We start from the raw sequence: 72,089 nt of genomic DNA, 5'->3' as shown, positions 1-72,089 counted from the left end.
CGAATAGGTTCCTTAGGATTTACCGACTAGGTTCTTTGCTCGGTAACATACTATAGTATTACCCTTACAATCAACAACATATGTAGGCTATCAAAACAATCTAAACATCATGATCTCATCATTGTGTAACTCGGTAATAGTTGCCCATTGAATAACTTATTTCTCCCCTTATCCATCACCCACAATCTTTCTGTGTCTTTTACCAACATCTTTATACTCATCAAATCATACTTCTTAAGATATGGCAACATCATAATGAATTAGAAAATCAATTTTTGACATCAATGACAAAATAATAATATTAAGAGAGTAAACATCCTTAATCAGTTATATCCATAATCATCAACAATCTTCTCAATATCCTTATTGAAATGCCAACAATCTCCCCCTTTGGCATTGATGGCAAAACCAATTGATTTGACCTCAATGATTCAAATTGCTATGAGATTCTGAAATGCTCTCCCCCTTTCATCAAACTTCTCCCCCATATAATAGTCTTCTCCCCCTTTGACAACAATGCCAAAAAGTAAAAGAGCTAAAACATGTTTTCTTTCGCTGAGAAGTGAATTCCTTGCTATTATGTGTCAACTCAGTCTTGGTTAGAGCATTATGTCTTCAATTCCTATTCCCTGTATTTGTTTTCTGCACACCTTTAGAAAATCTCCTAAAGTGGGTAAATAAGAATCAATCCACACATAATATTCTATAGATTCATCGAATTGATGCTTTCACTGAACTTTGTCAGTGAGTAGAAGATAGGGGTAGGACCCCTAACTTGCTTCTGAGATACTGAAAAGTGTCCCTTGGCAATGGCTTGGTGAAGATATCTTCTATTTGTTCCTTTGTGCTAACATACTCCAGCACCACTTTCTTCTCTTGAACTTCTTCTCTAAGATAATGATATTTGATAGAGATGTGCTTTGTCTTAGAGTCCATAATAGGATTCTTTGAAATGTTAATGGCACTAGTATTGTCATAGAATATAGTTACTGGCTTGGTAACTTTCTCATTTATACCTTCCAATAGTTGTTTGACCCATGCTATATTGGTACAATTCAATGTTGCAGCAACATATTCAGCTTTTGCTGTTGACTGTGAAACACATCCTTGTTTCTTGCTAAGCCAACTCACTAGTATTTATCCTAAAAAGAAAGCTCCTCCACCTGTGCTTTTTCTGTCATCAATGTTGCCTGCCCAGTCAGCATCAGTATACACTTTTAAATCAAAATCATTTCTCTTGTCATATACTAAGCCATAATCTTCAGTGCCTCTTAGGTATCTGAAAATTCTTTTGATTGCTGTCATATGTGTGTCATTGGGATTTGCAGAAAATCTTGCAACTATACCTACTGCATGTGCTATATCCAGTCTACTGTGAACAACATATTGTAGCTTTCCAATCATGGATCAGTAAAGTGTCTCATCAACAGATGCAGATTCATCATTCTTTGATAATTTACAGTTGGTAGTCATAGGAGTACTTACTGGTTTTGAATCCTCCATTCCAAATTTCTTCAAAATTTCTTTTATGTACTTGGATTGAGTAATGAAAATCTCATCTTTCATTTGCAGTATCTATAAACCTATTAAATACTTTATCTCACTGATTAGTGACATCTCAAATTCTTTGCACATTTCATTACCAAAGTTTTTGCATAGAGAATCATTCCCACAAAATATAATGTCATCAATAAATATGGCTGAGATCAGTATTCCATTGTCTTTATCATTCTTCATGTACATATTGATGTTTTCACTTGTTCTTATAAAACCAATCTTGATCAAATAAGAGTGCAATCTCTCATACCATGCTCTAGGTGCTTGTTTCAAACCATATAACGCTTTGTTCAATTTACATACCAGATATTTATTCTTGTCTTCAACAAATCCTTCAGGTTGTTCAATATAAACTTCTTCTTCTAATATACCATTAAGAAATGCAGATTTGACATCCATTTGATATACCTTGAAATTTTTGAAAGCAGCATATGCCAACAATGTTCTTACACCTTCAAGTCTTGCCACAGGTGCAAAGGTGTCGCCATAATCAATTCCTTCTTCTTGAGCATATCCTTTGCAAACTAGTCTTGCTTTATTTCGAATGACCTCAACTTTTTCATTCAACTTGTTTCTGAAAATCCACTTTGTACCGATTACATTTTTGTCCTTCGGTCTTGGGACCAGTGTCCATGTGTCATTCTTCTTGATTTGATCAATCTCTTCTGTCATAGCATTTACCCAATCTTCACTGTTAAATGCCTCTTTCACTATTCTCGGTTCAAATTCAGATATCAGACATGTGTTCTGTCTCAGTTTGCTCCTTGTCATCACTGGATCATCTTTATCTCCTATAATTTGACTTGATGCATGATTCCTTCCAACATACTTGGCTAATACAGGCTCGGTAGGCTCTGTATGATCTTTGTCATTACTCGGTAACTAAATATCCTCTTTATTTTCTTCAGTAACTCTCTTGGTAGGACTTGTCGGTTGAACATAGACAAATTCTTCATAATCTTCTAGTTCCTTAGAATTTTCTTCATCATTTCTTTCTGCAAATTCATCAATTTTCACATTTGCACTTTGTACTATTTTGTTAGATGATTTGATCAGACATTTAAATGCCTTACTTCTAGAAGAATAACCAAGAAATGTTCCTTCTTCAATTTTCTGATCAAACTTTCCATTTCTATCATCTTTGTGTACATAGCATCTACTTCCAAAGATTTTGAAGTAACTTACATTAGGTTTCTTGCCATACAAGATTTCATATGGTGTCTTCAAAGTTCCTTTCTTTAGTTGTACTCAGTTCAGGGTGTAAACTGCTATGCTTATTGCTTGTCTCCAAAATGTTTGTGGCACTTTCTTTTCAATCATCAGGGTTCTGGCACAATCCTCAATAGATCTGTTTCTTCTCTCAGCTATCCCATTTTGCACTGGAGTTCTCGGTGTAGAGACTTGTCTTTTTATACCATGATCATTGCAGAATAAGTTGAATTCATCAGAGGTAAACTCTCCTCCTCTATCTGATCTAAGACATTTCAGTTGTCTTCCTGTTTCATTTTCAACTCTTGCCTTGTACCATTTAAACATTTGAAAAGCTTCTAATTTTTCTTTTAAAAACATAACTTACATCATCCTTGAATAATCATCCACAAATAATATGAAATATTTATCACCATAATAACTTTGAACTTTCATAGGACCACAAAGATCAGTGTGCACAAGATCTAAAATTCCCTTAGAAGTGTAGGACTTACTTGTAAAGCTTGATCTTGTCATCTTACCCATCTGGCATCCTCGGCATATAGCATTCTCAGGTTTTTCCAAACTCGGTAGACCTCTTAATTGGTGCTTCTTACTTATTTTGATCAGATTATCAAAATTACATGACAAAACCTTTTATGCCATAACCAGGTATCATCTATCTTGGCATAAAGACAATTATTCTGAGTTTAGTCAAGGTGAAATGTGTTACCTTTTGTTTGGGTCCCGGTAGCAACTAACTTTCCATGCTTGTCATGAACTTTGACAATTCCTTTCTGAAATTCTATTCGGTAACCTGTGTTGTTTAGCTATGCTACACTCAACAAATTATATTTCAAACCTTCAACCCAATAAACATCATTACATTTAACATTGTCAAGATGTGTTATGGATCCTTTACTGTTTACCGGACATGGTGCATCATTACCAAATCTTACATAACCTCCATCATAATCTTCTAATTTAACAAACTTGAGTTTATCACCTGTCATGTGATGTGAGCATCCACTATCTATGATCCAAGAATCATTAGTATTTATGTGAGATATTAGGGATTTTTCTTCATACCTTTCTTCATCTAATCCATCTTTGATAGCCACATAAAATACTTCCTCTGTATCAGTTTCATCTGATTTATCATCATTTGATTCCTCATCGGCTATTAGGTATGACTTTCTATCTCTTCTTCTGAAGTCTCGGTATCCTCTGTAATGATTATTTTTCTGTCTGTCATCTTGGTAATCTCTCTTTTCAGTAGAATCTTTGTCAGGATAGTTAGAATCCATATGTCCTATCTTATCACAATTGAAACATTTCAAAGGTAGTTTTCCTTTATACTTACCTTTGCCTCTCGGTAACCTTCTGGCTCATAGTGCTTCAAACACTTCTTGCTTTTTGATTTCCTCATATAGTTTGTGTACTTTCCATGTTCTTATGAAATCTTTCACTTGCTCCACTATGATTCCCTTTAGAATACTTACTCATTCTATCATTGTAATCATTAGATTCACCGAGATGAAAAGAACTGAATGCAGATTCAACTTTATTTACTGAAGATCCACTGTTATCAAAATTACTTAATTCAAATGCATGTAGCTTACCAATAGTAGCATCCAAAGAAACTGGCATATTGGGCACAGACCTCAATTCATTGATTGTAGAGACTCAGATTGCATAAGCAGGTAGAAGGGTTCTCAATAACTTACTCGTGACATCCTTTTCTTAAATGGTTCCTCCTGCTCCTTTGATTTGATTGACAATCTCCTTTAGTCTTGTACTGTACTGGGTTATGTTCTCACCTTCATTCATCCTCATAGATTCTAGTTGTCCTCTTAGAATATCCACTTTTGCTCTTTGAACATGTTAATCACCGCCATACACAGATATGAGCTTGTCCCACATTGCCTTGGCATCATTGTAGCCTTCTAGATCATTAAACTCTGAGTCGGTCAATGCAAATGTTATTTCAATCATTGGTTGAATATGTTCTTGCTTTACCTTTAACTCTTCCATTATCAATGGATAGGTGCTCAGTGTAATGAAATCATTCTCAAGATAATATGTTGCATATTCTCCAACTCCTGATATGTGCAACTTCATCCTTTTCTGCCATGTAGAGAAACTAGACTTGCTCAGCTTCAATGCATCCCTCTTATACATCTTTGGATTTTTGCCTCAAGTACCTTTAAACTTTTACTCCCAAGTCCAAAGCTCTAATACCAATCATTATATTGTTATGATCTGATACTAAATGTTAAGTACAGATGCCAAGCTGACAAGATGAGAGGGGGGGGTGAATCATACAAACTTAATCTTCCATAAAATCAATAGATTCAACCTTGGTAGCTTTAATAGAAATAAGTAACTAGAACTATTAAACATGCAAACTCATAAACAAAAAACATCACAACACATTTAACACCACATTTAACGTGGAAACCCAAATAGGGAAAAACCACTGTGGGATTTTGGACCCACTAAGAAATATACTCTTCTAGAATATGCTCAGTTAAAAGAAAATCCTGTTAAAGATTGCAAACAAATTGCTAGATGTGACCTGGTTAAGGGATTTACCTCAGATCTGTTAGGATCTTCACCTTATTAGAAGTGACGTTGTTAAAGGGTTTCAAACACTCAATCAGAATGTCACCTTGCTAGAGGGTTTTACAAATAGGACTCTTAAGTCCACTCGGTTAAGAGATTTTCTGTCACTTTACAAAATAACAGTAATAAAATATATCTACAATTTCACATCAAAAAATGCTAAAGAAAATTCTTATTTGTTCAATACAATCTAGTCATAGGACTTATCTTGTCCCTCAGCTGGGCTCTATACTCTATTAATCAAACAGGTCTTCAAGCTTCTGTGCTCGGTAATCACTATGTAGCATCCCTGTGATTACACTTTCCCGCATGTATTGTTTACCAACAGTTCCTTATTTATAAACAATTTGCTAACCGCTGAATCTCCTTGATCACATATCCCATGATCAATCATAGCCATCAGATCTTCAAACTTGACCAGCTTCAATGTATCCTTCGATCTGAAAACATTTTACCTCACCTTGGAACTTGCATACATTTCTTGGAACTTGTGCTAAGATATTGCAGATCTGAGCTGTAGATTTTTCTGTTGATCTTCCATTGCCATAGATTCTTTAACAAACTTCATGCATGACATACCAATCATTTAATCAATTCCAGCTCATCAGCTTCCTTCATTAAATAACGCTTTTAATCATTTAATGCATTCTATTACAGCTTGGTTGCAACTCGGTAAATACTAAACTTCACTTGGTAGGCATTCTCCCTTCATTAATCGATAGCGATAACCTTAGGGTTTACCGACTAGGTTCCTTAGGATTTACCGACTAGGTTCTTTGCTCAGTAACATAGTATAGTATTAACCTTACAATCAACAACATATGTAGGCTATCAAAACAATCTAAACATCATGATCTCATCATTGTCTAACTCGGTAATGGTTTCCCATTGAATAACTTATTTCTCCCCTTATCCATCACAATCTTTCTGTGTCTTTTACCGACATCTTTATACTCATCAAATCTTACTTCTTAAGATATGGCAACATCATACTGAATTAGAAAATCAATTTCTTAACATCAATGACAAAATAATAATATTAAGACAGTAAACATCCTTAATCAGTAATATCCATAATCATCAACAACCTTCTCAATATCCTTATTGAAATGCCAACAATCTCCCCCTTTGGCATTGTTGGTAAAACCAATTGATTTGACCTAATTGATTTGGATTGTTGTGAGATTCTGAAATGCTCTCCCCCTGTCATCAGGCTTCTCCCCCTTTGACAACAATGCCAAAAAGTAAAAGAGCTAAAACATGATTTCTTCCGCTGAGAAGTGAATTCCTTGCTGTTATGTGTCAACTCAGTCTCGGTCAAAGCATTATGTCTTCAATTCCTGTTCCCTGTATTTGTTTTTTGCACACCTTTAGAAAATCTCCTAAAGTGTGTAAATAAGCATCAATCCACACATAATATTATGTAGATTCATTGAATTGATGCTTTCACCGAACTCTGTCAGTGAGTAGAAGATAGGGGAAGAACCCCTAACTTGCTTCTGAGATACTCAAAAGTGTCCCTTGGCAATGGCTTGGTGAAGATATCTGCTATTTGTTCCTTTGTGGTAACATACTCCAACACCACTTTCTTCTCTTGAACTTCTTCTCTAAGATAATGATATTTGATAGAGATGTGCTTTGTCTTAGAGTGCATAACAAAATTATTTGAAATGTTAATGACACTAGTATTGTCACAGAATATAGTTACTGGCTTGGTAACTTTCTCATTTATACCTTCCAACAGTTGTTTGATCCATGCTATATTGGTACAATTCAATGCTACAGCAACATATTCAGCTTCTGCTGTTGACTATGAAACACATCCTTGTTTCTTGCTAAGCCAACTCACTAGTCTTTCTCCTAAAAAGAAAGCTCCTCCACTTGTGCTTTTTCTATCATCAATGTTGCCTGGGCAGTCAGCCTTAGTATACACTTTTAAATCAAAATCATTTCTCTTGTCATATACAAAGCCACAATCTTCAGTGCCCCTCAGGTATCTGAAAATTCTTTTGATTGCTGTCATATGTGTGTCTTTGGGATCTACAGAAAATATTGCAGCTATACCTACTGCATGTGCTATATCTGGTCTACTGTGAACAACATATTGTAGCTTTCCAATCATGGATCGATAAAGTGTCTCATCAACAGATGCAGATTCATCATTCTTTGATAATTTACAGTTGGTAGTCATAGGAGTACTTACTGGTTTTGAATCCTCCATTCCAAATTTATTCAAAATTTCCTTTATGTACTTGGATTGAGTAATGAAAATCTCATATTTCATTTGTAGTATCTGTAAACCTATAAAATACTTTATCTCACTGATTAGTGACATCTCATATTCTTTGCACATTTCATTACCAAAGTTTTTGCATAGAGAATCATTCCCACAAAATATAATGTCATCAATAAATATGGCTGAGATCAGTATTTCATTGTCTTTATCATTCTTCATGTACATATTGTTGTTTTCACTTGTTCTTATAAAACCAATCTTGATCAAACAAGAGTGCAATCTCTCATACCATGCTCTAGGTGCTTGTTTCAAACCATATAATGCTTTGTTCAATTTACATACCTGATCTTTATTCTTGTCTTCAACAAATCCTTCAGGTTGTTCAATATAAACGTCTTCTTCTAATATACCATTAAGAAATGCAGATTTGACATCCATTTGATATACCTTGAAATTTTTGAAAGTAGCATATGCCAACAATGTTCTTACTCCTTCAAGTCTTGCCACAGGTGCAAAGGTGTCGCCATAATCAATTCCTTCTTCTTGAGCATATCCTTTGCAAACTAGTCTTGCTTTATTTCGAATGACCTCACCTTTTTCATTCAACTTGTTTCTGAAAATCCACTTTGTACCGATTACATTTTTGTCCTTTAGTCTTGGGACCAGTGTCCATGTGTCATTCTTCTTGATTTGATCAATCTCTTTTGTCATAGCATTTACCCAATCTTCACTATTAAATGCCTCTTTCACTATTCTCGGTTCAAATTCAGATATCAGACATGTGTTCTATCTCAGTTTGTTCCTTGTCATCACTGGATCATCTTTATCTCCTATAATTTGACTTGATGCATGATTCCTTCCAACATACTTGGCTAATACAGGCTTGGTAGGCTTTGTATGATCTTTGTCATTACTCGGTAACTGAATATCCTCTTTATTTTCTTTAGTAACTCTCTCGGTAGGACTTGTCGGTTTAACATAGACAAATTCTTCATAATCTACTAGTTCCTTAGAATTTCCTTCATCATTTCTTTCTGCAAATTCACCAATTTTCACATTTGCACTTTGTACTATTTTGTTAGATGATCTGATCAGACATTTAAATGCCTTACTTCTAGAAGAATAACCATGAAATGTTCTTTCTTCACTTTTCTGATCAAACTTTCCATTTCTATCATCTTTGTGTACATAGCATCTACTTTCAAAGATTTTGAAGTAACTTACATTAGGTTTCTTGTCATACCAGATTTCATATGGTGTCTTGAAAGTTCCTTTCTCCAGTTGTACTCAGTTCAGGGTGTAAACTGTTGTGCTTATTGCTTCTCTCCAAAATGTTTGTGGCACTTTCTTTTCAATCATCAGGGTTCTGGCACAATCCACAATAGATCTAACTTTCCATGCTTGTCATGAACTTTGACAATTCCTTTCTGAAATTCTATTCGGTAACCTGTGTTGTTTAGCTGTGCTACACTCAACAAATTATATTTCAAACCTTCAACCCAATAAACATCATTACATTTAGCATTGTCAAGAAGTGTTATGGATCCTTTACCTTTTACTGGACATGGTGCAACATTACCAAATCTTACATAACCTCCATCATAATCTTCTAATTTAACAAACTTGAGTTTATCACCTGTCATGTGATGTGAGCATCCACTATCTATGATCCAAGAATCATTAGTATTTATGTGAGATATTAGGGCTTTTTCTTCATACCTTTCTTCATCTAATCCATCTTTGATAGCCACATAAGCTAATTCCTCTATATCGGTTTCATCTGATTTATCATCATTTGATTCCTTATCGGCTATTGGGCATGACTTTCTATCTCTTCTTCTGAAGTCTCGGTATCCTCTGTAATGATTATTTTTCTGTCTGTCATCTTGGTAATCTCTCTTGTTAGTAGAATCTTTGTCAAGACAGTTAGAAGCCATATGTCCTATCTTATCACAATTGAAACATTTCAAAGGTAGTTTTCCTTTATACTTACCTTTGCCTCTCGGTAACCTTCTGGCTAAAAGTGCTTCAAACTCTTCTTGCTTTCTGATTTCCTCATACAGTTTGTGTACTTCTTCCATGTTCTTACAAAATATTTCACTTGCTCCATTGTGATTCCCTTTAGAATACTTACTCATTCTATCATTGTAATCATTAGATTCACCAAGATGAAAAGAACTGAATGAAGATTCAACTTTATTTACCGAAGACTCGCTATTACCAAAATTACTTAATTCAAATGCATGTAGCTTACCAATAGTAGCATCCAAAGAAACTAACATATTGGGTACAGACCTCAATTCATTGATTGTAGAGACTCAGATTCCATAAGTAGGTAGAAGGGTTCTCAATAACTTACTTGTGACATCCTTTTCTTCAAAGGTTCCTCCTGCTCCTTTGATTTGATTGACAATCTCCTTTAGTTTTGTACTGTACTGGGTTACGTTCTCACCTTCATTCATCCTCATAGATTCAAGTTGTCCTCTTAGACTATCCACTTTTTCTCTTTGAACATGTTAATCACCACCATACACAGATATGAGCTTTTCCCACATTGCCTTGGCATCATTGCAGCCTTCTAGATCATTAAACTCTGAGTCGGTCAATGCAGATGTTATTTCAATCATTGGTTGAATATGTTCTTGCTTTGCCTTTATCTTTTCCATTGTCAATGGATAGGTGTTCAGTGTAATGAAATCATTCTCCAAATAATATGTTGCATATTCTCCAACTCCTGATACGTGTAGCTTCATCCTTTTCTGCCATGTAGAGAAACTAGACTTGTTCAGCTTCAGTGCATCCCTCTTATACATCTTTGGATTTTTGCCTCAAGTACCTTTAAACTTTTCCTCCTGAGTCCAAATCTCTAATACCAATTGTTATATTGTTATGATCTGATACTAAATGTTGAGTACACATGCCAAGCTAACAAGATGAGAGGGGGGGGTGAATCATACAAACTTAATCTTCCATAAAATCAATAGATTCAACCTCGGTAGCTTTAACAGATATAAGTAACCAAAACTGTAAAACATGCAAACTCATAAACAGAAAACCTCACAACACATTTAACACTAGATTTAACATGGAAACCCAAATAGGGAAAAACCACTGTGGGATTTCGGACCCACTAAGAAATATACTCTTCTAGAGTATGCTCGGTTAAAAGCAAATCTTGTTAAAGATTACAAACACATTGCTAGATGTGACCCGGTTAAGGGATTTCCCTCAAGGATCTTCACCTTGTTAGAAGTGACCTTTTTAAAGGGTTTCAAACACTCAATCAGAATGTCACCTTGCTAGAGGGTTTTACAAATAAGACTATTAAGTCCACTCGGTTAAGAGATTTTCCGTCACTTTACAAAATAACAGTAATAAAATATATTTGCATCTTCACATCAAAAAATGCTAAAGCAGATTCTTATTTTCTCAATACAATCTAGTCATAGGACTTATTTTGTCCCTTTGCTGGGCTCTATACTCTGTTAATCAAACAAGTCTTCAAGCTTCTGTGCTTGGTAATCACTATGTAGTATCCCTGTGCTTACACTTGCCTGCATGCATTGTTTATCAACAGTTCCTTATTTATAAACAATTTGCTAACCGTTGGATCTCCTTGATCACATATCCCATGATCAATCATAGCCATCAGATCTTCAAACTTGACCAGCTTCAATGTATCCTTCAATCTGAAAATGTTTTACCTCACCTTGGAACTTGTGCTAAGATATTGCGGATATGAGCTGTAGATCTTTCTATCGATCTTCCATTGCCATAGATTCTTTAACAACTTCATGCACGACATACCAATCATTTAATCAATTCCAACTCATCAACTTCCTTCATTAAATAACGCTTTTATTCATTTAATGCATTATGTTACAACTCGGTTGCGGCTCGGTAAATACTAAACTTCACTCAGTAGACATTCTGCCTTCATTAACCGATAGTGATAACCTTAGGGTTTACCAATTAGGTTCTTTAGGATTTACCGACTAGGTTCTTTGCTCGGTAACATAGTATAGTATTAACCTTACAATCAACAACATATGTAGGATATCAAAACAATCTAAACATCATGATCTCATCATTGTCTAACTCGGTAATAGTTGCCCATTGAATAAGTTATTTCTCCCCTTATTCATCACAATCTTTCTGTGTCTTTTACCAACATCTTTATACTCATCAAATCATACTTCTTAAGATATGGCAACATCATACTGAATTAGAAAATCAATTTCTTGACATCAATGACAAAATAATAATATTAAGACAGTAAACATCCTTAATCAGTTATATCCATAATCATCAACAACCTTCTCAATATCCTTATTGAAATGCCAACAAACATGACTCTGCAAACCCATGTGACTCAACTCACATACACTAGTGACCCTAAGGAGAGAGTGTCATCGCATGGCTTAAGGTGGTTACCCTAGGTAGGCCTCTGTAGGTCTTGGCCCCCATCCTGGGTTATACTGGTAACCTCTCCCGAATCCCCGGTTCCGTCTAAGCATCATGTAGACCCTACCAATTCCTTTGTGAAGAAAAGGTGGTAGGTTTGCCATTGTAGGCCTTCTCACCACATCTTGAGCCTAAACAAGCACTCAACCATGTGCGAGGCACATTATCTTAGTTTAATATTTTAGCTACCCACCCCCTAATCAATTATTAGGTTATCACTTCTGAACTGAGTTTCGAGGGGTTATCCTACCATCCACTTTGGGCGCGGCCCCTGCTCGAAAGCCACTCTCTCTAATAGGACACTAACAGGAATGGTCTCTCTACAAGAACTCTATGGCGAAACTAACAGCCATAACTAATCCTGATAGATTTATAGGTGAAGGATACATAATCAATAACCTAGGGTTGACGATTTGGAACAAAACACTTAATGGTTCACAACAACATGGTTACACAACAACACCTAACCAAGGGTATAAAACAACCTTTACGACATGACAATAACTCAAAACCAAATCTACAACGTAAATATGCTTTTACCAAAACTACCATTTATACTAAAGATCCATAACAGGCAATCTTTTTTTTTTAAACAGTAAAAAGCATTATATACTTTGCAAATAGAGATATATTAGAAAATGGAAAACACATATTTAATGATAAGAGAATAACATAATTGTCATTTGTCCAAAAAAAATAAAATAAGACCATATTAAAATTTAACTCTCTAATCATATGTTCGAGAATAATTTACAATACCCCCAAATAATGTTTTCAATAGCATAATTAAAATTCCAAATTAGAAATATCTATAATAATATAATATAATAATTTGAATATTTCATTTTCCAATAAAATAACTTTAAATACTCCACAATAACATATGAAATATATATAATAATATAATATAATATAATTACATGAGTATATATTCTTCGAATATAACCCATATAATTATATCATATTTAAATATATATTTGAATATTTCATTTTCCAATAAAATAACTTTAAATACTCCACAATAACACATTAACCAAGAAAATACTATATATATTAAACATTAAAAAAAACCGAATTATCAAGTTTCGGCAGGCATATATCATGGAAGGCAAATGTTTTAAATCTGGCAGTGCCTTGCTAACTGCACAGTAGCAGGTGCTACCTACTACTGTGGGGTAGCAGGCTGTCACCTCCCCCTATTGCATTAAAAAAAATTAATTATTATTTTTTTTTAATTCAATTTAAGTTTTTATCCAAACACAGAGATTAATACAATCTCTCCCTCCACTCTGAGACAACAGAGTCTAATAAAACACAACAAGAATATAAAATTTATATATATTTTTTTTGTTTTCTAAGATTTGCTAATTTGTTTTCTAAAATTTGCTAAGATTTCTTCCATAATATTTATTGGCAATAAATCTTGCCAAAAGATTTAAATTCTAAGACAGAAATGGGATTGATTAAAAAAAACCCAAATTTCTTTAAAAGGGAAAACTTTTTTTACAAACCATAGGAAATAAATTTTAACCCAGATTTCTAAATCCCCTATTTTTTTCTTCTTTTCACAAACAGGAAGAGCACATAATCGCATAACACACAGAGAAAATTATATGCAACAAAGGAGGGTAAATCTAGCAAAATTTTGCCAGGATAACCCCCTATAATTTCACAATATCAAGCTAAATAATACAGAAAGGAAATAATAAAACATTTACATATAAACAAAAATCAAGACTTAACCAAAAATATTTTCTTTTACAATACACACCTAAAAACTACAAAGAAAGGAGAAATACTTGAGCTAATATATAAAAGAAGTAAATAACCAGGCAAAAGCTATCCAAGTTTGGAAAGCTTTCCTGGAGATCTTGAGGAAGAGCTCCTACAATCAGATATCGATGCCAATCCTCACTTCTCCAACATGCATCCAAGAAAATTTTGAAATTTCTTCCTCCAGACTGTCGCCTCCTTCCCATGAACTCTTCCCAAAAAAAATAATCTTTGAAAAATATCTTTTACCCAAACCTTTCTAGGTTGAAAATATTTCCCTTTTTCCCAAAATATAATATTCCCTTTTAAAACTAAAAAGGATTTTATTTTCTAATTCCACAAAAGAAATTGAAATTGCAATTTCCCAAAAATCATTACTTCCCCCCCCAACTTTTTTTTCTTTTCTCATTCCCATTTAATTAACTTTCTATAAAAATAACTAAGGAAAGTAAATCTACTTGATTTTATTTATTTCTAATTTATTTTCAAAATCTGGAGAACAACAAATGTATTTAATTTTATTTATTTTCCCACTAAGGTTTAAATAGAATTATATTTGTACAATCATGAAATTTGCAAACTAATAAAGGAAGGAAAATTTATTTTTAAAATCTAGAGAATAATAAATGCAACTAGTTTATTTTCTACTAAATTTAAATAAAATTATATTTCTAATATAATGCAATTTGCAACTAAATTTAATCACTTCACTTAATTAATTAAATTCATAATCACTAAAGCATTATAATTCATAAATTAAATATGCTAACTTTAAAGTGACGCCATTAGCTCAATTATTTAATTCAATCTACTAGGGCACACAAACTGAGAAGACCCAAACAAAGATTCTGAAAAAGTCAAGCAAACTGACTTGATGACCGAACAAAACCAAAAGGGATGACCGATTGACGACACTCACAAGAGTGTAACAGAGGTACAATTAGAGTCAAGCACTATCTCCTCCACTCCCATCGGACAAGTAAGGCACACTCAAACTTGTGGAGCCAGGTGGAGACGATACCCAGTACTTGTACCTGCAATGACCTGCATCATCGAACCACATATGCATATATACAAATATAGAATACATGACACGCACACCGATGAGGGAGAATCTCAACGTTCCCTGTCTCACTGGAGTGAGTGAAAGAAAATTGTCCCCTCACATCCAATACACTCGCAAACACGCAACATATAATTACACATTGCATAGATAAAGTAAAGTATCAGTACATAACAATAATCCATAGAATACCACAAATCACTAGTATTGAAATACTGCAAATAAATCATGTATCTTATATCTAGAGAAAACATGAAATAATGTCATATAAGTCTGAATAACACATAATGGTAATGTATCCACTGAAAGTAAACAATAGTAAAATATAAGTCTAATAAGTTCAAACGAGGAGGGGTACTACATTCTCCCCCTCAAAACTAGGCTTACTCCTGGAAGCCTAAAATAGATAAGAATAGAGCTCTCTCATCTTCGCTGCATCCTCCCAAGTCATCGAGGTCTCATCATTTGGGTCCCATAGGACCCTTACCTGGTCGATGGTACGACCCCTGAGGGTCAAATCTCGACGTTGAAGAATGTGCACGGGCTCCATGGAAAGTTGTACGTCCTCGACCTGCAAAGAGTTCCAATCAAGAACATGTGTCACATTAGGATGATAAGGTCGAAGAACTGAAACATGAAAGACATCATGGATGTAGGATAGACTTGGTGGCAAGGCAAGACGGTAGGCAATAGGTCCTATCCTCTCAAGGATCTCAAAAGGGCCAACAAAATGAGTTGCCAACTTAGAAACCATTCCATAACAGATCAGACTCTTCTGCGTACACACTCTCAAGAACACACAGTCGCCAACCCTATGAGAATCTACATACTTTTTCTACCTATCATGTGTAGCTACCAAATGCTCATGAATCCGCTCAATCTACTGCTCCGTCTCTCGAAGAATATCCGGTCCCAACTCAAAGGAGTATGACAAGGATGACCATACTATGCCTGAAAGGGGGACATGCCAATGGAGCTATGATATCCATTATAATAAGAAAACCCCACTAGATAAATATAATCCTCCCAACATGACTGTTGGTCCATAACATACATGTGAAGCATGTCCTCCAAAATCTGATTCACTCGCTTGGTCTGACCATCTGTCTTTGGGTGATAAGCTGAACTAAAGTTCAACTGAGTCCCCAAAGAATGTTGAAGTGAGGTCCACAATGGTGAGGTAAAGACAAGATCTCTATCAGAGATGATCCACCTCAGAATCCCATACAGTCTCACCACATCTTCCAAGAAGACTCGTACCACCATTGTTGTTGTATAAGAAGCTCGAATAGGAACAAATTGAGCAACCTTTGTCAATATATTGACAATGACCATGATGGAATCATGACGACATGAAGAGACAGGCAACCCAACAATAAAATCCATGGAAATGATACCCCATTTCCAATCCGGTACCAAATTAGGTTGTAAAAACCCTGCCAAGTGCTGATGCTCCGCCTTCACCCGCTGACACTCTAAACACTTCGACACAAAATCAGCAATGTCGCATTTCATACCAGCCCAATGATAAATCTGTCTAAGATCTGCGTGCATCTTCTTGACACCTGGATGTGCCAAATAAGGTGCACAATGGGCCTCAGTCATGATCAAAATGCGAAGACCCTCCAAAGGAGGTACATAGATCCATCCAAGGTGACAAAGAAGTCCATTTGCCTCAAGGTTATATTTAGAAAATCTACCCTCTAAAGGCCTTCCGAACTCTATCACAGCTCTAACATCCTGATACCAAGAATCCTAAGGAAGAACTCTAAGAATTCTCCCTCTCAAGTCTACTCCAAGGGACAAAGCTGAAACTTCATGCCGTCTACAACTCAAAGAATCTTCCACCATGTTCTCTTTCCCCTAAATATAACAAACCTCAAAATCATACTTGTAGAGGAATTCCATCCATCTCCATTGTTGAGCATTCAAGTTCGGCTGCGTGAAGATATACTGCAAACTGTAGTGATCACTATGCAGCTCAAACCGACGCCCTAACAAGAAATGCCACCATATAACCAAAGCATTCACTACAACTACCAACTCCAAATCATGAATTGGATAGTTTAACTCATGGTTCTTGAGTTTGTGAGACTCATAAGCAACCACATGTCCATCCTGCATAAGCACTGCACCCATACCTTCTAAAGATGCATCGGTGCATACCATAAAATATCTAGATGGATCAGGAAATACCAAAATTGGAGCACTGACAAGGAGTTCCTTTAGGCTACGAAAAGATGACTCACACTGCTTTGACCAAACAAACTTCTTCCCTTTCATCTTAAGAGAAGTAATCGAGTGTCCTAACTGGGAAAAACCCTAAATAAAGCGATGGTAATATCCGGCCAAACCCATAAAATTTTGAATTTCTAAAACATTGGTCGACGTTGGCCAATCAACAATGGCTTGGATCTTTGAAGGGTCCATGGATACACTCTCTCCCGAAACCACATGACCAAGATAGTTCACCTATGACTGGAAGAAGTCACACTTCATCAAGTTGGCACAAAGCTGATTTTCTCTCAAGCACTGTAACACTTGACGCAAGTGACCCTCATGATCTTCCATAGACCTAGAATAAATCAGAATCTCATCCAAGAAGACAAGGACAAAATGATCAAGGTAGGTGTGAAAAACCCCATTCATGAGGCTCATGAAAATTGAAGGTGCATTCGTCAACCCAAATGGCACCACTGTGAACTCATAGTGTCCATAATGAGTACGAAACGCTATCTTATGAATATCTGCATCCTGAATGCACAGCTGATGGTACCTAGATTTCAGGTCAATCTTAGAGAACACCTTGGCTCCCTTTACCTGATCAAAAAGATCATCTATACGAGGCAATGTATATCGATTTTAGATGGTTACCTTATTTAGTTGTCGGTAATCAATGCATAACCGAGGAAAACCATCCTTCTTCTTAACAAAGATAACAGGCGCACCCCAAGGAGAAACACTAGGATGAATGAACCCCTTGGCCAACAATTCTTCTATCTGCAACTTCAACTCACTCAACTCCTAAGTAGTCATCCGATATGGAGCTCTCGAAACAGGTTCTGCACCAAGGACCAAGTCAAAGCGAAAGTCTATGTCTCGCTTTGGAGGCATACTAGGAATATGCAATAGAAACACATCAGCATACTCTCGAAGAATAGGGTGACCATTAGGAGTGATTTCTCAACTCTCTTTTTCATCCACATCCTCAAGAGTAACTACAAAAAGTTGACACCCTCTATGCATGCACTACTTAAGTTGCATAGCGGAAATCATATGTAGGGATATCGGTCTCTATACTCCAACAATCTCCACTTCCTTTCCAAGGTCATCTAAACACTCCATTGTCTTCTTGCGGTAGTCTACACAAGCATTGTGAGATGAAAGCCAATCCATCCCCAAAACAATTCCATAAGAACCCAAAGGAATGACTCGAAGGTTAACTGAGGTAACTATGGTTCCCAGGTCCAACTCACAACTGGGAATAAAGGCATCTACGAAAACACGCACACTTGTATCGAACTCTACTTGCCACCTATCCGCCTACTTAGTAGATGCAAGTCCGCACTGCTCCACAATGGATGAAGAAATGAAAGAATCCAAAGCACTGGAATCAAAGAGTATAGAGATAGGCATTCCACACAACACACCTGCTACCTCAATAATTGTACCCTCATGATCAACCTGGTGGTCATCAATCGCTGCAAACACTCTATGGGATCTACCTGCATCCCCTACTGTAGGCTCTGATGCTGCTGGCCTCTGACTACCTGTCTGGTGAGAACGCTGAGGGCACTGCGCGACTATGTGACCAAACTGCCCACAAGAGAAGCAAGCTCCCCTACCTGGTCCTCTACTTTCTGTTGGCTCACTGGACTGCTGGAAGCTTCCCCTACTAGGGGCATGAGATGCACTCTATGAGGACTATCCTGAAGGACCCTGTCTACTTCTCTACCAGTTCCTATTCTTCCTATACTGAGAATTGCCACCCTGCTGGCCCTGGAATTGTTTCGGTCTTGGTGGTTGATGTTGTTGCTGCTATCCACCCTTAGCGGGTGCCTAAGGACTCCTAAACAGTGCAGCTGGCTAGGACTGGTTCCCATGAACTCTGGGCCCACTGAAAGGTGCACTACCAATCTGTACTCCTGACTGACCACCATGTGCATGGCTAAGGTTCTGCTCAACCAACCTGGCTTTTGCCACTGCTACCTCAACTGAAGCTAGCTCAAACACTCTCACTCCTCCATTGATGCGGTCATTTAGACCCCTCAAGAAGTGTTGAACAAGCATTGCCTCATCATTACCAATCCCGACATACTATTTAAACTCATAGAACCTGTGCTCAAACTGGTCTACTAACATACCATACCGATGCAAAGCATAGAACTCGTTTGCCCGAGTCTGCCTTAACTGGGGTGAGAGAAATCATGCCTTGAATCTCTCCAAAAATATCTCCCATGATATGGTGTTAATGCACATACAAATCTTCTCCTCCTCTAATCTTCACGAGATCGAAGAAAAACTATCGAGACACATGATAGCACATCTCGCCTTGGTGTTGCTACTGTATGGGAACATAGCGAAACACTGATCTAGACTGATAAGCCAGGTCTCTGCCTCGAGACCGGTACCCTTACCATCAAAGAAGGGAGGGTTGGACCTCATCAAGTCCTTTATGTGACCCAAGGAAGCTAGATCTCAGTCAGCTAGGATCTCCCTCCTCCTGGGTGATCTCTCTCTCTCTCTTTCTCTCTCTCTCTCCTCTAGAACTTGCTGATGTGACTCCTCAACCCGATCATGAATAGGCTGATCAACCTTAGGCTTGGTGCCTAACCTGGCCAAAACCTCCTGAAACATCTGTCTCACCTCTTCCCTTTCAGGAACCCGCTCTCCTGCATGTTGTGAATCCTGATGGACAGACTGTTTTGGCTTGACACTCACATGAGTGGGTGGTGGTGAAGGACTATGACAGTTAGAACCATGGCCCTGTCCTCCACCTCCGCCTCTATTGCGACCACCCATACGACCACCTCCCCTAGATTTCCTAGCCATCACCTAGCACTACAAAAGAGAAAATGGTTTAGATCTAAGACAAGGATAAAACAAGGGAAACACAAACATTAAGACCTAAGAAAAAGGGTCAAGCTAAATGGGCTAACTACAAACCCAAAGTACCCAGTGTTGAAACCTGGCTCTGATACAAAATGTAATGCCCTGCCAGGAACCCTATAGGGAAACGTCACATCTAGGCAACTAAAAGGTGAAATAGAAATATATATATATATTAGAAGATTAAGTACATTAATTATAGCATTGCACGTTTATTAACACAACATAAGTCTAACAAATGCTATTCTAAAGGGTTACCAATGAAGATTACTTCGAAACTAAACAACTACAAAAGGTTAATCCAATTATCCATCTAATTAGGAAATTCAATTGCAATTAATAAAACCATTCTTATAAAACTGAATTTTATATTGAAATATGTAAAGTGTTACAATACATTTATTTTCAATGATTCATTTACACATAAGAAGAAAGATAGTTGAAATAACATACATTCCAATGAATTAAGATTACAATATTCAATAATTACATGGCTTCCAATAATACAAATGAAATACATAGGTTAAAATGCCAAGGTTACATAGTTTACTGATACAATGACCACATGGTCTCAATGATACAATAATCTTGAACAAGAGCTGATACATGAGTCACGAACCAAGAAACACTAGCGAAGCTGATCCTTGCATGACAGTATGAACACAAATATCCAATGGGAAGTGGCACTACCACCCGCCCATGTGATCCCAAAGTGGAACCACCCCACCATTCTGGGAGATAGCAAAAGACCCTCAAGCAAGAAAAACAAGACAAGTACAATAGTATAACATGACTCCGCAAACCCATGTGACTCAAATCACATACACTAGTGACCCTAAGGAGAGAGTGTCATCGCATGGCTTAAGGTGGTTACCCTAGGTAGGCCTCCATAGGTCCCGATCCCCATCCAGGGTTATCCTCGTAACCTCTCCCGAACCTTCGGCTCCATCTAAGCATCATGCGGACCCTACCAATCCCTTCGTGAAGACAAGGTGGTAGGTTTGTCATTCTAGGCCTTCTCACCACATCCTGAGCCTATACTAGCACTCAACCACGTGCGAGGCACATTATCTTAGTTTAATATTTTAGCTACTCACCCCCTAATCAATTATTAGGTTATCACTTCTTAACTGACTTTCGAGGGGTTATCTTGCCATCCACTTTGGGCACGGCCCCCGCTTGAAAGCCACTCTCTCTCATAGGACACTAACAGGAATGGTCTCTCTATGAGAACTCTATGGTGAAACTGATAGCCATAACTAATCCTAATAGATTTACAGGTGAAGGATACACAATCAATAACCCAAGGTTGACCATTTGGAACAAAACACTTAATGGTTTACAACAACAAGGTTACACAATGACACCTGACCAAGGGGTATAAAACAACCTTTACGACATGACAATAACTCAAAACTAGATCTACAACATAAATATGCTTTTACCAAAACCACCATTTATACTAAAGATCCATAACATGCAATCTTTTTTTTTAAATAGTAAAAAGCGTTATATACTTTGCAAATACAAATATAGCAAAAAATGGAAAACACATCTTTAATGATAAGAGAATAACATAATTGTCATTTGTCCAAAAAAAATTAAATAAGACCATATTAAAATTTAACTCTCTAATCATATGTTCGTGAATAATTTACAATACCCCCAAATAATGTTTTCAATAACATAATTAAAATTCCAAATTAGAAATATTTATAATAATATAATATAATAATTTGAATATTTCATTTTCCAATAAAATAACTTCAAATACTTCACAATAACATATGAAATATATATAATAATATAATATAATTACATGAGTATATATTCTTTGAATGTAACCCATATAATTATATCATATTTAAATATATATTTGAATATTTTATTTTCCAATAAAATAACTTTAAATACTCCATAATAAAACATTAACCAAGAAAATACTATATATATATATATATATATTTTTGAAACATTAAAAAGAAACTGAATTATCAAATTTTGGCAGGCATATATCGTGGAAGGCAAATGCTTTAAATTTTGCAGGGCCTAGCTTACTGCAAGGTAGTAAGTATTTTTATTTTTTTTTTGTATTTTTCTTTTTAAAATTCAATTTAATTTTTTATCCAAACACAAAGATTAATACAATCTCTCTCTCCACTCGAAGACAACAGAGTCTAATAAAACACAACAAGAATATTAAATTTATATTTTTGTTTTTGTTTTCTTAAATTTGCTAAGATTTCTTCGATAATATTTACTGGCAATAAATCTTGCCAAAAGATTCGGACTCTAAGACAAAAATGAGATTGATTTAAAAAAACCCTAATTTCTTTAAAAGGGAAAAACTTTTTTTACAAACCATAGGAAATAAATTTTAACCCAGATTTCTAAATCCCTTATTTTTTTTTTCTTTTCACAAACAAGAAGAACACAGAATCGCATAACACACAAATAAAATTATATGGAACACAGGAGGGTAAATATGGCAAAATTTTGCCAGCATAACCCCCTATAATCTCACAATATCAAGCTAAATAATACAGAATGGAAATAATAAAACATTTACATATAAACAAAAATCAAGACTCAACCATAAATATTTTCTTTTACAATACACACCAGAAAACTACAAAGAAAGGATAAATACTTGAGCTAATATATAAAAGAAATAAATAACCAGGCAAAAGCTATTCAACCTTGGAAAGCTATCCTGGAGATCTTGAGGAAGAGCTTTTGCAATTAGATATCCACGCCAATCCTCAGTTCTCCAACATGCATCCAAGAAAATTTTGAAATTTCTTCCTCCAAACTACCACCTCCTTCCCATGAACTCTTCCCCAAAAAAATAATCTTTGAAAATTATCTTTTACCCAAACCTTTCTAGGTTGAAAATATTTCCCTTTTTCCCAAAATATATATTCCCTTTTAAAACTAAAAAGGATTTTATTTTCTAATTCCACAAAAGAAATTGAAATTGCTATTTCCCAAAAATCATTACTTCCCCCCCCCCCCCCCCCCAACCTTTTTTTCTTTTCTCATTCCCATTTAATTAACTTTCTAAAAAAAATTACTAAGGAAAGTAAATCTACTTGATTTTATTTATTTCTAATTTATTTTCGAAATCTAGAGAACAACAAATGTATTTAATTTTATTTATTTTCCCACTAAGGTTTAAATAAAATTATATTTGTAAAATCATGAAATTTGCAAACTAATAAAGGAAGGAAATTTTATTTTTTAAATCTAGAGAATAATAAATGCAACTAATTTATTTTCTACTAAATTTAAATAAAATTATATTTCTAATATAATGCAATTTGCAACTAAATTTAATCATTTCACTTAATTAATTAAATTCATAATCAATAAAGCATTATAATTCATAAATTAAATATGCTAACTATAAAGTGACACCATAATCTCAATTATTTAATTTAATCTACTAGGGCACACAAACTGAGAAGACCCAAACAAAGATTCTAAAAAAATCAAGCAAATTGACTCGACATCCGAAAAAAACCAAAAGGGATGATCGACTGACGACACTCACAAGAGTGTAAGTGAGGTACAATTAGGGTCAACCAATATCTCCTCCACTCCCATCGGACAAGTAAGACACACTCAGACCTGTGGAGCTAGGTGGAGACGATACCCCGTACCTACCTAATACTTGTACTTGCAATGACCTGCATCATCGAACCACATATGCATATATACAAATATAGAATACACGACACACACACCAATGAAGGAGAATCGCGACGTTCCCTATATCACCGAAGTGAGTGAAGGAAAATCTTCCCCTCACATCCAATACACTCGCAGACATGCAACATATAATTACACATTGCATAGATAAAGTAAAGTGTCAGTACATAACAATAATCCATAAAATACCACAAATCACCAGTACTGAAATACTGCAAATAAATCATGCGTCTCATATCCAAATAAAACATCAAATAGTTTCATATAAGTTTGAATAACACATAATGGTAATGTATCCACTAAAAGTAAACAATAGTAAAATATGAGTCTAATAAGTTCAAACGAGGAGGGGTACTACAAGTTGAGTGGATCCTTGTTGTTGAGGAGGGTTAATTGAAGCTCCAGTGAGAGATTATGATGTGCCTCATTGTAGAGGATTATGTGATGATATTGGATTCATGTTTTTACCCTTTTTCATGTGTTTATGTTATTCTCGAGGCTTATTCTATTGTTGCATTTTGGCCATTGTGAGCTTGTGGCTTGATTCTTGATATGTGGCTCTTATTGTATGTTGATGGCTATCATTTATGTTCAGTTGTGTTAGTGGTGTTATGGATTTTGGATGCATTCTATGTTGAGCTTCATGATTGCTATTGTAATGTCCTTGTACCCATGAGTTGCCCTAAGGCCTAGGAGCATGGTTAGGGATAGTGGGCTTTCATTAGTCTATCGAGGTCATGAGGAATGGACTACTAGGATTCTTTGTGTTGTGGAGATGGGGTATAGACCATTTGGATAGCTTGTTGGAGGTTAATGGTAATAATCAACTGATAACATAATAAATTAATCATAGGTGGGTTGGGTAGTAGTAACTCATCTTATAAAATAAGAAATATGTCTGCACCCTCTCATCTCATGGATTGATTGCTAGTGCAGACGAAGTGAGGTGGTAGATCTAGTAACTAGATAAACCAAACTCCCTTGATTTCCTCAGAGGTTGAGATGGTTCCACATGTGTATCACAAATTATGAGACTGAGTTCTAGGATATCCTTTGATAGCATGTGATGACTATTAGACAGTTCAAATAACTAGAAGACAACTGAGAGGGGGGGGGGGGGTAAATCAATTGTCACCAGATTACTGGAACCCAAAAGATCAATACCGAAATGCATAAACAAATTACCGAAATAGTAGATATACCAATTAAGCATAAACAACAATTAGAGAATAAATACCATCCACATGACACCAAGCTTTGTATGTGGAAAACCCGGTAAAGAGAAAACCACGATGGGAAGCCTACCCACAATCAGATAATACTTATGGTGTAAGTATGTGATTACAAATGAGGGGCCTAAACTTGCAGAAAGACCAACAGCTTAGACCACACTGCTCATCACAAAAGGAGTCTCATTGACTACATAGAAATCTAGACTACAATTTGGAAGAAGGAATGAACTACAATGATAACATCTCCTATGCCTGAGTACAGTTCCAGTTAAGCTCAATACCGGAGGAATAAATCCTCTTACATAAACCCAACTCAATCACCAATGATTGACCAAATCCTCTATGTGAATTATTATTACATTATTCTCTCTTATTCCACATTCCTATATGATCTACAATGAGATCTTACATCATATATATAAACCCTCAACCACAAATAATAAGGTCAGCCACCAGACAATAAATCAATTACATAATTACAAAAAATGTTGGCCTAAGACCAAACAAATAATATCCAACCCATAAGACATCCCAAAAACACATCGAGAAGTCCAATCAATACGTTACATTAAGTCGGTCCATAACCTAGATAAACTGGGACCCAATTTAGGTCCACAGACGCTAAAGAAATGATCCCAATCAACCAAGTCTCAAACACGATCACCATCAGCATCCTGAATCTCTACTAGAAGCTGCACCAACACCACTTATGCATAACATCAAATATCTACATCAAATCTGTGTCAGTTAAACCCTCGCCAGAACAACAAACCAAGCTTACCAGCATACATGATAACATCTGATCACCAGATAAAAAAAAACTGACTAAACATGAATCTAAGTAGCATGAATAAGCCAATTTTACAACCGATACATATCGGAGCATACCAGATCATCATGATCTAATCCAACTAGAAACCAAAAAACCTACTGGGACCATAAGGATACCAATAAAGAAGCCAAAATAGCTAGTGTTGACATCAATGAAAAAACATCAATGCAACACAATCAATTCCTCCAAATGACCAACAATCTCCCCCTTTGGCATTGATGGCTGTATATGGTGAAAATGGATACAATAATAACAATATTGAAAGGCTAAATGAATTCAACCACAAAACCCTAGCTTAACAACAACAAAGATCCACCATAACATATGAAGATTACCTAAGACAATGCAAATCAAATGAAATCACAAAGATTATACCTTCACATGTCCAATAGGGTTTGAATCTCCATTCTCCTATCTCCATTGATCTTGTTTGATATATTTGCTCTCAGATTTTATGTGCACAAGAGCTCAACAAAGAACGGAATGTGGTTGCAAGTAGGATTGTAGTGTAGTCAATTGCATAAAAGATGATTAGGGTTTGATAATGAAGGAAGCATCTCCTTATATAGAAGACACTATATGAAATGGAGGGATAAGATTGAGAGGTGTAAAAGGAGGTCGGCTATGATTAGAGGGTAGGTAAAAGAAATAATAAAATAATGAAAGGGGTAGGTATTGTATGAATTAAGAGATGAATGATATGTGTCATGGGTAGAAAAGGTTAATGAATTAATTAAATAAATAAAGATTTATTTAATTAATAGAAGAAGTGGGATAATTAAATAAATAAAATATTTATTTAATTTAGAAAAAGGATAATTTAAATAAAGAAATGTATTTATTTAAATGAGAAATAAGGCTAGAAGAGGATAAATGAATTGATTAAATAAATAAAGATTTTTTTAATTAATAGAAGAATTAAGCTTAGATAATTAAATAAATATTTAATTAGACTGGACAATTTTGGGTGTCTACATTTTGCCCCTCTTTGAGACAATGCGGCTTGTCGCGTTGTTTCAAAGAAGATAAGATGAACTGATACAGAGTTGCCCCAAGATGGGAATGATATGCCCCCTCGAGAGACTGGATGAAAATGTCTAAAAAGATTGCAGACAATCTCTCGATAAAAAAGAAAGGCTAGAATGAACTGAAAGGATAAAGTGACAAAGTCACGGGATAATGAAGACTGACTCGGGGGACGAGGGCTAGGGCTAGGGTAGTCTATAAGATAGACCATGGGGGAAAATACATCCTCATTGTCATCTACACATCCATGATAGCAGAGTGCAGAGCGAAAATAGAGCAGCAGCAGTCAGCAGCGATGGCTTTCATTCATAGATTCGATCGCGTTTGCCGATTCCAGAGACTAGCAGAGGCAGGAGAGCCGGTAAGTACCACCAAACCTCCTCGTACTTTGATGCATTTATTGTTGTCATTAATACATGGTAGATAGGGCAATAAATGCACTTAGAATAGGGTCCAAAAAATGTCAAAAAACATCCAGGCGCATCTACGTTGGTGCTAGATGCGTCTATGCTTGCGAGGCGCGTCTGTGTTTGTGCCAGGCGCGTCTGCGTTTGAAACCATGTCTGTGTCAAATGCGGCCATGTTTGTGATGTTTAGGCACGTCTGTGCCAAGAAGGCACGTCTATGTCGCCCAGGCGCGTCTATGCAGTCCTTAAGCGCGTTTATGTCAGGTAAGCGTGTTTGTGTCAAAAAAATGTGAATTTTTGTCTTCTAGGTCAAATCGACAGTTCTGTGATGAACATACGTTGTCGATTGGATAAGCTGTTGAGAGGATACACTCAAGCAGGTCCTCTAGGGAAGACTTGAATAGATCAAGGCACTTTGTGATGAACAGGGAGTACTAAAATATAACCAACACTTTGTGATGAACAGTGAGTGCAAATGTGAGCAACACTTTGTGATGAACAGTGAGTGTCACACACGTAGTACTTTGTGATGAACAGGGAGTACCACTAGGATAGAAGCAACACTTTGTGATGAACAATGAGTGTCACTAGGATAGAATGCCATATGCATTTAGATAAAAAGTAGCATTTTGTGATAAACAGGGAATGCCACGATGACTGACATGATTGATTTGCTTGACTGCAGGAGTATTTGCCGATGCTGGAGTCACGGGAGAGATTCCCATTGACTCAGAGATTGCAACCTGAGCTGACAGCCGAGGAGTGAGCTACTATCGAGGATATGGGATTGAGACATGTTCTGTATGTTCCTGAGTTTTGGGTGAACATGGGACTGTTGACTGCGCTGGCGGAGAGATGGCACTCTGAGACATGTACTTTTCATCTGTCGATGGGTGAGATGACAGTCACCCTTAAGGATGTATATAGGATTCTGCAGATACAGATCGATGGGGAGCTGATCCCATATGATCGAGATGGAGACAGGGAGGCCTTGAGATGAGTGTTCCAGGACCCAGGACTAGAGATGAAGGCTGGACATGTGGCTTGGGATACGATGACAGCTATAGGGCTAGTGCTGCCAGTAGTGGTAGGAGGAGCGATCAGTGGGTTCCTATGTCCAGATAGGGTGACACGGGGGTTGGCTGTAGGCTGGGGAGGAGCATTGGAGACACTGGTGACATAGCACACCAGATATGCTTGGGGACCATGTGTGCTAGCACACCTCTACTATGAATTGCATCAGTTTGTGTACCACGGGTCAGTGGGATTGGGCTGCGGGGTGACATTGTTGCAGGTGTGGGCTTATGAGCATCTACCAGTGATGAGGCTGATACACTTCAGGAGTAGAGGTCACAGACGTAGTTATGTTCACTTGTATGACATGATCACATCGCAGCCACGGATTGGCAGGTTAGAACATTGGCGGTGGGTGATAGATGACATTGACATGGTCATATGGAGGCCATATCTAGGATGCGAGCAGTGGGAGGATGATGTGGTCGAGCTTCCCTACACCTTCCAGAGCAAGTACCTAATTAGGTGGATGCCCTATGTCCTGGAGAGGTAGCTAGTGGACAGGGTTGGCAGGATTCAGCGGATGCCACGGGGCTCAGGCATGTATGCACAGACTGTGAGAGATCAAGTGCAGTTTGGGCCCCTGTTATCATATGATTAGGCTGTTACGCAGTTGGTAGAGATGATGCCCCTACTCTGGGACATGTGGCTAGAGATTGAGGATGTCGGCATGGATGCTGAGTACACAGCATACTGGGCAGAGCATCCATTCCCCTGCCTGACGGATCCGAGAGAGCCATTAGATGGAGATGGTGGAGGTGATGGGGGTAGAGGCCGACGAAGCAGGAGGGGAGCAGTTGGAGAGAGGAGGGTTGCACCGCGGAGGGAGGGTGGAGAGGAGAGGCAGGCTCAGGTGGTGAGGGGTCGCGGTGGATTGCCGCTACAGGTGCCAGTAGCACAGGGTCCCAGACAGGTACAGGTATAGGGACAAGGACAGATACAGGGACAGGCACCAGTACAGGCACCAGTATAGGTACAAGTACAGGCACAGGCACAGGGGGAGGCACCCATACATGGGGAGCCACAGGTAGAGCAAGAGGGGGCTGATGCAGAGGAGGATGAGCTGAGGGAGATCTGTCAAGGACAGGAAGATGAGATCCAGGAGTTGGAGAGGGAGAGGGATAGGCTCAGGAGGTGGCTCTGAGATACTGAGCGGGAGTAAGACCAGGCCATTTAGCGCTACACAAAGGTTGAGACAGCACTGAGGGCTGGGAGACAGGCAGTAGAGGACACAGGGGCCGGATATGCCTATGTCCTATAGGTAGGGGAGGAGATTGCCTACTGGCGAGATCTCTATTATGGTGTAGTGCCAACGGATCAGCATGCGAGGAGCTTCCATAGACCATCGCGTATAGTGATAGCTATGGGAGGGAGCCGAAGGAGACAGGCATCGAGTGGTGGGGTTATGGGTAAGTTTATTATGAACGAATAGGTTGTGAGTGTGTGCAAAGTGAAGGATGAAAGTGAATCCTAAAGGAGGGAGGAGCAATGTCTCTACGCATGGCGCTGGTGACCTAGTTTTCACCATGGTACTTGCCCAGGGTGCCACCGAAGTGGTTTTCATCGTTGGATGAAATTATTTCTCTTTACTTTTTTCGATTTTTCAATGTTTTTTGTGTCACAAGGCACCTGTTTGCCAGGTTTTCACCAAGTAACGATTTTTTATGTTTTATGATTTTTTTGTATTTTTGAATTAGGATACTTTGAAGAGCTATGTGTAGAACCTGCGAAGGTGCATGCTGTTGATAGGATCCTTCAAAGGTTCACCTTCTATAGTTGAAAGCTGATATGCACCAGATCCATATGTTGCTATAATGATGTAAGGACCAAGCCAATTTGGTTTGAACTTGTCCTTCTTCTCTCTGTCTTGCTGATTTTTTGGGGTTTTCTCTGAGAACCAAATCACCTACCTCAAATGTGCAAGGTTTGACTTTGTGATTGTAGCTGCGATTCATTCGTTGTTGGTAAACCTTGAGATGATTAAAAGCAATTTGTCTTCCTTCATCCAGTAGTTCCAATTCCTATAAGCGAGAAACCCTATAGTCTTCATCACTGATGATGTTTTGCAAAGAGACCCGTAAAGAGGGTAGCTCGACCTCGATAGGCAAGATGGCTTCAGTGCCGTAGACAAGTGAATAGGGTGTAGCTCTTGTAGGTGTGCGGACACTTGTGCGGTAGTCCCAAAGTGTAGGATTAAGTTGGATATGCCAATTACGGCCAACATCGTCGACTGTCTTCTTTAGGATTTTAAGGATTGTTTTATTAGGCGCCTCAGCTTGACCATTACCTTGGGGATAATATGGCGTGGAGAAACGATGTGAAATATGGAAGCGGTCACAGAGTTCATGAACATCCTGATTTTTGAAGGGACTCCCGTTATCAGTGATAATGGAAACAGGAATACCGTATCGACAAATGATATAGTTGAGGATGAATGTAGCAATTTGTTTTCCTGTGACTTGTGTGAGAGGCATGGCTTCAATCCATTTTGTAAAATACTCTGTGGCAGTGATAATGAATTTATGACCATTGGATGAAGGAGGGTGAATCTTTCCTATGAGATCGAGTCCCCACTGACAAAAGGGCCAAGGAGACGCAATGGGTTGAAGTTCTTATGCTGGTGCATGTATGAGGTCTCCATGAATTTGACATTGCTTACATTTCTTGACAAACTGATATGAGTCTTTTTCCATATTGGGCCAGTAATATCTAGTCCTGATGAGTTTCTTGGCCAAGGTAGGACCACTAGCATGTGGACCACATATCCCTTCATGCACTTCCCGTAACGCAATTTGAGCTTTGTCTCTTTCTAAACATCTAAGAAGAGTGCCATCTAGACCTCGCTAGTATAGGATATCAGCTAAAATGACATATCGAGAGGATTGGTGAATGAAAGTGCGATGTTGGTTATTTGATAGATTAGGAGGTAGGGTATTGTCACGAAGGTATGTGAAGATGGAACCATATAACTGGGACTCGGGACCAACAACACATATCATCTCAGTAGGCATGATATCATATGAAGGAACCAAAAGGTTATCCACCAAGAACTCATAGCGGGTCTCGTTTGGAGGTAGATCAATCAGTGAAGCAATTGTAGCCATGGCATCTGTAGCGCGATTCTGCTCTCTTGGTATCTGCTCAAAGTCTATCTTTGTGAAGTGTTGTTTCAGGTCATCCACCATTTGTTTATAAGGCATTAATTTTTCATCTTTTGTTTGGTAATCATCAGTTGCTTGATGGATGACAAGTTGAGAGTCCTCAAAAACATGAAGTTCCTGGATCTTCCATCGAACTGCAATTCATAATCCTATTGTTAATGCCTCATATTCCGCTATATTGTTAGTGCAAGGAAATGATAAGCGGTATGATTTTGGTATAGAATCCCCTTGAGGAGTTATAAAGAGGATACCAACTCCTACCCCATGTTGTGTATGAGCCGTCGAAGTACAGTTGCCATGGCGTTGCATGTGATATTGTCAAAATAGATTCATTTGGAAATTCTGAACTTAGAGGAACATCATCTATCATGGGAGCATCTGCTAATTGATCTGTGATGGCTTGTCCTTTTATTTCTTTTCTATCCACATACTCAATGTTGAATTCATTCAGGATCATTACCCATTTGGCCAGTCGCCCAGTAAGTGTTGCTTTATTAAGAAGGTATTTTAATGGATCGATTCTTGCAACTAACTTAGTCTTATGAGTGAGCATATAATGTCATAATTTTTGCGAAGCAAAGACCACGGTGAGACATGCACGCTCAATTGGTGTGTAGTTTAGCTCATATCCTACCAATGTGCGACTAATATAGTATACTGCTTTTTCTTTGCCCTCAGCAATTTGTTGTGCTAAGAGTGCCTCCAGTGCTGTTGAAGTAGCCGAGATGTATAGTAACAAAGGTTGATCTGGAACTGGTGGCATCAGAACTGGTGGATTTAGAAGATAATCTTTGAGCGTCTGGAAAGCCTGTTGATAGTTATCATCCCATTTGAATTTGATGTTTTTATGTAGCAGGTGCTGAAAAGGATTACACTTATCTGCAAGTTGTGTTATGAATCTTTGTATGGATTGGAGTCTGCCTTGTAAAGACCGAAGTTGACTGATATTTCTTGGTGGTTGCATCTCCAAGATGGCCTTTACTTTTGCTGGATTAGCTTCGATTCCTCTTTTGGATATAATGAATCCTAGGAGCTTCCCGGAGGTTACTCCAAAGACACATTTCTTGGGGTTTAATCTTACTTTGTATTTTTCCAAATGATCAAAGACGACTGAAAGTATGTCCAAATGTGTATTTCTATCTATTGATTTTCCCAAGAGGTCATCGACATAATCCTCCACGGTTACATGCATGAGATCATGAAAGATAGTAGTTATGGCTCTTTGATATGTAGCACCTACATTTTTTAGCCCGAAGGGCATGACATTCCAGCAGAAAGTTCCCCAAGGACAAGTGAATGATGTTTTGTGTTGATCCTTGGGTGTGATCCTTATTTGATTATAACCAAAGAATCCATCCATTAAGGATAACATTTCATGACCTGCTGTGAGATCAACAATCAAGTCAATATTTGGTAATGGGAAGTCATCCTTTGGACAAGCCTTGTTGATGTCTCTAAAATCTGTACATATTCTGATGTTGTGATCTAGTTTACTAATAGGCACCAAGTTAGAGATCCATTCAGGATAATCAATTGGGCGTATGAATCCGACATCCAATAATTTCTCAAGTTCTGCTTTGACTAGTAATGCCACTTGTGGATGCATTTTTCTTAATTTTTGTTTCACTGGTTTTGCCCCCGATTTGACTGTCAAATGATGCATTACCAAATCCAGATCTAATCCAGGCATATCAGCGTATGACAAAGCAAAGTTGATTTGTCATTCTTTGAAGAAACTTATGAATTTTGACCTTTTGGACTCTGTCAATGACTGAGCTAGGAATATGTTGTGTGGAACCTCTTCTGTACCAATGTTTGTTTTGATAGTCTCCTCTACCAACATGGATGACTTTTCCTCATATGATGCTAGGAGAATGTCAAGCCTTCCATCTTCGGGTGCCTCAGAGAGGTTTTCGCCCTCAGATACATCCTTTCTTTTTACTTTTTTGGGGTCAGACAGCGCCACAATGTGGTTTTCGCCATAAGACCCTTGATTTGTTCTTATTTTCACATTTTTGTGATTGGAAGGTTCGACACCCTCACCAAAATATGCCACGCTATTGAGTTCTATGGTGTATCCTGCTTTGTAGTCCCCAGGGGGAAGATCATCTCGTATGCCCAGATAGTCAATAAAAGCTTCATTTTGGAATGTGTCAAACTGTGCATGTCCTTCATGATCCCAGTCAATGAGTTGGTGGTGAACAAGGGGAAGGCCGTTAATGTCTTAAAAGTTAGTGGGGCTAAGAGTGAAGATGCAGTTATATTCGGGTATGTCAAGGTAATTATCGAGGTCATTGATGGCACTCTCCTCATCAGTCTCGATCGCGAGTGAATCCAAATTATCATTACTAGTAGTGCATTCTAGGACAGGTGTTCTCATCCGATGTGATTTCAACCTAGGACCTTGAGACAAGGACTGTGTGGAATCCCCATGGGTTATTTCTTGACCAACTTTGAATCTTTTATAAAATTCCTCTTCTTCTGTGGGTTCATTTGGTTCTCTGAATATCTCGGTGAGCTTGTGGTCACTAGAAGACTTGTCTGAACCCCATTCCCATTCATTGGAGTCTGTGGAATAGCGATCCTCTTGTTGAATTTTGGCAGCTTTGATTTGTAAGGCTTCTTCTATCCTTTGAGTGTGGACCTTGGAAGTTGAGAAACCAAGTCCCTTCGAGCATTCCTTTTTGAAAGTCAATTCAAGTTGTAAAGGTTCAATGATGCCTTCCTTTCGTAACCCAAGAGGGCTTTTTCCATCATACCTGAATTTTTGTAGAATTTTGAAGCCTTTGCCATATTTCTCACATGGTAGACTAATGTGATCTTGTGTGTCATCTTCAATGTCTTTGTAAAGCATTTTGTATAAATCTTCCTCTTCCAGTTCACCCCATCTCTGAAAGGTAGTAGGGTCCCATTTGAGTATCATGATGGATACTTTCTTGTTAGGACGTGGTCTTCCATATTCTTTTGGGGAACTCATGACTTGTCGTAAGTACATGGTCTGATTTAAAGTGTATTCCCCCATGCCTTTGTCCTAAAACTTGCCTTTAAACTCACCTTGTTTTGATGTCAAAGGTTTTAATGACTCAGGATCAATGTATGCCGAGGAAGGAACAACTTCATGATTACTGGGAATGATGGTCTCAGTTTTTGATCTAAGATTATTGCAGTATATGAATGGATTAGGATCGCAATTAACTGTTACTTCCACTCCATTATGAGGAAACTTAATGCATTGGTGATATGTGGATGGGACTGCCCTCATTTCATGAATCTAAGGACGTCCTAGTAATATGTTATAAGTGAGATCTAGATCCAAGACTTGACAAACCACATCCTTTTTAACTGGCCCAACTTTGAGAGGTAAGGTGACTGTGCCCTTGGATGAACGCTCTTCGTCATCATATGCCTTGATGGTGATTTGATTTGTAGAATTCATAGCTTTATCAGAATATCCCAATTGTTTAATAGTGCTCATGTACAAATGTTTAGACCAACTCCTCCATCTATTAGAACTCGTTTTATTTGATGTTTGTGTATGAAGGCTTCAACATGTAGCGGTGCATTATGTAGCTGACTTATGGAGGCGTCATCGGCTTCTGTGAATGTAAGGGAATGTGGAATGGAAAGGTATCCCACCATGGCTTGAAACTAGTCCACGTTCAGATCAGTAGGAACAACAGTATCTCTTAAGATTTTGTCAAGAATGGCTTTATGAGTAGGGGATATGCGTAATAGCTCAAGGATGGAGATGAGCGCGGGTGTCTTCCCTAATTGTTCTACAAGGTCATACTCAGGTTTGGTTGATGAGGAAGCGGTGTTTTTGGCTGGAGCACCTTGCAAAGTGATTTTACCTCGGTGGGTTGTAACATGACATTCAGAGGTAGGTTTGGAAGAAGATCCAACACCTTTTAGGACAATCCTGGGTCTCCAGGTAGAATTCTTAGGGGTTTTGTCCTTGATAATAATGGTAGAGACATAGTTGTCCATCGAGATGTGATTGATAGTTGAATCATAGTTATAGGTTGCTCTAGTATAGTTGGCTTGGTCATCTATGGCTTTAGCTTTTCCCTTGTCATGCTTTGGGAATGGTTCTTTAAACATCTCATGTTCTTGATTGGATGAGTGTCCTTCAATCTCAATGTCACCTCTATGAATGAGATCTTGTTTAATGTTCTTCAGTCGATGACAATTTCCTGTCTTATGATCCTTGCTCTTATGAAATTCACAATATTCATCATCGTTCCACCAATTTGGTTGAACCTTCGGTTCATATGGAGGAAAATCTGGAACTGTGATTACCTTGTTTGCCACTAGCTTTTTGAAAACTGACTCAAGTGGTTCTCCCAATGGAGTGTACTTCCTTGGTGATCTGGAAGTTGTTTGAGTATTTACTTGATTGTTTGTAGAACTTGATCCTAAAAAGATGAATTTGGGTCGCACTGTGTTGGCGTCAACAACACCATCATTGACTATGTTCTTGTTTTTATTCCAAAATCTTGGCTTGTCTTTTCCTTTAAAGTCATCTTTGTTTTCCTTGAATATCTTAATAACTCCTTATTCAATTAGGACCTTCTCTGTTGCTAAGCATTTTTCAATGATTTCCTTGAAGGTGGACAAACAAGCTTTCCTTAAGTCATAACCAATCTCTTTGTTAACATTCTGGGTGAACATTTCTACCATTTGTTTTTGTGGAATTTCACAAGAGCATCTGCTAGCTAGATTCCTCCATCTTTGTAAAAATGATGCAAAAGACTCTCCCTCTTTTTGCTTGGTGTTGCACAAAGTAGTGACTGATATGTCTGTCTCTATGTTGTAGGAAAAATGTTGAATAAATGCCTCTGCTAAGTCACCCCATGACTTAATACCAGGTGGGAGTTGGGAGAACCATTCCATAGCTTGATCGCCTAGGCTCTGTGGGAATAATCTCATCAAATATGTCTCTTCTGCTGCTACCTCAATGCAAGCTATGAAAAACTATCTTATGTGTGCCTTAGGATCCCCTTTTCCTCTATACTTATCAAATTTAGGCGTCACAAAGTGTGTAGGAAATGGAGGCATTGGAATGCTCTTGTCAAATGGATAAGGACATATGTCTCTCATTGTGTATGTTGGCTTCGGTGTATTTATGTCCTCCATTTTCTTTTGTAAGTCCCTGATTTGTTGCTTCAAATTGTTCTTAGGTGGAGATCGACTTCTTGGACCATACCCCATGCTTGAGGCACCAATTGGAGGAGGAGCATGTTGCATATATGGATGATATTGATCATACACATGTTCATATGGAGGAGGTCTATAGTGATGCTGCATATATGGACCACTTGGTATAGATTCATGTTGAGGAACGAAATATCTATTTTGTCCATGTATACCATACTCTACAGGCATGTCATGTTCTAATGTGTTGCCCCCAAATTTGACACGGGGTTTCCTTGTGTCCAAATTTTGAGCATGCCTTTGAATATCCAATTGCTTTGGTGGTTGATCCTTAGCATTGATATGTGATTGAGCATATCTTTCTGCATAAGATTTCCATAATGGTCTGCGAAGGTGAGTATCATATGCTTGACCATGTGTATGTGGGACCTCTGGTTTTTGAAACAAAGATGATGGTGATTCAGGTACCATATGTGGTCCTCTATTGCCTCCACTATTAGGCCTTCTTTGATCCATGTTGGAGTGAGTTTGTTGCAAAGGCTGATTTTCCATTATTTGAGACATGTCAAAATCATGAGGTATCTTGGCTCCACTTTGTGCCATCATTTGTAAGAAGTATTGTCTATCCCTCCTCATTATTTCCTCAACCAATCGGTTGAAATGGGGATTCATAATGAATTCTTCCACATCTACTGAATGTATAGAAAAGTTGTCCATATTATCATTGTGCGTATCATTGTTGTTTGTAGTGTCCATGTTCTCAACATTTGGAATGTTTCTATAGGCATCCATGTCAAGTAATGTAGTATGATCAGAATTGAAAAAGATATCATTGTCATACTCATAAGAACTCATGTTTGCAGACTCTTGAGCCTCTTTAGTTTCTCTCCTAGATTTTTGAAGATGGGTTTCAACCATGAACTAGGTATTGACCGAGATGTGTGAGACTAGATGAAAATGGAAAAGAGTATGGAAGACCAAGAGTTGGATGGAATGTAAATGAATCTGAGGTGTACTTGCAATGTCCAAAGTGTAAGACCAAGTATGTATGTAGTAGAGTAGGTGTGACTTCCAAAGAGAGGATAGTTTCTCTTGATGAGGTAAGTTGACCTTGACTCTAAGTAAGACCAAATGAGACCCAAAGGTAAGAAACCTTGATGAGGGACCACTTAGCAAAGTGTTGTTGTATGTAGTGTGTTGACAAAGTATAGTGAGGACAAGCAAGTGACCTTTTGACTCAAGTTTAGACAATTGTGAATGTAAAGTGAGATGTGAAGCAATGATGGACTTTGTGAGACCCAAAGACAAGTTGAATGCTAGATGAAACCTTGGAGAAATGACATAGGAGGCTCAAGAATGCCGAAACTGATTGTGTTTGTTTGCTAGACTGTAACAGTTTTTCAATTCTGAACACAGACACGCCTGTATACTTCACAGATACGGTTTCCTGACATAGACGTGACTCTGTTCAACATAGACGCGCTTCTGAGAATTTTTTCAAAGTGTAATGTTGATTATGTAAACACAGACACGTTTCTGTCCTTCACAGACATGGTTATACAACACAGACGCTATTATGTCAGACACAGACGTGTTTTTGCAAAATTTGTGCATTTTTTTCCAATTTGTGAAGTTGTTTTGTTGTGACCAAATCTGACTGTTTGACTGTTTTTCGTGACAAGAGGACACAGTGTTGATGAAGACCCAATGTTTGCAATTGTCTAGACTCAAAATGACTCCAAGAAAAGTGTGTTGTTTGATGTAAAAAATGTTTTGCATACACTTGAAGACACAAAAGACACAATGTTTTTCTATTTGGTCTTGAATGTTTTGAATGTTTAAAATAAGTCAAGCACAATTCTTATGGCCAACCAAGACAATAGTTGTTGATTCCACATGGGGTTTTACCCCCGAGGCTACGCTATTCAGAGCGGATACTTAGATGCTTGACCTCACTGGCTCTACCCTTGGCACTCACTTCTCGGGTCAGCCAAGCATCAATCCCCACGAAAACTCCCCGTGGTGAACTTTGTATCTCTACTAAGAACTGTATGTGTGTGGGCCGCTACCAGAGGTCCGACCTCCTACCCCAACAACTAGAAGGATTTGGGCTTCTAAAACAAAAATGTGCTAGTAAGGGCATCCACTCGTGTGGCCATACATGCGACACTTTCAGTTCTATAAATACAGAAGGCTCCCAGCCGGTAGGGGTTATGCCCTACAAATGATCAAATAAATTTGATCAAACGGGTTTATGGGGAGACATAGTGTCGGTATGAACTAATCAACACATGTTATCCATAGTTTTCACCATGAATACAGTTGTTTATAGTGGTTCGGAAGAGGTGAGTTTTCCTCGCTACCACTTGGGTCGTTCTCTTCTCACTAGTAGTCCTAATGACCACACGGGAAGATAGGCCCTCTAAAGATTAAACAAAAAAAGCTTATTTCTCAAGACACAAAAGACAATGATTCAATTTTAGTCCACAATTGAAGTGTTTGCTAGTCTATGAAAACAAGGCACACAATAAAAATCCAAAAACCCTTGCCAAGGACCTACAACGAAGAGTTGTTAGTAGTTTGGATTGTTTCAAATAATCACCCCTTCCTGCAAGCACACAAGTTAGGTAAATTTTAGATCCAAAAGACTTTGTGAAAAAAAAAGGGGCCTTCAACCAAACGATTTTGCTTTCAAGACAAGCTGCACCAATTTTGTTAGCTAGATCTGAAACCCTAAATGCAAAATCCAAAACTGAATCAATAAACCCAAAATTTGAAACTAATGAACACAGACGTGATTACCCTCAACACAGATGTGACTTCGTGACACAGACACGGTTCTGTGAGACACAGACACGGCTACAGAACGCAGACATGACTTCTGGACACAGTCGTGGCTAAAAACACCTCAGACGCGACTTAATAACACAAACGGGCTTTTTCAGAACCTGCAAAATAAAATACTGCTAATAACACAGACGCGATTCCAGATGTCACAGACGCGCTAGAAAATCAGAAACGCGATCCAAAAGTGCGCAGACACGAAAATATCAAAATGCTGCTGAAAATGTCAGATCTGCAACTTCAAAACACAAAATCTGTAACAAGGATGTTAAATGCAAAAGGGACAAGAGTCCCACCGGGCGTGCCAAAATGCATATGGTGAAAATGGATACAATAATAATGATATTGAAAGGCTAAATGAATTCAACCACAAAACCCTAGCCTAACAACAACAAAGATCCACCATAACATATGAAGATTACCTAAGACAATGCAAATCAAATGAAATCACAAAGATTATACCTTCACATGTCCAATAGGGTTTGAATCTCCATTCTTCCTATCTCCATTGATCTTGTTTGATATATTTGCTCTCAGATTTTATGTGCACAAGAGCTCAACAAAGAACGGAATGTGGTTGCAAGTAGGATTGTAGTGTAGTCAATTGCATAAAAGATGATTAGGGTTTGATAATGAAGGAAGCATCTCCTTATATAGAAGACACTATATGAAATGGAGGGATAAGATTGAGAGGTGTAAAAGGAGGTCGGCTATGATTAGAGGGTAGGTAAAAGAAATAATAAAATAATGAAAGGGGTAGGTATTGTATGAATTAAGAGATGAATGACATGTGTCATGGGTAGAAAAGGTTAATGAATTAATTAAATAAATAAAGATTTATTTAATTAATAGAAGAAGTGGGATAATTAAATAAATAAAATATTTATTTAATTTAGAAAAAGGATAATTTAAATAAATAAATGTATTTATTTAAATGAGAAATAAGGCTAGAAGAGGATAAATGAATTAATTAAATAAATAAAGATTTATTTAATTAATAGAAGAATTAAGCTTAAATAATTAAATAAATAAAATATTTATTTAATTAGACTGGACAATTTTGGGTGTCTACAATGGCAATACTAGATTTGAAAAATATCCAAGTGCCAAGAAATGTCAAACAAATTTCCCACAAAGAATATAGCTTTAGAATTCTGTACATACTCCCCCTGATGTATATATCCCTTAAGTTTTTCACATGAATATCTATCTCCCTTTGACAACAAATCCATAAATATGACATAAATATCAAACCAAAAAATAAACCACTAAATCACAAGGCTAACTACTCCCCTTGAGTAGTAGCATCCCCACATCAATCTGGAGTGAATAATATCTCTGATAATGCATACCAGATTGATGCAATATAGCATCAATCAAGTCTCTATCGGAGGGGCGAAAACCCCTAATCTATCTCTAAGGTACTCAAATGATTCTTTAGGCAAAGGTTTAGTGAAAATGTCTACAATTTTCTCTTTAGTGTTCACATAAACCAATCTAACCTCATTTTATTCCACCTTCTCCTTCAAAAAGTTATACATGATAGATATGTGCTTTGTATTAGAGCAGAATACAAGGTTCTTTGATATGTCTTTAGCAGCAGAGTTATCATAGTGAATAACTATCGGTCTAATGCAATGCACTTTTATGTCCTTCAACATTTGTTTCATCCATAGAGCTTGTGTACATTTAGTGGCAACAACAACATACTCAACTTCAGTAGTAGATAATGAAGAACATGATTGTTTCTTTATGATCCATGAAATAAGTTTCTTTCCAAGAAAGAAAGCTCCATAGGAAGTACTTTTCCGTTCATCAACATCACCTGCCCAATCTGCATCTGTATATGCACATAAAATAAATTTATCATCCTTAGGGTACCACAAGCCATATATAGATGTACCTTGTAAGTATCTAAAAATTGTTTTCACTGCACTCTCATGATTTTCTCCAAGATCACTTTGATATCTTGATGCAATGCAAACAACATTCATTATATTAGGCCTAGTCTAAGTCAAATATAGTAGACCTCCAATCATAGACTTGTATCTTGTAGGATTTAATGATGCAAATTCATATTTCCTTGTCAATTTCTCACTTGTAACCATAGGAGTACTTACTAGTTTAGAGTCTACCATACCAAATTTCTTCAACAATTCCCTAGCATACTTAGTTTGATAGATGAAAATACCTTTATCAGTCTGAGTAATCTACAAACCTAAGAAAAATTTCATTTCCCCAATAATAGACATTTCAAATTCATTCTCCGTATTTTTAGAAAATTCCATGCACAACTTATCTTCACCTCCAAAAATGATGTCATCAACAAAAACCTCAATAATCAATATCTCACCATCAGTGACTTTATAATATAGATTACTGTCAGCATCACCTTTAGTGAAACCAAGCTTCAAAAGATATTTATCTAACCTTGCATACCAAGCTCCAGGTGCCTATTTCAATCCATATAAATCTTTCCTTAACCTACAAACCATGTTTTTATCATCTAAAAGTGAAAAACCACCAGGTTTATCAATATAAAATTCCTCATCAAGATCCCCATTCAGAAAAGCACACTTAACATCCATCTAATAGGCAAGAAATAATCTTACAGCTTCAATCCTAGCTATAGGTACAAAAGTTTTACCATAATTAATTGCTTCCTTCTGATAATATCCTTTACAAACCAATCTAGCTTTATTCCTTACAACTTGTCCATCTTCATTTAGTTTATTTCTAAAAAACCATTTAGTTCTAATAACATTCTTATTTTTAGGCCGGGGAACTAAAATCCACATGTTATTCTTCTCTATCTGATCTAATTCTTCTTCCATAGGTTTCATCCAACATTCATCTTTACATGCTTCAATTACTGATACTAGTTAAACTTGAGAAATTAAACATACCTCATTAGATGCCAATCTCCTTCTTGTCATCACTCCATTGTTCTTATCTCCAATGATCTGATCTTGTGAATGATTCATTCTTACATACTTAGGAGGCTTCTAATTCTCTGTTCCTCTTCTCGGTTCTTCAGTTACTGTTGAATTTTTTGATTCTGCAGGAGTAATTGGTTCAACATTTTGTTCCAGTAAAGGTGTTACTGGTTTAGTTATGATCATTTCCACTACCGGTTCTTGCTCATAAACTTTGATTTGACTTTTATTCAACTCATCCACCTTGACATTAGTGCTCTCCACAATTCTCTGCAATCTCTTGTTATAACATCTATATGCTTTGCTTTCATTAGAATAACCAAGAAATATTTCTTCATCACATCTAGGATCAAATTTTCCAATGATATCATCTTTCCTGATATAACACTTACTACCAAAGATTATGAAATACTTAACTGTAGGTGTATTTCCAAACCATAATTCATAAGGTGTCTTGCTGGTTTCTCCTTTGATATGAACTATGTTGAATGTATAAACTATTGTGCTCACTCCTTCTCTATAGTAGATATGAGGTATATTAGCTTCCATCATCATGGTTCTAGCAACATCCAAGATAGTTTTGTTATTTCTTTCCACAACTCCATTTTGCTGAGGTGTTCGGGGAGCAAAAAATTGTCTCTTTATGCCATGCTTCTCACATATGTTATTAAACTCACTGGATGTGAATTCTCTGCCATGATCTGACCTTAAACATTTAATCTACAATCTTGTCTCTATTTCAACTTTATCTTTAAATATTTTAAACTTTTCAAAAGCCTCAAATTTCTCCCTTAGAAAAGTAACCCACATCATTCTAGAATAATCATCAATGATTAGCATAAAATATCTATCACCTTGAAAAGTTTTAACTCTAGCAGGGCCACACAAATCAGTATGAATAAGATCAAGAACATCATTAGATTTATCTTGTACACTCTTAAAAGAGGTTCTAACCTATTTTCCCATTTGACACTCTTTACATACCGGATTATAGGGCTTCATAATCTTAGGTATATCTCTAACTGCCTTAGTTGAATTGATCTTAACCATACAATCAAAATTCACATGACATAGAATTTTATTCCATAGCCAACTCTCATTTGTGAAATCAAACATGTCTTCTCACCAGAATTCAAATGAAATATATTACCTTTTGTCTGAGTATCGGTTGCAATCGCCAATCCAAATCTATTAATGATTTTGCATTTTCCATCCTTGAATTGTAATTGAAATCCCTTATCCACCAATTTTCCTACACTCAAAAGATTATGCCTTAAACCTTCAACATAATAAACATTATTAGTATTGTGCTTACCATCCAATGATATAGTTCCTTTTCCCTTGATCATACATGCTTTCTCATCTCCAAATCTAACCAGACCACTATCAAATTCTTGCAAAGATGGAAATTTTTTTTTATCTCTAGTCATATGATGTTAACATCCAATGTCAATTACCCATTCATCCTTATCTTCAATTTTAGCAGCAAGTGCCTTCTCTTTAGGTACATTCTTTTCCAGTACTGGAACATATTCCTTGATAGCCAAAAACACCCATTCCTTTCCATTTCCGGAACCACTAGCAGAGTCTTGTGTCGATTCATCATCAGAATCAGTCACACCTTCCTCATCTGCAAAGTAGCATGATTTATCTCTGGTTTTCCTATACTTATACTTGTTCTGATATCTAGGGTTAGGCTTAAAAGATCTTCCATATCTTTCTTCAAATCTTGAATTCCTTGCAGGACATCTAGATGCAAAATGACCTATCTTATTACATGCAAAACCTTTAAAAGGTGTCTTTCCTTCACACTTACTTCCTGTCGGTCCTTTAGGCAATCTTCTAACAAACAGGGCTTCAAGTTGCTCAAATTCTTCATCTTCTCTTTTCATATAATCCAATTCCTTTGCATACAAAGCTTTCCAATCTTGCTTGCCAGTTGATGATGTAAATGCATGAAAAGAAGGTTCAGACTTCACAGCTCCAGAAGGTCCAAATTCTTCAAGCTCAAAAGCAGATAATTTCTCAACCAAGGTATCTCTATTGACAGAAGTATTAGCCATTGTTCTCAATTCATTAAGTGAAGTAGTCTTAATTTTATAAGCCAGTGGTAAAGCTCTCAGAACTTTAGAAACTATTTCATCTTCACTCAGAGTTCCACCACAACATTGAATTCCCATAACAATTTCATTTACCCTTTCCATGAATGCAGTAATCCTTTAATCTTCTTCCATCTTCAAGTTTTCATATCTCACCTGATAACCATAAAGTTTAGCAATCTTAACAGTAGGGTCACCTTCATTAAGAGTCTCCAACTTGTCCCATATAGCCTTTGTTGATGATTTGTCAGTTAATCCCATTATTTTCTGATAAAAAAGTGCACACAAGAGGGCTTCTCTTGCTCTACAATCATTCTCAAGCTCCTTATCAAAGTTTTCTGAAGGAGGATTTCCAGATGCCTAATTATAACATGTAACACCATTCTCCATGATTTCCCAAATCTCCTTACCGAGACATCTCAAATGAGTCTTCATCCAAATCTTCCAAACTCTATAATTTGTTCCATCAAGCCTAGGAATATCTCTCCGAAAGATAGCAGCAGATGAACTAGATGAACTTGAACTGTTAGTGACCATAGGATCTTCCTCAAGTGGTTAAGCTTCTACAGAGAGGACTAGAGCTCTGATACCAATTGTTAGACACTTCAAATAACCATAAGACAACTAAGAGGGGAGAGGGGGCTGAATCAATTGTCACCAGATTACCAGAACCTTAAGAAATTAAAAATTTAATACCAAAAACCAAAAGATCAATACCGGAATGCATAAACCAATTACTAAAATAGAAGATATACCAATTAAGCACAAACAACAATTAGAGAATAAATACCATCCACATGACACCAAGATTTGTACGTGGAAAACTCAGTAAAGGGAAAAACCATAGTGGGAAGCCTACCCACAGTCAGATAATACTTTTGCAGTAAGTATGTGATTAAAAATGAGGGGCCTACACTTGCAGGAAGGCCAACATCCTAGAGCACACTTCTCATCACAAAAGGAGTCTCATTGACTACATAGAAATCTAGACTACAATCCGAAAGAAGGAATGAACTACAATAATAGCATCTCCTATGCCAAAGTACAGTTCTGGTTAAGCTCAACACTGAAGGACTAAATCCTATTACATAAACTCAACTCGATCACCAATGATCGAACAAATCCTTTGTGTGAATGATTGTTACATTATTCGCTCCTATTCCACATTCCTATATGATCTACAATGAGATCTTACATCATATATATACAAACCCTCGACCAAAAACAATAAGGTCGGCCACCAGACAACAAATCAATTAAATAATTATAAAACATGTCAGCCTGAGACCAAACAAATAATATCCAACCCATAATACATCCTGAAAAACACATTGAGAAGTCCAATCAACACGTTATATTAAGCTGGTCCATAACCTAGATAAATCGGGACCCAATTTAGGTCCACACACGCTAAAGAAATGATCCCAATCAGCCAAGTCTCGAACACGATCACCATCAGCATCCCGAATCTCTACTAGAAGCTGCACCAACACCACTTATGCATAATATCAAAGATCTTCATCAAAGCTCTACTAGTGAAACCCTCGCTAGAACAAAAAACCAAGCTTACCAGCATACATGATAGCATCTGATCACTAGATCAAAACCAACTAACTGAACATGAATTTGAGTAGCATGTGTGTGCGGGAAAAGTGGGTCGATAGAATTCAATATGTGAAAAATATTTCAAAAGACTTGTCCACACACACACACAGGACTTCTTGGTGCAAGCTATGGAGTAATGAAGTATCACTTAGCTTCCCAAGGTTGGTCCCATGGTTCTCTATCTTACAATGTCCCTCAAACCAATGTTTTTGCTCTCAGATCACTGAGAAAAATGTTTTAGGGATGGCAAATGTAAGAACGAGGGATGCTTTGATAGATTTTAGAATGAAATGCATCCTAAGCTATGCATGACTCTAGAAATGCAATAAACTAGATTATAAGATGACAAGGTTAGTATAAATACTATCCTAACATGATATATTTAGTCTATGATTGAGCTAAATGATAAAGAAAGTATTCTAAACATGCATATTTAGACTAATTTCTAATTAAAAGAAGCTAAAATGATGAGCATAAAATGAGATATGAAAGCTTGAATGTTTTTGAGCATAAGTATGATACTACAAATTTGGAGGATGATTCAAAATGGAGGAATGAGAGCTCTATTTATAGCAAAAACAGGGCAATGGATGGTCAGGATTGAAAGAGTTGATCAAGGGTTGAGTTTGAAAGTTGGGGATCCATGTTTGCAATTTGCACCAATGAAATGGTGACAAGTGTCAACATAAAGTTGGGTTGAGAGAAGGGGTTGGAGACATTAAATGCCTAAGAAGACCTTATGGTTATCTAGAGGGTAAGGGTCAATTCTAAGTTAAGATTACCCATTGGATTAAGAGTTAATCCAAGGATAAACCCTTGTGCAAATAATTAAGAGATAATCATGGTCAAAGCATTAAAGGCTTGATGAGACCCTTGGGTTGGATGAAGGTTAAGTTAGGCAAAATGTCTCTAACCATGTAAGAGGGTTGAATTAACCATTAATGGTTTGGGAGACTTTGGGGATAATAAGTGGTTGAAGATTTGAAGCCTTTAATGGTTATCAAAGACTTTGAGGATTTGAGAAGTGACTTCCCCTTGCTTAGGGATGCGACCAAGTTTAGAAGATGGGTTAGGGTAATTAGAAGTGATTAGAAGAGTGTAGAAGGGATTAGAAAGGGGTTTAGGAAGGCAAGTGGGAGATGTAGGATTTTGCAAGTGGATGGAGGGATAATAGGATTTAATTGAAATAAAGTTAATTTAATTCAATTTGGTTGCAATTTGGGGAAATTAAATAAATTAGATTTATTCAATTTAGGATAACTATTTAATTAAATTTGGATTTAATTAAAAGTGGATAGGGGGAATTTAATTGAATAAAATGATTTATTCATTAAATGGGTATAGTGAATTTAATTTAAATAAATTGAATAATTTACTTAATTAAATAAAGCAATGTGGATAATTTAATTAAATTGGATTTAATTAAATAGAGAAATGAACATAAAATATTCATTTAGGAATATGGTCATTTTTATACGTCTACATTTTGCCCCTCTTTGAAGTGACGTGTGTGCACATGTTATTTCAAAGAAAATGATGCGTTATCGTGATTTATGATCAAATGTTATTTTTGTGTCGCTCTTTTGATTTGCAAGTCATGCCCCAAATTTGATTTGATGCATGATGCCCCCTCGGGAGATGAATCAATATTTTGAAATTTTTGATTTAATTTGATGAGTTGTGTGGTGTGTATGATTTTGTCTATGTGAAATGTGTGTAAATTGATTCATCTCCCGATAATGTACAGTGTGTAGGGTATAGGGGAGACCGCGACCATATTACATGTTCGTTTGGCTAACCCTAATTTCATTTTCCCTCCTATAAAAGGGGAAAAGTGGTTTAATTAGATTCATTTGTTCATTGTTGACTTTGGAGAAAGAGAATTTGGTCTGAAGAGAAAATACCTATTCCGTATTCCAGACACCGTTTCGAGCGCCTTCGGAGGTACCGGAGACCTGCAGCGTATGGACCACCAGTAAGTCAACACTTTTGACCCTCTTTTGATTTTTGATTTGGTCATTTTTGGTCGTTTTTTGATTTTTAAAAGTCAGTTTTAGTGTTTAGCGCGTCAAAGTCATAGATTAGTGCATACGAAGTTTTAGGTAGCGCATCAAGTCAATTTTTAGGGTCGCGTTTGAAATAAAATAGGGTAGCGCATAGGAAATATAGGTTAGCGCATCTTGTGAAAATAGCGCATGGCAAATGTCGGATAGCGCTTAGGGTCAGTAGGGTAGCGCATAGGGTAGACCTAGCGCATAGGGGCCGCAGAAGTTCGCATGGGTAAGGGGGTTTAGCGCATAGGGTTAACCTAGCGCATAGGGTCAAATAGGTAGCACCCGTGAGGTATAGATTAGCGCGTGGGTAGGGTTTAGCACATAGGGTAGGTTAGGTGGCGCATGGGGTGAAAATATTAGTGCATAGAGTCAGTCTAGCGCATAGGGTGAATAGATTAGCGCGTAGGAAAAACAGCCTAGCACGTAGGCGGATTTTAGCGCATCGAGAATCTGTTTTAGCGCATCCAAAAAAATTTTGCAAGATGAGGTGATTTGTGAATTTGTCGTGTCGTGTTGTCCTGATTTTTATGGATTTGTCCAATAGGAGTGTTGATATAACTTGTTTTAATTTGTAATATTTCAAGTTATGCATAGATATCAATGTGTTGATTCGATCAAAATATGATTTGTTTGCACTCTGTGTTAAGTTCAATGTGTGAAGCCTGATTTGTGTTACAAGCTGATATGGGTTGGAAACTTGAGTTGTTTTACAAGTTGATATGGGTGAGAAACTTGAGTTGTGTTACAATTTTATGTGTTTTGGAGACTTGAGTTGTGTTACAAGTTTTGATATGGTTTTTGATAACTTGAGTTGTGTTACAAGTTGATATGAAATGATAGGATTTTGAACTTGATGTAGATGAGCAAATTGTTTCATGTTGTTGATGTGAGTTTGATTTTGATATCTATGTTTTGATGTGGAAATTGACATTGGATTTGTTTTTGTTGTTTGACAGGAGCGATAGGGTGTGGTGCAGTCATGGGAGAGATTTCCGAGACCGTGGATATTGATACCGCGGTTGACCCAGGCCGACCTGGACATCATTAAGAGATGTGGTTTGATGTCTCTTTTGGATATGCCTCGGTTCACTATGAACTGAGGGCTACTGACAGCATTGGCAGAGAGGTGGCACAGTGACACGAACACCTTTCATTTTGCTACTAGAGAGATGACAGTCACAACAGAGGACTGTTACAGGATCCTGCACATTCCCGTAGTAGGTGCACTACTACCGTATGAACAGTCGGAGGAGGGTGGTACAGACGCACTACGCCACATCCTTCATGATGAGATAGTCTATGGTTATGAGATCCCATGGCAGGAGTTCTTAGATCTGGATTACGCACCCCTTCCATCCATACTAGCAGGGTTCATTGGTGGATTCCTTTGTCCTGATCGCAGGTCAAAGGGATTCTCTGTGAGATGGGGGTTGGTATTGGAGGAGATGGTGACACAGGGCCGGAGGTTTTCATGGGGATCAGTGATGCTGGCCCATCTGTACAGGGGCTTACATGAGGTGGTATACCTTGGTTATGGCAATTTGTCAGCTGGCATGACACTGTTACAGGTATGGTGCTGGAAGCACATTCCAGCGGCAAGGCCACTAGCAGACAGAGACAGGCCTGTGGGATGCGCATATGCGTACAGATACAGGGGTCTAGTTGTCCAGCGCAAGTTGGGCAAAATAGAGCATTGGAGGAGAGTACTTGATGATATTGATACGGTCACATGGAGACCGTATATAGGATGCGAGGTGTGGGCGGAGGACGGGCTGGAGATGCCCTTTGTATTTATGACTAGATATTTGATCGGGAGGACCCCTTTTGTTATAGAGAGGTTTGTGGTGACTCAAGTTTTGAGACAGTTTGGGCACCAGCAGGGTATTCCGCAGGGAGCTTGCCTATATGCACGACGGAGGTAGGATGTAGCCGATTGGGGCCCGACCATTGATAGCGCAGTGGCGGTGGAGGAGTTTGTCGGGTTGGCGAGGCAGATATGGGATTATGCCCTAAAGATTCTGGATGTGGGCATGACCGATGAGTTCACTAGATTATTTGTTGTGCAGGTGGTGGCCAGGATATCTGATCCAGAGGAGATGCGGCCAGCTTTTGATGATGATGATGAGGAAGGAGAGGGAGATGATGATGATGATGATGATGATGGAGAGGATGGAGGAGATGGATGAGGGAGAGGAGTCAGAGGGAGGCGGGGAGGTAGAGGGAGGAGAGGAGATAGGGGTGTGGAGAGAGCAGTGATATAGGGGGTGATAGATAGGGGGAGAGGTGGATTGGCTATTGGAGTCAGTGGAGAGGGGAGAGTGGGGGAGGTGCTAGCTGCAGTTGGGGGTACAGATGAGGCAAGGCGGCCAGCGTAGAGGAGGAGGACGGATGTGCTCCCACCGCCAGCACCGAGGACAGGCAGAGTTGGAGGGGTTGCCCCTGCACAGGTACCACTACGAGTTTGGGTCCCTACACATGTGGAGGATGCTCAGATTCGGACCCTACAGGTGATTGTATAGCAGCTACAGGCACAAGTTTTGACACATCAGCAATAGATTGCACAGTTGACCACTGAGCGAGATACAAAGATAGAGCGGAGGAGCTTGCAGCCAGTGTGCAGAGAGCAGCAGCGGGTGGCCTGATAAGAGACACCCTGAGAGAGCTAGCATTGAGAGCATAGGAGGCGGAGTACTACCGGTGGCATTATGAGGCTGCGGTACCCAGGGACCGTCGAGTACAGAGTTTCACACAATCGAGATCTAGTCGATCTCGAGATACTAGGTTGTGGTCCGAGAGCCGAGGTGTGACAAGGCCACTGAGACAAGACCCTCTTGGAGATCCAGGGGTGGGGACATCTAAAGCGAGACCATCTCCATCAAGGGATAGCCATACTTGAGAGACGTGGTCTCTGTTGTATTTTTTATCATTGTATTCTTTGTACTAGACACAGTGATGATATATTTTGTACATTTTGATCATTTTTGAGATATATATACATGATGCCATTTTCTTTGATCATGTGGTGTGTGATATGCATGGATGTGCTTATGTGCTCTTTTCGTTTATGTGATGATGATGCAATGCTTAAAATATATGATATAATGTACGATGCAGGATGTATGTTTTTATATGTTGTGAGATGTATCTTGAAAATGAGATGTATGATAATGATATGCTGTGTGATGCATCTTGAAAATGAGATGTATGATTTGATATGTAACTATGTTTAAAATGATATGCAACTATTTGTAAAATGATATGCAGCTATTTTAAAATGATATGCAATTATGTTTTTGGTAGCATCCTCATTCTGCATTTGCCATCCGATATAGCCGTATGTTGGTTGCTTTCTTTGTAGGTATCATCATTGAGCATTTATTGATTTTTGGATATGTTGAAAATTTATACAAGCACAATGGTATAATTGAACCATAATGACCTGAGAAAAATTTACATGATGTTTGATTTTGCAAGGTAGCACAAGCGTCAAGGTATAATTGAACCAGGACGACCTGAGTGTGTATTGCATAAATAGACAAGATTAAATCATTTGTATGCGTGAAGTGGAATCAGGCCTTTAGTGATATTTGATGTATCACGTCTCGAGGCAAGTATTCACACAGCACAATTGATCGGCTCCCAGATAGAAGACTAAGAAAATATTGGAAGTTCCTCATGATCTCTAGCTTTGAAGCATTTAGTGAGAAAAGGAAGAGAATCCAATAATTGAAAAAGTTCAAAATGCAAAACTAGTCAAGATTTTTATGCGATAATGCAACATTCAGTACTTCAGAAAATCATCCATCCTTGGTATTTATGTGAATTATTTTGTTTTGTTTTGCGATGAAGCGTAGTTTTTGGTTGTTGGATGTCATGCTTCTGAGTTTTGCAAATAGTTTTGATGTCTGGAATGTTTGCAATATTTAGACAATTTGAATGCCCCTAGCTAAGTGTGCCTCTTGATGTGAATGTGTATAGTGATTTCCAAGCCATGGTGGATTTGTGGTAAGAGGATATATATGGATAAACCAGGATAGTGACTACACTAAGTATGTCCTGAATGGATATGTGCTAAGTGTCAGGCGATGGCCGATAGTGTTTGTATGGATAAAATGGTAAGCAGATAGATAGAGGAGCCATTCTTTCATAAGAGCGCCTGTTTACTAGGTTTTCACCATTTGTTTTTATTGTACTTTATGTTTTTGCTTGTTTTTGCTTTTTCCGTACACTAGGCTACTTAAGTGTAGTACTTTTTCAGATGGATGCTGTTAGTTGGTTCATCGAGCACATCTCCTTCTGAAGTTGTTAGCTGATAGGCACTTGATCCATAGACTGATATGATAACATAGGGACCCAACCAGTTAGGTTCAAATTTCCCTTTCTTTTCTTGATCTTGCTGATTTCTTGGATTTTCTTTGAGGACTAGGTCACCAACTTTGAAGTTGCAGGGGATGACCTTGTGATTGTAGCTCCTACACATGCATTGTTGATATGCTTTGAGATGAGTATAAGCATGCTGATGTCTTTCATCTAATAGTTCAAGTTCTTGCAGTCGGTTAACTCGATACTCTTCATCTGGGATTAATCCTTTCAAAGAGACTCTGAGAGATGGGATTTCTACTTCCAGGGGTAAAATGGCTTCTGATCCATATACCAATGAGTATGGTGTTGCTCCTGTAGGTGTGTGGATGCTGGTTCTGTATGCCCAAAGTGCTAGATTGAGTTGGACGTGCCAATCTTTGCTTGCATCATTCACTGTTTTCTTGAGGATTTTCAGTATAGTTTTTTTAGATGCTTCCGCTTGACCATTTCCCTGTGGGTAGTATGGTGTAGAGAACCTATGTTGGATTTTGAATTTTTCACATAGTTCTTGGACATCTTGGTTTTTGAAAGGCCATCCATTATAAGTGAAACTTGGAATACCATATCTGCAGATCAGATCATTTAGGATAAAAGAGGCAATTTGTTTCCCAGTCACTGTGGTCATGGGAACTGCTTCTATCCATTTGGTAAAATATTTTATTGTTGTTATAATGAACTTGTGTCCATTTGAAGATGAAGGATGAATTTTGCCCACTAAGTCTAGTCCCCACTGACAAAAGGGCTAGGATGTTGTAAATGGCTGTAGTTTCTATGCTGGTGCATGTATCAGATTACCATGGATCTGACATTTAGGACATTTCTTAGCGAAGTGATATGAGTCTATCTCCATTGTAGGCCAGTAGTATCCCATCTATAGAAGCTTTTTAGCAAGAGTAGTACCACTTGAATGTGTTCCACAAATACCTTCGTGAAGCTCGTGTAAAGCAGAATCAGAATCATTATGATCAAGGCAACGAAGAAGAGTACCATCTAGATCTCGACGATACAAAGTATCAGCGGTAAGGGTGTAACGGGTAGCTTGTCGGATAAAGTTACGTTTTTGGTTATGGGATTGGTCAATTGGTAAGATATTGTGCTTGAGGTAGTCGTATATTGGTCCATATAGCAGAGAATCTGAACCAGTCAAGGCATAGATAACATGGGATTCAGAGTGGTCATAGGCGGGGGAGAACAGTTGCTCTACCAGAAACTCATAACGACTCTATTGCTCTGGAATTTGTAGTAATGAAGCGATAGTAGCCATTGCATCGACTGCTTTGTTGTTCAATCTTGGTATTTGCTCGAAGGTGATGTGCACAAAATACTGTTTGAAGTCATCCACCATTCGCTTGTAGGGTAGTAGCTTGTCATCTTTTGTCTGATAGTCGTTGTTGATTTGATGGACGACTAGTTGTGAGTCTCCATAGACTTTTAACTCTGTGATTTTCCATTCTACAGCCATTTTGATACCTATAACTAATGCCTCATATTCAGCCACATTATTTGTGCATGGAAACATAAGCCTATATGATCTTGGTATAGTGTGTCCTTCAGGAGTGATGAATAGAATGCTAGCACTTGAACCATGTTGTGTATAGGATCCATCAAAGTATAGGGTCCATTGTTTGGTAGAAAGAGCAAGAACATCCTTGTCTGGAAATTCAATCTCCATGGTGTGTTTGCCTGGTAGCGGTGCTTCAGCCAGCTGATCTGCAATTGCTTGTCCTTTGATAGCTCATCTTTCTATGTATTGAATGTCGAATTCACTGAGAATCATGACCCATTTAGCCAATCATCCTGTAAGAGCTGCCTTACTGAGTAGATATCTGAGAGGATCAATTTTTGCAACTAGCTTAATGGTGTGTGCTAGCATATAATGTCGGAACTTCTGAGATGCAAAGACCACTGTTAGGCAAGCCTTTTCAATGAATGTATAGTTGAGTTCATAGCCATTCAATGTCCTACTGATATAATATATGGCACATTCCTTTCCTTGTTGATCTTCTTGTGCCAATAGTGCCCCCAGCGATATATCTGTCATTCAGATATATAGGATAAGTGGCTTTCCTGTGACTGGTGGTACTAGAACTGGTGGATTCATCAGGTACTGTTTGATTTGGTAAAAAGATTCTGCACACTTGGTCTCACATCTGAATGGTACATTTTTGTGTAGTAAATGGTTAAATGGTAGACTTTTATCTGCTAGTTGAGTGATGAATCACCTGATTGATTGAAGTCATCCTTGTAGAGATCTGAGTTGACTGATATTCTGTGGTGGTGGCATGTCCATAATGGCTTGTACCTTTGCTGGATCTACTTCGATACCTTTAGCTAAGACTATATAGCCTAGTAATTTGCCTGATGTAACCCCGAAGACACACTTCTTAGGGTTGAGCCTGACTTGGAATTTCTCCAATCGATCAAAGATCTTTGTTAGGATGCTAAGATGTTCTGCTCTGGTGAAGGATTTAGCTAGTAAATCATCCACATAGTCTTCCATAAATGTCTGCACCATGTCATGAAATATTGTTGTCATTGCTCTTTGATAAGTGGCCCCTGCATTCTTTAAGCCAAAAGGCATAACATTCCAACAGTACGTTCCCCAAGGACAGGTGAACGCGGTTTTATCTTGATCTTCTAGAGCTATTTTGATTTGATTATAGCCTGAGAAATCATCCATTAGTGAGAGCATTGCATGGCTTGCTGTGAGATCTACAATTATGTCGATACTGGGTAGAGGAAAGTCATCTTTTGGACAAGCTTTGTTGACGTCTCTGAAGTCAGTGCATATTCTGATACTACCATCTGGTTTTGATACCGGAACGATGTTGGAAATCCATTCTGCATAGTCAATGGGTCGGATGAATCCGATGTCTAATAATTTCTTTAGTTCAGTTTTGACCATGAGTGCCACCTGTGGATTCATCTTTCGTAGCTTTTGCTTGACTGGTTTAACTCCTAAAGAGATAGACAAGTGATGCATGATCAAGTGTGGATCCACTCCGGGCATATCAGCATATGACCAAGCAAAGTTAATTTGCTGTTCTTTAAAGAAAATGATGAATGCTGATCTTTCTTCTTCTGTCAGAGATTCTGCAAGGTGTAGGTTTCTAACTGCTGCTGTGGTACTAATGTTGATTGATTGAGTGGGCTCAATCAATATGGGTGATCGTTCATGAAAGTGCTCAGGAAGAGTGTCAAGTCTCCCATCGTTAGGTGCCTTAAAAAGGTTTTCACCCTCAGATGCATCCTTTATTTTTACTTTTTTGTGATCTAGAGCTGCCATTGACTAGTTTTTCAGCATCAGACCTTTTACTTGGTTCATTTTTGCGACTAAGAGACTTGGCACTCCCTGGTTTGCAGACATCGTTACTTTGTTCACTGGTAGAGCCTGTTTCCAGATTTACGGTACATAGGTAATGGATAATAGATTCATCATCTGGGAAAATTGGTATATCATGGATTTTAGGTTCATCCCAGTCGATGAGGTCAGGGAAGACAAGCGGTAAGGAATCGTTAGGTGGATCAAGTTTGGCTACTGTGAGTGTTAGGACAGAGTTTTCAACATGATTGTTCTTGGTTTTAAAGAAGTCCAGGATTTCGTCGAGGTCTTTGATGGTATTATCTTCCGCATAGACTTGTTCATAATGTTTTTGTTCGCTTTCCTTGGCATCATAGATATTCTACGGTCCAAATTCAAGAGGTCTATCTCCCGCGTTATGTTCTTCTTGAGAAAGGGATATGGAATCAGTATCATTAGGGATATCTATAGTAGAATTGGAGCAAGTACCCCATTCATATTCATTGGAATCAGTCTCAGAGGCATCATCCTAGATTCTATTAGTGCTGTAAACTGGTATGTTGTATGGTGAAAATAAGTCTTTGATAATGGATACCATTTTGATAGTTTTTGTTGATTTTGTGTCAGATTCGTCTTCTATTTTCTGTATTTGTTCATAGACTGTGCTTCCTCGGGGAGGAATAATGGTATCCAGAGATGATATTATTTGTTTTTGAGATATTGGTGTTTGAATATGAGCTACTTCTGCAGATATGGCCCTTTTGTGTTTTAGAAGCTTTTCCTGATGTAATTTCTGATCTTGACATTCCCGTGCCTTGCGGATTGTTTCTGCTGATTCAAAGAGTGCTTCTTGCCAGGATTCTTCTTTGTACTTCTTCTTTACTTTCCATTGAGGTTTTGTAGTTAGGTGGGGTGGCCTTTTTAATAGGAAAGTGAGTTCACAACCCAATCCTGCTTTGTTTCCATTGGGTTGTGAAGGAAGATCTATAGGTTCAGTGACTCCTTCCTTGCATTTCCCAATAGGTCCTTTACCGTCTTATCCCATTTTCTGCATGATTAAGTATCATTTTCCATATAGGTGTGTAGGTAGAACAATGTCCAGAGCAGCTACTCTATTATCTTCTTTCTCATCTTTGTATAACCAGCTAAGAACATCCTTTTCTTCCGATTCATGTGCTAGAGTGCCCAATTGGATAAAGGTACCATCAAATTTGGTGATGGGCTGAGTGGCCAGATGCATTGATGTAGTAGGCAATCCATGAGATCTAGGTGATGTTGGCAATTTGGCCAAACATAAAGGCTCCAAAGAGTATTCTCCCATACCTTGGTCTTTGATTTGCATTTTCTGTTTGAAGTCTCCCAATAAGGAGTTGGATTTTGCTGTTTGTAGATCTGATGTTAAAGATCGATGTTTCTCTCTATTATGAGGAACCAAACTGTCTTGGGCTGCCCCCATTGCGTTGCAATGTTGAAATGGATTGTGATCAGCAGATATGGAGACTTCTTGTCTATCATAAGGAAATTTGACACACTGGTGATATGTAGAAGGTACTGCTTGCATTTCATGTATCCAGGGTCGCCCTAACAAAATATTGTAGGTGAGATCTATGTCTAAGACCTGACATATAGTAGCTTTTTGCACTGGTCCTACTTGAATGGGTAATATCACAGTTCCTTTAGAGGACCTTTCCTCATCATCATATGCCTTTATGGTAATCTTCTTGCAGGGATCAATAGATTCTTTTGAGAAGCCTAATGCATGGATAAGCTTTAAAGTACATATATTAAGTCTGGCTCCTCCATCTATTAAGACTCTTTTTACTCGGTGTTTGCAAACAATGACTTCGATATGGAGAGGAGTATTATGCAGATGACTCAAGGAAGCGTCGTCATGCTCTGAGAAGGTGAGGTTATGGGGTCCTGTCATATGGGCGACCATGGCTTGAAATCTGTCTGTATCCAAATTTTGAGGTACATTGGTTTCCAATAGCGCTTGTTCCAATATGTCTTTGTGCTTTGGTGATAGTTTCAGCAATTTTAGTATAGATATCTATGCTGGAGTTTTGCGTAGTTGGCTAACCAAGTTATATTGGATTTTTGGTGTGGTAGTTGTAGGTGCAGTATGTTCTTTCAAGACATATTTCTGAGTTCGAGTTGTTACATTGACAGATTCATAATCACGCTTATCTTAGATGGTGATGACATTTACTTGATGATCTTCAGTTGATATGTGATTTATGGTGTTGTTGTAGATATGGTTGACACAAGCTCCACGTGTATTATCCGAGGTTGAAGCTCCATCTTTGTTGTAATTTGGAAGAGGATTTTTAAAGGCTCCATGATCACCATTTGTTTTGAGACCATCTACTGTTAAGTCACCTCGATCAATCATATCTTGCACCATGTGTTTTAACCTCATGCAATCGTTTGTCTGATGACCCTTGTTATGATGGTAATCACAATAGTGTGAATCATTCCACCAAGGTGGTTTGATTTGGGGTTCATAGTTGCTGATTGGAGGCAAAGAAAGAATCTTGTGTGCCAAAAGTTCTCTGAATGCTGATTCTAGTGATTGCCCCAGTGGTGTGAAGATACGCTTTTGGAAATTGTTTGTGTTGTTGCGTGACTTGTTGTTAGGTCCTAGATTTATGTTTTTGTTTTGAGTATCATTGGTGTTGTTTGTGTTGAGTTGTCCTTGATTGGTGTTTGGTGCATATGTGTTAGCATTTGGATTAGCATTTTTAGGATTTTTCGTATTTTGAGGATTTCCGAATAATGTGAGCACCGGTTGCTTAGATTTGGGATCATATGATTCATTGTTACCTTCGTTTTTATTTCGAGTCCAAAATCGAGATTTGTCTAGGTTGGTGTTGTTCTGGTTATTGTAGTTTGATGAATTTGTTCCTTCCTTGTAGAATTTGAGTGTTCCCTTTTTGACGCATGCTTCCTCTACTTGAATGCCATTCTCAATTAATTTAGCGAAAGATGGTATGCATTGAAGTTTTAGTCTATAACTCATTTCACTATTCAAGTTATCGATGAAGATTTCCATTTTCTCCTTTTCGGGAATATCTCGAGGATATCTGGATACCATACGTCACCAGCGTTGAAGGAATATCATGAATGTTTCGTTGTTCTTTTGTTTGGTGTTGCAAACATCTAGCATGGTTATGGCATGTTGGATGTTATAGGAATATTGGGTTATGAATTTGTTAACCAATTCATCAAATGATCTGACAGGTGGTGTAATTTTGGATAACCATTCCATTGTTTGCCCTCCCAAGCTTCTTGGGAATAACCTCATCAAATAGGTGTCATCGTGAGCAAATTCAAGGCTCATGGTGCAAAATTCTCGAACATGATCTCGAGGATCACTTTTCCCATCATATTTATCAAATTTGGGAACGTCTGAGTTTGGAGGAAAAGGAACCATGTTCAATCTTCTGTCAAATGGATAGGGACAGATTTCATTTAGAGAGTACCGCACTGTTGTCCCTTGTTGCATGTCATGTATTTGTCGTTGTAACATTTGCATTTGTTGAGTAAGGGCAGCCAAAGTTATATTGTCTTGTCGAGGGAAGAGTTCTTCCCTTGTATTAGTTCTCAGCTGAAAAAGGTGTGGTAAATGGTATATTTTTCTCTGGTGTTTCTAGCTCGGGTATACACATTTCTGGTATGCATTGTTTTGGAATGTGTTGCTCAGGTATGTGTTGTTCAAAGTTATGAGTTTCTTCTTCTCTTTGTTGCTCTTGATATGCATATTGTCGAGATCCAGTTTTAAAGATGTTTGAGTCTAAATCTTCGGGAAGTTTAACACCTTTACTTGTAAGCATGAGAAGATATTTTTCTTTGTCATTTTCCATGAGCCTTTCGACAAGTTTTTGGAATGAGGGGTTTTCCTGACATTCTTGAAGAAGTGCTTCAGAAATTTTAGTTTCTTCTAAGTGTGGGACTTCAAAAGGATTTGACAATCTTCGATTCGTACTAGACTCTGCGTGTGTCTCACTTTGTTGGTTTCTTTGAGAGTGAGTAACAGACATTTTAGTAAAAACTTTCAGTGATGAAGGGGACAAAAGCCTCATTGATATCTTGCTCAGGGGTGGGTGGTTTTGGTCGAGATGTGTTATAAGTGATACACTCGTCGGGCAAGAATGTTGGATTGATTTTTACTTCGCGGTTTATGATTTGATTAAAAGCAGACTTTTGACAGTAGGCTCTTGTCTTCAAGGGTTCTTTGTCAAATTCGTTGGATTTGTTTTGGATATAACATTTGAAGTGATGAAGGAATACCCAATGAGATTTGAAGAGTTGACGATTGATGTATAAAAACTTGTTTCTCTTGATGAACTTGGAAAAACTAGGTTGTTGTTTCTTCAACGTGATGTTACGATAAAGGTTTTTTCTTTTCAGAATATGAGGATTAGTCATGCATGAGTGATCAATGGTTTCCTTTGATTTGTTTGGATTTAGTTGATCTTGTTTGGAAAATTTCAAATCTTACTCTATCAAAGTGAAGGTTTAGATGCCCCTTCACGACAAAGCGTGTCAAATGATATGGATAAAAACCTCCCGATATGGAAACTTGATTTGACAACTTGAAAATTTTAAACAAGTGTTTTTGAGATGAAATCCGTAAGATGGTAAAGGATTCTGTTGATACTGCTGATGAGGTTTCTAGATTATGATAAGATAGACATGTTTTATCGTGCGATCAGTTTAGGATTTTTACAATGTTTGTTTTGACACAAATTTAGCTCAAGAAATAGTTTTTAACAGTTTGTTTTTGTCACTCTATTTTGATGAAAATGATGTTGATGGAAAAAGGCTTCTGAAAATGTTTTTGAAAATTTTAAAATTCCTTACTGTTTTGCCCTCTGTTTTTATGTTTTTGATCACGCACTAAAACAGACTATATGCGCTATAAAAATTACTCCACGCACTAAAATAATGACCACACACACTAGGCTGCCCTCAGACATGCGCTAAAGTTTTGAATGTTCAAAATTGTTTTCTATCTGTTTTGAAAAAGCTATGCGCTAGCCTGGGCTTGTAACACGCTAACCTGTGAACCTGATGCACTAATTTTTAGCCTCCATGCGCTAAGCTGATGCTTCCATGCACTATACTATTTTTTTGATGCGCTAAATGTTTTCACATTGTTTTGCTTTGGGATAAAACGCTACTATTTGGAACCGATGCGCTAAATTGATGGTTGGATGCGCTAACAGAAGTACCTCACGCGCTAAGAAGTTGCTCTTATGCGCTAAACTGCTCTGATTTTTCTTTTGGTTTGTTTTTTTGCAAATTTTGAATTTTTGTCGTGAATTTTTCAAGTTTGATGGATGATTTTCTGAAGTAGTAAATGCAAGCACGACACAAAAAGTACAACCATTTTGCCTAATCTAACAAAAAGTGTATATTCTGCAAGGATGTGTTCAAATCCCCAATGTTTTAACAGGTTTGGATATGAATAATACACTTTAGAAAGACTCTTTATTCAAAGGTCATAAATAACATCATAGCCCACTAGTCTTGATACTCCGTCAGCTCAAACAGCCGTGTCACCCCCTAGAGGGTGCCTGTTTTTTTGCCTTTTGCCAGAAATTAACCCAAAGTGAATCGCTTCACAGTTGAGTAGTTATCTTGGGAGATATATGGTGAATAATCTTGGGGGCGGATTCTTCCCCACCCTTGCACTATGATGTTATAAATGTCTGGTTACTTACTCGGTTCAAAGCTTCTATTTCTATGGTTCGTAATTAGGCTTCCCATTCGGCCGTCAGTGATAAAATCCCTCAGGAGGCTTCCCAACCTTTAGAACAAAGGCTTTACGTATCTCGAGGATACTGGGGGAAGGCTAATCACTGTGCACAACCATTGAAAAGGACTTTCATCACTTTCCACGTTTGATTATAGTGGGTTGGAATTCTTGGCATCAAAGTCATTCCCCACTTAGATCGTTCCCTTCACACCGGCCATAAACGGCTTTAAGAGTTGATTTCAACTGCTTGGGAAGGTAGGCCTGCTAAAGGTTTTATGCTTGAAATACAGAAAGCTTTAAGAGTGGTCTAGATTTTTTATCACCCAGTTAAGGGGAGAGCATATTCCTTCCACTTTCGAGACAAGGCAATCAAATTGTTCTTTTTACCCTTCAATTCAGTGATTTGCTAATTTCTACTTGGAGATGTTGCTCCAACAAGCATGATGTTCTTTTTAACCTTTCATAGCAAAGTGTGTATTTTTGAAACTTTTGTAAAATAATCTTGGTCAACAAAGTAAATCGTGATTTGGTCAACAAATTTAAAGTCGATAGGGGAAAGTTTTCCCTCTTTGCTTTGCACAAAATAAAGATGAGATTCTTTTTCCTTTGCAAAATAAAATAGATCCTTTTAGACACCAAAGGAAGGTGAGGTTCATTTTAAGCTTTGCAAAAAGTAAATTTGCTTGTTCTTTTTAGAGCTTCCAAAATGAAGTTTTTCTTCTATAAAAGCAAGAAATTTTTTTATAGGGATTCTTTTTATAGCCCCAAAAGAAATAAGTGAGTTCAATTTTAAGAATAAAAGATGTTTAAAATTTTAAACTAACTTAACTAAGTTAGCGAAAATCTTAATTATCTAAATATTCTAAGATTACGCTCCTTTCTGCAACAAATTTGTTAGAATTCTACAACAAATTTGTTAGAATCTTGCAAGAAAATCAGAGAAAAAAATGTTAGATGCTTTGGTGGACTTCCAAAAGTCTAATTTTTAACTTTCGGTTACAATTTTTGCTTCTATCTGCGATGCGCTACAGAACAAACTATACGCGCTAAAATATGGTTTCAACGCACTACACTGTTTACTGGATGTGCTACTCTATGCGCCGAAAGCGCTGCTCTGTTTTTCTCCTGCGCTGAGACCTACAGGAAAATTAGTGATTTGATGCACTAATATATGGACTTCACGTGCTAGATGATGGACTCCACGCGCTAAACAGTAAACTGGATGCGCTAGGCTGTTAACCGGATGTGCTAAACAGTCAACTTAACGTGCTAATTCATTTTTCCCACATGCCTGCAAAAGTGGTTAAATTTAAAAACCGATTTGATATATGGGGTTGTGCCCCACGGTGGGCACCAGAAATGTGTGCGGGAAGAGCGGGTCGATAGAATTCAATATGTGAAAAATATTTCAAAAGACTTGTCCATACACACACACAGGACTTCTTGGTGCAAGCTATGGAGTAATGAAGTATCACTCAGCTTCCCAAGGTTGGTCCCATGGTTCTCTATCTTACAATGTACCTCAAACCAATATTTTTTCTCTCAGATCACTGAGCAAAATGGTTTAGGGATGGCAAATGCAAGAACGAGGGATGCTTTGATAGATTTTAGAATGAAATGCATCCTAATCTATGCATGATTCTAGAAATGCAATAAACTAGATTATAAGATGACAAGGTTAGTATAAATACTATCCTAACATGATATATTTAGTCTATGATTGAGCTAAATGATAAAGAAAGTATTCTAAACATGCATATTTAGACTAATTTCTAATTAAAAGAGGCTAAAATGATGAGCATAAAATGAGATATGAAAGCTTGAATGTTTTTGAGCATAAGTATGATACTACAAATTTGGAGGATGATTCAAAATGGAGGAATGAGAGCTCTATTTATAGCAAAAATAGGGCAATGGATGGTCAGGATTGAAAGAGTTGATCAAGGGTTGAGTTTGAAAGTTGGGGATCCATGTTTGCAATTTGCACCAATAAAATGGTGACAAGTGTCAACATAGGGTTGGGTTGAGAGAACGGGTTGGAGACATTAAATGCCTAAGAAGACCTTATGGTTATCTAGAGGGTAAGGGTCAAGTCTAAGTTAAGATTACCCATTGGATTAAGAGTTAATCCAAGGATAAACCCTTGTGCAAATGATTAAGAGATAATCATGGTCAAAGCATTAAAGGCTTGATGAGACCCTTGGGTTGGATGAAGGTTAAGTTAGGCAAAAAGTCTCTAACCATGTAAGAGGGTTGAATTAACCATTAATGGTTTGGGAGACTTTGGGGATAATAAGTGGTTGAAGATTTGAAGCCTTTAATGGTTATCAAAGACTTTGAGGATTTGAGAAGTGACTTCCCCTTGCTTAGGGATGTGACAAAGTTTAGAAGATGGGTTAGGCTAATTAGAAGTGATTAGAAGAGTGTAGAAGGGATTAGAAAGGGGTTTAGGAAGGCAAGTGGGAGATGTAGGATTTTGCAAGTGGATGGAGGGATAATAGGATTTAATTGAAATAAAGTTAATTTAATTCAATTTGGTTGCAATTTGGGGAAATTAAATAAATTAGATTTATTCAATTTAGGATAACTATTTAATTAAATTTGGATTTAATTAAAAGTGGATAGGGGGAATTTAATTGAATAAAATGATTTATTCATTAAATGGGTATAGTGAATTTAATTTAAATAAATTGAATAATTTACTTAATTAAATAGAGGAATGTGGATAATTTAATTAAATTGGATTTAATTAAATAGAGAAATGAACATAAAATATTCATTTAGGAATATGGTCATTTTTATACATCTACAACATGAATAAGCCAATTCCATAACCTAAACATACTGGAGCATACCGGATCATCATGATCTAATCCAGCCAGAAACCAAACAACCTATCAGGACCAGAAGGATACTGATAAAGCAACCAAAACAACTAGTGTTGACATCAATGATAGAAAACCAATACAACACATAATCAATTCCTCCAAATGGCCAACAATGACACTCTTCCCTACATGTGAGTCCTAGCTCCTTATTCTTTTCTTATTGATTTGCCTCTAGAGGTTTCTATGCTTATGAGTTGTGATGTGATTTGATTGTTACACTCTTGATGGTGTCTTGTAATGTTATGTTGAGTCCTTTTGTTGTTAGGTACCAGCCTATGTCTAGAGTGTGAGTTAAAACTTTATGTCATCTCCTAGCATGGGGGGTGGTTCCACATGGTTGGATGGTTTGATTCCTTCTCCCATTGGGATATTCTTCTTCGATGATAGTGTGCATTGATTGGTTTTTAGATTCTTCATGTGACTATTCATGGGAGTTGATTTCTATGTTCTTGGAAAAGAAGACTTTGTATCATGATCCTATGTAATTGTAAAAGAAATTATGTATTCACATGTTATGTATCTCCATATGATTGGTGATGTGATTGTGAGAGGGACATGATGTAATAGTTACAGCAAAGTTCTCATTATATATTCATTTATGGTTTGGACATCCATTGTGTAATGATAGACTATAGTTATATGTGAAAGGAAGAGAAGTATTAGTACATTCATATTGTGTTGAAATTGCATGATGAATGTGTATATGTATTAGCTTATGGGAAATTAAATTGAAAGAGTAGTTGTTGTTGTTGTAAATTTGGTTATAGTAAAAGAATTCATTAGGTGTGATGGTTTATATTACTTAAGAAATGAAACTTCTTGTCTTAGATATTAGTGATGAAGTTTAAAGAATGTTCTAGACTTATTAAAGAGAATGGTTATATTATTTATGTTTCTTTCATAGTAAATCAAATGTTGGATATTAGGAGTATTGGATTTGGTAGTTTCTAAAAGTATCAAAGGACATGTTATGTGATTAGATTATGCTTATGTGTTAATTATTTGATATAGTTGTATGGAAAGTAAATGGATAGGTTGTATGTTATATCATGATGTTCTAAGTGATTATATGGCATGTCGGTTTTATGTCAAGTAGTGACGTTGAGATACCCTAGCTAGAGAAAGGCTATGCATTGGATGGTTTAATCATGGAGTTAAGTTAATGATAAATGAATATTCTTCTTGCGTAGTATGGTTCATGTTTATGTTCATTTATTCATGTATGTAGTTAATGATGCAGTGATGATTAATGGTAGTAATGCTATACTCTAGATATTAGTGTTTGTGTTGTAATGAATATTATTCTAAAGGAAAACAAATTTCTCCTTTTTGCTAGTAGATTTCTTTTGTTTATTTATCTAGGTTATTTTGGCAGGCATTACACACTTATGCAAGCTACATGGTATTTTCTATACTTGGATGGCCACCATTAATAAATGCCTCCTTTATATTTTCTTCTGCAGTCAAATTATGTCTTTGTGATTAGATTACTAAATTTAGCAATCTGCAGTCTAATGTGAATTTTTGAGCCTCACATTGAACTAGAATAGGTCCACCATTAAATGCAGCATCATATTTTTACACTCTACCCTAATTGGATATTCAAACTAACTCATTAAATGAAGACTATTCTGTAAGTAATGCCTTTTTGGCATCCAGATGGATACACACTAGTTCTGCACATCCAAATTCATCAACATCTTCATCTAGATCATTAGGTCTTCATTGGTCAAGCCATCCATGTGGACAATACATCTATTTGCATGTATTTTTCACATTAAAAGCCTTCCAAGTCACTTGGTTAAACAAAGTCAATGGCCTGTGTGGACTAATTACTTATCAGGTTGCATTTGTGGCATCAAAATCATTCTATTTGGCAAAAAATGTAGTAGTTAGGGTTTTATCATTGAGACAACATGTGGTTATACCAAACTAAAACCCCTACACAGTATTGCAATCCCCTTGGTGGTCTTCTCATGAATCAATGAAGTCACTAATATCTCTCCCCATGGTCACATTTTATTTCACACCCTGGTCAGTCTTTGTTGATGTGACTATTTCCATGTCACATAGACATTGGTATATCACTATGAATTTAACCAGCCGACAAGAATCAAAGTGAGTCATAACAAAAGGCCAAGTTATACTAAAAAGCATTGTCATCGGTCAGACACAAACTTCGTCACACAAAAGAAGAGCTATTTTGGTGTATCTCCATGTCTTGATAAAAGGCATTTTGAGTCATGCCAAAACACAAGGTCACGTCGACAAAAGAAGACAATCCCCACATGAACACCTCACTGAAAGGGAGGATCAATCAACAACCATAAGAAGAGAACAAATGGACACAAGGATGACGTGGGCCCGATTGAGGTGGTCTCACAAAGGAGCATATCGACAAGAGAGATTTCAAGTCATACCGAAAGGGATCCACATCACCCAGATACTACATCCATCACACCGAAAAGGGATTATATTGGCATAGCACCAAAGGGTCGATAAGAGACATAAACGGTATTGTCGATAGACCAAGCCTTATCAACACAGATACATGTCCATGAGACAATCAATGTCTCAATGAAATAAGTAAGTTGCCAAGAGAAAACCAATATCACCACGAATAAGAGGGTCGTGTTGCCAAGACCCGATGACTATCTCACTAAAGATAGATATCAGTATAGAATAGTGAATCTATCAAGGCTGATAAGGTTCACACCGAAAGAGGAAGTCACCCAAAAATGCAAGATGTTGTTGTGACAGAATCAAGGTCTCACCAAAATACTACAATCTTATACATTTTCACTATTTTTCAACAATTTTCTAACTACAACAAGATCAATCAGACTTGATGGGTTAAACACATTATGAGGCTGATGTAAAACAATGATGTCAGGTTTGAAACACATGACTTCAACTATTTTTCACATCTACAACTCATTTCTTCTGTCTAGTCACACTGAAAGAGCAAGTCACCCTGGAATGCAAGATGTCACTGTGATAGAACCAAGGTCTCATTGAAATACTAGAACCTTATGCATTTTCACTATTTTTCAACAATTTTCCATCTGCAACAAGATCAACCTGGCCCGATGGGTTAAACACATTATGAGGTCGATGTAAAACAATGGTGCCAGGTCTGAAACCATTTCTTCTGTCTTAAGCACTTGTTTACATCACACGACTTCAACTCTTTTGCACATATACAACTCATTTCTTCTATCTTCAACACTTGTTGACATCAATGACAGTATTATGCCAACAATCTCCCCATTTTCATTGATGTCAACACTCAAACTTACTCTCCCCCTTTGACAAGAATGGCAAAGGGTCTTCCACTCTACGATAATACAATTGATGAGCAAGGTAACGACTAATCTACATATGATACCAATTAACTCTCCCTCAGACCTTTACTAGAAACATTCAACTTGCACATAGCCTCTCATAATGTTGCGAAAAAATATTTCATCTATGAGAATGAAATATATTTATCTCAAACATTTATCCCCCTGAACCAATGCACCTATATGATTGTGTACACATCTTCTGCCTATATGCTAGATGAACCATTATTACAATATAAAGAGTACAAATTTTGCTAATCTCTAACTCCTTTACAACATTCTCTACTATTGGGCCAGGATGCATGAATAAAGAATTTGACTTGAGATGGCTTCCTTGCAGGCATAACATGCAACAATTGTCCTTGAAATATTGATCTGTCTAGATTTTCAAAAGCTCTCCATTTAGCATTTGACACACATTGATCTCATGGATGCATGAAATTAGGACTATTCACCAATTCCTCTTTAATATATTTATCATTGTTCTCATCTTCATTGGATGAACTCAAGTCATAACTCTTATGATCCATTTCTTTTATGGAATGTTCTTTGCCACTTTTGTTTTTATCATCCCATGACTACTTAACTTTTCTCTTGAAGTAGTCTAGGTCTGATATATATTGCACCAACTATACAACTTGTAGTCTCGTGCATGCAAACAAATGGCACCTTATCAATTGTCTCATATAGTCTATCATTTCTTCCATATGCACTATCCATTCAGCTTCAAAATGTATTATATTTTCCTCCTTTCCTCTTGGCTTCATATTGAAAATGACTATGATTCACCTTTTCATAGAAAATGGTCAATAGAAACATCTTGATATACTATAGTAATTCCTTTGTTTCAACACTAAACCAAGTAACCAATCCATCCTGACACTAGCATCTTCTCCTATGTTGTTGTTATATAATTTTTCATTATCTTCATGCTTTTACAACAACTATTACACTTATATGCCACACCATTTTTTATCATCCCATTGAAACAATAAATTGGATCCTTTCCTATTGAAACAAAGTATTTTTCATAAAGATCTATGTAGTCCATCTTACATGCATAATCCCTTTAAGCCTAATCTCTTAATAGTGATATAGATTTATCTCCTTACCAATGGGGTCTGATGTAATACCTTTGTTTATTGCGACTTATTTTTACTCTTTCATCATAGATAATTTATGGTATGTGGACCATATACACATTATTGTTCAGTAGTTGGAGTAGTGTACACCCTTATATATGCAAGTATCCAACTACAACCAAATGTCCTTTCACAATGATCTCTATGCCAACAATGTCTAAACTTTATGTGTCACTAGGGGATAAAATTCTCCACTATAAGCAACCATAGAGATATGCACAACTCTAACTAATCCCAACATCAATTAATATAACCCAAAAAATCTTTTATTCAAAACAACTTTCTTGATATTACTTCCTATGTTTTTGAAACACTTACTTTTTGAGGAATTAGGGGGTAAATGATGTTATAATAATTAGCTTCCCCTAAGGTTTGTTTCTCTTTAAGCTTTAGGAGATGTCACTTGTGCATGAAATACATTACGTTGGCCCATTGAATCATCCTTCTTGTATTGCTAATTATCTGGTTTTTGTTTCATTCTCCAAACTGGCTTGATCTCCCTCCTCTTCCCAGTGGAAACTTTTGGAGCAGCATCTATCACCTTCTTTAGTTTAAAAACCTTTGTTCCACAATACATTGTTGTGTGGACAATATTGTTGCAGTGGTAGCATATTATGTTCTTACTATACCGAGGAGTAGAGAAGTTTCTATTGAACTGATTTGTTCTCCTTTTCCAATCCACTCTTTTGTGACCAACTAATGGAACAAAATAATTTCTTGACCAATTAGGGATACTTTTATTTTTGTTCCATGTATGTCCCTTTCCTACACAAGTTCTACCCACTCTTTCAAGTTTACCATAGTTATTCGATCTTACATTTTTGTTGAAAGGGAAAGACTAGGGGCTGCCATATGACTAAAATGATTTTATTCTACACTCATGACTTTTGTGATGAATCCCATTACAATGATAATAAATAATATTAACATCTCTAAGTGCAGCAAAAGAATTCTTATTTACATAAGTTGAAGCAGCTATAAGCATATGTTTACAATTTGAAGTTTTATGTCCATAAGTATTACACTTGTAGCAATAGCCATGGAATTTAAAAGCATACCCTTTATTGTTGTTGAATAAGTTTCTCGTTAGTCTCCATGGAGAAATATGTCTCGATCCTTTTGGATTAGCATGTCTATGTTTTGTAGCAGTAGCAACACGTGTCTTCAACCTATAAGTAGTGGTAGTCAAATCTATTTTCTTTCTTGAGACATTCTTGACTATGAAGGTTTGTCTATTACCCTTTTCACTTGAAGAGGCAATGTGTTTCTCCTTCTTCGATGGGACCTTGCTAGTAGAACATTGACCATCCTCATATCCAATGCCTGTAGTAGCTTTAGAATACTTTTTCTTTTCCAAAATGTCATCTAATGCATTGGAGCTGCCCTCGTATTTCATTCTTGTCTTGAGATCATCTTTGCAACTTTGAAGTTCTTTTCTAAGATTCACCACATATTGCATACTGCTGAGAAACAAGATTGATTAAATAAGTGTCTTGAGGAGTCTAAACAAAACATCACAAATCTAAAAACTTAATTGGAAGAAGCCAAAAGGATGTATGAAGTGACTAAATCATACATATATTTTTTGTTTTCCTTCCTCGACATCTTAATTTCTTCAAGTGCACAAACAAGTTTTTCTTCAATATATACTTCAGCTTCAACTTCATTTTCCTCATTTTGGACCTCTTGAGCCATGAACAAATGAGTTTCCTCTTCATATCTACTGCATAAATTACCCCAAAAATAACTTCTTTTTGGCCATCCAATTCATGCCAAATTTTCCCTCCATAAGAATTCAAAGCTTAGTCATTTCGAGTTCCTGAGAGAATCACTTTTGCAAGCTACATGAGATTTTTTGTACTTGGATGGCCACCATTAATAAATGTCTCCTCTATATTTCCTTCTACAATTAGATTATGTCTTGTGATTAGATTACTGAATTTAGCAATCTATAGTCTGATGTGAATTTTTGAGTGTTACACTAAACTAGAATAGGTCCACCATTAAATGCAACATCATACTTTTACACTCTGCCTTGATTGGATATTTAAACTACCTCATTAAATGAAGACTATCTCTGCAAGTAATGTATTTTTGGAATTCATATTGATACACGCTGGTTCAACACATCCAAATTTATCAATATCTTTGTCCAGATCATTAGGTCTTCATTGGTCAAGTCATCCATGTGGACAATATATCTATTTACATGTACTTGACATGTTAAAAGCCTTCCAAGTCACTTGGTCAAATGGAGTCAATGACCTATTTGGACTAATCACCTATTAGGTTGCATTTGTGGCATCAAAATCATGCCATTTGGCCAAAACCAATAGTTAGGGTTTTATTACCGAGACACCGTGTGGTTATCCTGAACTAAAACCCCTACACGGTATCACAATCCCCTTGGATTTCTTTTCATGAATAAGAGAAATCACTAACATCTCTCTCCGTGGTGATATTTTCTTTCACACCATTGTCAATCTTTGTCAATGTGACAATTTCTATGTCACATCGCTATTGGTATATCACTATGAGTTTAACCGACCAATAAGAAGCAAAGAGAGTCATAGCAAAAGACCAATTTATGCCAAAAATTATCATCGTCTGTTAGGCAAACTTTGTCACACCAAAGAAGGGATATTTCATTGTATCTCCATTTCCCAGCAAAAGGCATTTTGAGTCATGCCTAAACACAAGGTCATGCCGACAAAAGAAGACAAGACCCACATGAACACCTTACTTCAAGGGAGGATCAATCAACAACCACCATAAGAGAACCAATGGACACTAGGATGAGGTGGGCCGAAGTGAGGTGGTGGGGTCATATCGCACAAAGGAGCATATCGGTAAGAGAGATTTCAAGTCATACCAAAAGGGAACCACATCGCCCAGACACTGCATCCATCACACTGAAAAGGGATCATATTGACATAGCACCGAAGGACTGATAAGAGACATAAATGGTCTTGTTGATAGACCAAGTCTCATTGACATGGATACATGTCGATAGACCAAGTTTCATCGACATGGATACATGTCAATGAGACACAATTGATGTCTCACCAAAATAAGTAAGTTGCCAAGAGAAAACCAATATCACCACGAACAAGAGGATCGTGTCACCAAGACTCAATGACT

This window comes from Cryptomeria japonica, chromosome 6, assembly GCF_030272615.1.
Source record: "Cryptomeria japonica chromosome 6, Sugi_1.0, whole genome shotgun sequence".
Classification (NCBI taxonomy): domain Eukaryota; kingdom Viridiplantae; phylum Streptophyta; class Pinopsida; order Cupressales; family Cupressaceae; genus Cryptomeria; species Cryptomeria japonica.
The sequence above is the reverse complement of the archived record's forward strand: the minus strand, read 5'-3'. Positions refer to the sequence as shown.